Source organism: Mercenaria mercenaria, chromosome 19, assembly GCF_021730395.1.
Source record: "Mercenaria mercenaria strain notata chromosome 19, MADL_Memer_1, whole genome shotgun sequence".
NCBI classification, from domain to species: Eukaryota; Metazoa; Mollusca; class Bivalvia; order Venerida; family Veneridae; genus Mercenaria; species Mercenaria mercenaria.
The window spans coordinates 30,668,582-30,726,802 of NC_069379.1; the positions used below are offsets into that span (position 1 = coordinate 30,668,582).

The 58,221-nt window shown below is 33.8% G+C and overlaps 3 protein-coding genes and 1 long non-coding RNA gene across 4 annotated transcripts; all 4 read left to right on the plus strand.

Moving 5' to 3' along the window:
• Nucleotides 1–2,942: 2,942 nt before the first annotated feature.
• LOC123541964 (deleted in malignant brain tumors 1 protein-like) lies at nucleotides 2,943–17,289 on the plus strand. Its single transcript, XM_045327589.2, has 11 exons — nucleotides 2,943–2,991; nucleotides 6,761–6,920; nucleotides 7,334–7,494; nucleotides 8,667–8,825; nucleotides 9,158–9,305; nucleotides 10,171–10,343; nucleotides 11,514–11,670; nucleotides 12,032–12,198; nucleotides 14,175–14,333; nucleotides 16,816–16,972; nucleotides 17,109–17,289. Exons 1-11 carry the CDS (start codon nucleotides 2,943–2,945, stop codon nucleotides 17,287–17,289), a joined length of 1,671 nt encoding a protein of 556 aa, XP_045183524.2.
• Nucleotides 17,290–18,713: 1,424 nt separating this feature from the next.
• LOC128550919 (uncharacterized) lies at nucleotides 18,714–24,054 on the plus strand. The gene is made up of 4 exons (XR_008368560.1): nucleotides 18,714–18,821; nucleotides 21,633–21,793; nucleotides 23,274–23,441; nucleotides 23,923–24,054. It is a non-coding gene; the product is annotated as an uncharacterized LOC128550919 (long non-coding RNA).
• Nucleotides 24,055–24,065: 11 nt separating this feature from the next.
• Nucleotides 24,066–37,990, plus strand: LOC128551017 (sushi, von Willebrand factor type A, EGF and pentraxin domain-containing protein 1-like). Its single transcript, XM_053531268.1, has 6 exons — nucleotides 24,066–24,079; nucleotides 24,383–24,546; nucleotides 24,899–25,066; nucleotides 25,261–25,428; nucleotides 36,621–36,794; nucleotides 37,025–37,990. Exons 1-6 carry the CDS (start codon nucleotides 24,066–24,068, stop codon nucleotides 37,264–37,266), a joined length of 930 nt encoding a protein of 309 aa, XP_053387243.1. The 3' UTR covers nucleotides 37,267–37,990.
• An 11,865-nt stretch (nucleotides 37,991–49,855) lies between these two features.
• On the plus strand, nucleotides 49,856–50,871 carry LOC123541965 (complement component receptor 1-like protein). The gene is made up of 4 exons (XM_053531269.1): nucleotides 49,856–49,877; nucleotides 50,055–50,234; nucleotides 50,497–50,666; nucleotides 50,842–50,871. The coding sequence occupies exons 1-4, from the start codon at nucleotides 49,856–49,858 to the stop codon at nucleotides 50,869–50,871; spliced, it is 402 nt and encodes a 133-aa protein (XP_053387244.1).
• The last annotated feature ends 7,350 nt before the right edge of the window (nucleotides 50,872–58,221 follow it).

Here is a 58,221-nt window from a genome sequence, read left to right on the forward strand (position 1 = left end):
AATTTTTACACGTTTTATGCTAGAATAGCGTTAGCGCATGTTGTTTTCATGTTAAAACATCTTCAGAATCCCTCGGAAATCCTAACGGACTCGGAACTAACCCGTCGGGATTCTGCAGATGTTATAACACGAATAACACGAAAAAAAAACATGCGTTATCCCTACAATATGTCACCTTGTAGCCGATATAAGTTTGCGTTTAACTTCCCTGCTCTTTAACCCGACATGGGCATCGATGCGACTCAAAGGATAAATATACTTTCATCGATATAATAACTGGTGTATTAAACATAAATTTCATATTAATAGAACATATGAATAATTAATACTTACAGTTTATGTACGTTTGAAACTACCGGGTTTGTTTTTGTCAGCAATGATATGCATTAGGGTTGAATCTGATATGATTAGCAATATATAATATGCATTAGGTTTGATTATGATATGATTAGCAATATATAATATGCATTAGGCTTGATTCTGATATGATTTGCAATATATAATATGCATTAGGGTTGATTCTGATATGATTAGCAATATATAATATTTATTAGGGTTGATACTGATATGACTAGCAATATATAATATTTATTAGGGTTGATTCTGATATGACTAGCAATATATAATATGCATTAGGGTTGATTCTAATATGACTAGCAATATATAATATGCATTAGGGTTGATTCTGATATGACTAGCAATATATGATATGCATTAGGGTTGATTCTGATATATAGCAGTATATAAAGCAACACTACAATATTGTTGACTTCATGTCGACGTGATATTAAGCGACATGTATGCATCTAGATATAACGCTTTGAGGCTTGATCCAATATTTGACTTACTTACATGTTTAAACTAAAATTTGATCCAATATTTTTCTAACTAGCATGACTAAAATGAATGTCACATTGCACAAATGTCTTGATAAATATACATACTGTAAAATTATATAATTTCATGAGCATAAAATTTCGTACTTTTGGTCCAAACGGCAATTTTGTGGGGATATAATTCTGTGGATTTCAACTTTTTAACATAAAACGAATCGAAATTACTTGTTCGTTGAGATAAAATGCCGTAGATTGATTCAACAACGAAGTACACGAAATGTAGTCCCCCAAGAGAAACTAATGATTTCACAGTACATAAAAACTGGCCATTTGCTTTGCAGAATAATTCGCTATCATTTTCGCCCAAATTGAACTTTTCCGCAAGACGTTTTTCTATTTCCGGTGGATAAACATAAAGTGACGAACTATACGGCGCCATGCGAAGGAACAGTCTAAATTTTAAACAAAGACATACTAAAATCGAAATAATTTATAGCAATACAGTATCTTAACACTATTTATACACTCGGGCGGTATACGTCGTTCGAAATAATTGTTAGGAAAACAGTAAAAATGTTGACAACATCAAATATAATGGAAGTTTGTTTTAATAATTGTCTGTTACTACATGACATTTGCTCTTGAATTTATCTCTATATTAACCAATATTTTTAAATCCATAGTAAAATTTATTCCATAAAATGAGGATTTTCAAAATTTTCAATATTTGAATAATACTTTAATGAAAGATAGGCATTGGATCTATTTAGAAATACGTTTTAATCATAACATTAGTTTCTTTAACCCTTACCATGCTGGACACGATTTGTTCTGCCTTTGCAACCAGTGCAGATCAAGAGCAACTTGCATTCTGATCATGATATGCACTATACTAAATTCAGCTTCCGATAGATCATTATTTAATAATAGAAAAAAAGTTTTTAAATTTAAACATTAATTTCGTATTTTTAATAACTAGTCTGTAAATTATACAGTATTATGATAATATTGTACGATTAATTGGGCCATGCGGGAAAAAAATCTCTAATAATCTAATATGTATCTCGATATCTTATCTTGATCAGTAAAGAAGGTACTTATATAAATACTTGAAATCATTTGGTGTCATGTCTTGTAATTTAAAATGACCCTAGCAACATAGTTATTTTTCTTCCTTTTAGGTAAATTGCCGATATTTTAAACAAATACTGCGCAATATACAAAATTAATAATGAAAATATTTACATTCATTTCAGTTCAAGGTATTTTCAGTTACCTTGTAGTTACCGGCATTATTATTTTCAAATTGTGATTGCATAATTTAAGTGGTAATTATAGAAATCTATATATTACAATGTATCATATTTTTCAAACTTGTTCCGATCTACGAGCAAGGTTTGGTTAACAATTTAACAGCTGGATATTTTAAGTCGAGTTTGTAAAATGTCTCTGTGAATTTAAAAAAGTATGTTCCACGTTTAAGGTAAGTGTCTCTTTTAGTACTCAGTTAATTTAGTTAAAGAATCATGGTAATATGTATATAATTCTCTCGAAGTTTCTAGTGTCATACTTTGTATAAAAATAATAGACTGATTTAAAACACATATATTATATAAAACCGAGTTACGTAAAAATTGTACTTTATATCAGACTGGGAAAGAGGATTTCAATATGAAATAGGTATCAGGAATTTCGCTATAAGTCTTGTAGTGCAAAACAACATGGTATGTCGGAATAAATATAAAACTATGTAATAACATGATGTGCATTTTCCTGAGCATAGAAAATGGAATACCATATCTCTTCGTTTAAACCCTCAGAACGAATAGTTTCAAAGCGTACAGGAATAAAACCTCATCTAAATACCCATTAACATGTTTAGCAGTGTTCTATTGCACTGCTTTGAAGCGTTTATGATACTCGAGTCAATATCTGTCCCTTCCGACTAGAGTTTGTTCTTTGGCGTCGGGTTTCGAACGGTGTAACATGTAAAGTGGATTACCACAATTTCACTAAGGTGTGCACTTTCAGAGAAGATTAATCTCGAGTTTACCTCCTTTTGGATAAAATCTTAACGTTTTCTTTTTTCGTTACAGTGCAAACAAAATGATTTTATTTGGTGCCGTTGTCTGGCTTTTGACAGTCGCGGAATCAGGTGAGACGATTGTTTTTCTTTCAATTTTGATATATAATTAAATCATCGTCGACAAATAGTATTAAGGATAACATGGTGTAATAGGCCTGCCTCAATTTCACCAAAAACATACATACAACTTGATAATGTAAGCTTTAAAAATGTCAAACAATAGAAATAAGGTGCATATTGACAAGTTATATAGTGACAGAAGTTCTCAAAAATTTCTTTTAGATTACCTCCCCTAAAAATTCTAGTTTTTCATGAGTTACCTCCCCTGAAAACTAGAAAAAAAAAGGATTTTCTCCTTTTTCCTACGGGGAATTTTAGATTTCTTTTTGATATTTGTATCAGAATCGTAAAATGCAGCTTTCTACCGCAAAATTTTCTGGAAACTCAAGTTCAGATTCTTATAATCAAAGAAATTGTATATTTCCCATAGGCATCAATGTTAACTTCAATACCAATTATCTCCCCCGCAAAATGATAACATTTGAAAAATCTCTTTGTGAAAAGTTTTTAATTTTAAATGTTTGTAAAGTGACCAAATTTAATTTAAATATTACCATCCAGTTACAAGATATGAAATATGGCTATTACACCATGTTATCCTTAATTGTAATGTAATTTTACATTTACAGTACATGTCATCAGAGGGGATATTTCATACTGTCCTTGTAATTTTGAATGTTATTTTTCCACAACACCCAATTGATTAATTTCCTTTGATCTTTTCACAGAATGAAAATATGATTTTGAACATTTGTTTGAGATTAAACATTTGACCATTTACTAAAAATTGTTATCCGAGTGTCTCATACATGTAAGATATAATCTGCAGGTATATCTAATTGTGTTTCTCCTGTAGCCTACTCAAAACAGATTACTTTATTAATCTAAGGATATATTTTATATAACTACTTTGCCTTATATATGAATATCAGAGAATTTTTTTCATTGATTAACATTGAGAAGTTAATGCTTACCCGAAAAACATTTGAAAAGCAAGTTAGTTAAGTGATTTGGCCCGTTTTGCCTTTTATAACTGCAGAACCAATGTAAGTACAAAGTAAATGAGTACCGAAGCAATAACTCGTTTATTATTTAGAAAAATCAAGGTTTGTAAACTTAACGGAAATGTACAACTAGGAACTATATTGAAAGCGAAAAAAATATGTTTCATTTTATTGTTAAAGTGGGCAACTAAAGAATTAATGAAATACGTTGCAATACACTCATGGATCCGAACCTGTGCAATAGACCTTTCCGTTTCGCAAGAATATATGTAAAAGAAGTTTTCAAAATGTGATTGAATATATATCGCAATTAAGAGAAAAATGCGTTTTCTTGGTGTTTTATACATGATTATGAAGGTCGACATAGATTCCTTTTTTATAGACATCATTCAACGAATGATATATATGTTTTCCTTTTGATAATGAATCATTTTTACTACCCTGTTCTTCATTTATTAATCAAGAAGAGGCATTATTAAAAACAAATAACGATTGAATTAGAAAACAAATACCCGTCTGTTGTTTTAAGGTATTAGGCCCCTAATAGTAATGTTTAAAAAATGGCATTTGCTGGGTATATTCTTACAGTTGACCGTGCTTCGCACTTAGTTGCAAATTTTTAAAAACTTTTATCGTGCCGTTTTTTATAAATTTTGTGTAATTTATGGTATTTCCCCAAGCTCAAGTAGAGATAAATTTAAAAGTGGTGGCCTTTATCCAAAACGTTTGCAGATAATTCATTATACCATTATTTTTTTTATGAAAGAAACATCAAACTATTGGTAAACAGTTATAAAACTTAAAAATAAAAAATGTCAATATTATTTTTGCTAGGGTGCTTCGAGTAAACGGATTTAAGGAGACAGAATTGTAACTCCAACATTGAAAAAATAAGGTCGAATCATGCGGGTCTGTTTTGAATTTTGCTCACTTCATTCAAAAATAACCTTGGGGCAGAAGTAAAACCTACCTACATTTCTTCCACAATATGTAATCTAAAGAATGAAGGCAAAATTAAGAACTTTTACCGTATGTAACTCAGTATTTTTAGAGATGTCTAACTCTATCCCTTCTGTTTCAGAGGTAAATTCACTTTGAACAGCAAGAAATCGCTTAAAAAATTACTTTTTTTCCATTTGTGTACAATAAATCAATAACAAGTCTTGAAAGAAGTAAAAACATACTAGTAAAAAAGGAAAATAAGAAAAAAAAATTTGGCCCCAGTAGGGCTTGAACCTTCGACCCCCCCCCCCCCCCCCCCCCCCCACACACACACACTCTGAAAATTGCAGTCAAAGTAGGGTTTATGATAGGAATTGAATACTCTTCAAAAAGGAGGTACTCTATTATGGGCCTAATACCTTAAGCAATCGATCTTGTCTAGTGCGAAATTAATTTGGTTAATGTCTTTAAGAAAACACAGCGGTATAATCAATTTTCTGCAGCAATAAAGGTTAAAAAATGTCAGAAGGCTAATTATCTGGGAACTGCTTCAAAGCTAACCATTATTTCCCGTTCTATAGAAATGGATAAAAAAAATCGACCCAACCCGCCAAAATAGTATTAATGAAAGTAAATAATTCATGATACGCGTATAAAGTCGGCAATAATTAGTTTAAGTGACGGAACTGAATGCTACGCCAGGGTTTCTGAGAAGAATGTTTTTTGATTGACGCTCGAATAGTTTGAACCAATCAGTTTGGTTTTGCTTTTATTTGGTTTAACGTCACACCGACACAACAATAGGTCATATGGCGACATTCCAGCCTTTTTATGGTTGAGAAAGACCCTAGGTGCCCTCCGGGCATTATTTCATCACGATCGGGCACCTGAGCAGAACCGCCGTCCTTCCGCAAGCCAGCTGGATTGCTTCCTCACATGAACTCACAGCGGAGAGGCGCAAGTGAATTGAAGTAAAATACCTAAACCACTCGGCGGCTGAGGCCTCTTGAAACGATCAGAGAGAAGGTTTATAGCTTTAGTGTAACCAATGAAATTGAAAGTAGCTGAGTCCAATTTATTTCTGTTTAGCAAGTGTGGCAGTCAATGATGGTCGAATCTAACATTGTATTTCGTCAATATTCGATGTGTTATTATGTTAAATAACATTTAGTTAATTTGTAATTTGCAAACATTAATACTTAGTTGAAATCCACGAGCAACCTTACTTAAATCGAATATTAAATAACGGTCCGGGAGAACTTTTCGTTAAATTATGATAACGTATTTTGAATGCATGTATTGATATCTATAACATATCATCTTACAAGTTCAACCAAAAATCGTGATCTGTTTCAATTACTTTTATGTATTTGGTTCTATAATGTAAATAGAAAATTCAAATTAACTATCATAAAGGTTTAATGAGTATGTGTTTACATTATAACCCTGTGACAGGCATCGATCAAGTGCATGTACCGCAAAGAGAGGATCTTTTGCTGTCCTAATATTAACATTTAAATGTGAAAAAAAAATATTTATTTTATACAAATCAAGCACATGACATTAAATTTATCTTACTTGTCTAGAGATAATCTTTTAAGCGTTCTTATCTCTAATATATAAACAGATCAGTACAGAGCAAGAAATGAATCGAAGGCCGCTCATGCCCCGGACGGTAGAAAGAAGTTTTGTGCTGTTGATTAGAGAATTATCTGAACTGTTTAAATTATTGTGACATAAGAACTGAGTAAAATGATAAATTGATTTACAAATCTTTGCTCTATAAAAGGCATATAGCCTGACTTTTTTTCTGTTGTAAATGAACATTTCAGATAGCAACTTTTTGAACATCGATGATATCAGACTTGTCAATGGCACTGGACCATTTGGCGGGAGAGTTGAGATTAGTATCAATGGGATCTGGGGCACGGTCTGTGATGACTCATTTGATATGAATGATGCCGCCGTTATGTGCAGAATGATGAATCTCAAGTATGTAAAATTGTAGTCGTCTTGCCTATTTTATCATTGATTAATTTCTACATTTACATGCTATAGCCCCGATTTTACAAATGACATTGGAAAATATTGAAAATTTTAACGGAAACTGATGTCATGTAGATTCATCCAAAAGTTATACATCTATCGGCATAAGGTAAATACAATGCCCTTTGTTCTAACTGTCCTTCTAGTGCCAAAACCAGAATGAGAGAGAGAGAAAAAAAAAACGATTCACCGACATTTACAAAATACTTTGAAACTTTGATGATTTTGAACACTTTCCTTTTTTTAATTACCGCTGAAGGTGCATTATCAAAATGAGGCTATGACTTTATGGAAATACATTTCGCATACGCATAAATTATTTGTAAGGCAAAACTAATGCACTTTTTCCTGTATTTAAGAGCATCGGCGTTTGTGACTGGAGCATGGTTCGGGCAAGGATTGGGTCCAATATTTGCTCAAGAGTTTGAGTGTAGGGGATACGAAACTCACCTGCGAGACTGCCCTTTCGTATCCAATGTTCAATGTACAAATGAAAGGGACGTTGGGATAATATGTTCTGGTATATACTTTTTCTTTATTATGTTTGTTTGTTGTTGAAAATATGTAAGCTTTTCTAGAGGTTAGCACACCGTTTTTTTTTCTTTTGTACATGTAACTATTGTCAGTTAACCTAATTGACACAACTCAAATTGACTGCAAGCTAAAGAAACTTTCTGTTCATATCTTTCTTAATTTGAGTTATGGATCATTTAATACTTATTATCAATGAAGCGAACTGAGATTTTGTTTTCAATGTCGACAATTCTATTATTGGTAGGGACCAGATTAGAAAAGAACAGATTATTTTAGCTGTGAAATATTATAACAGTAGATAAAAGAGAACGTTAACAGAACCACATAGTAAAAAACAGACTTAAGCAGCATAAGCTTAGGCAATAAATAAATTTGTGCATCCCTTTTTATACATGTCGAGGGCGATAAGGCATAAATCTTTTCGTAAAAAAGGACCAAATATATACCAGTACAGAAATACATTCCCTAAATAATACCATACCAAGAGAGTGATATGAACTGTAACAGTTATAATTATAATGTAATTTTATATTTTAAAAACAAACCATATGAATAATTAGTCATAAATGCTGTAATGTAGTAAAGTGCTTACGTTTGACAGTGTTAGTTCTGTTTTGTTGAACGTCACACCGACACAGAAATAGGTCATTTAAGCTATCTTTGATCAAAACTACCTTTCCGGACATTATTTTATCACGGGCATGAACCTCAATAGAACCACTGACTCTCCTCAGTCAGCAAGATTATTCCCCAATATGAAAAACTCTACGCCCGAAGTAAGGTTCAGAAGCACATCGCAGAGGGACAAGTGATTTAAAGTCAGCTACCTTAACCACTCGGCCATGGAGGCCCTTTGTTCGGATAAAGTTATTTACAAAACAAATCGTAAAACACCATAGAAAATGTTTTCTTTTCTTATTATTATTTTGCTAGAATCGCTGGCAATCTTTTAATTTTGAATCATGGTTTTGTACTTTGCATGTTTATTTGTTTAAAGAAATACAAGTTGTTACATATTTTGTATTAAAATAAAACACGAAATGATAAAAAATGTACCATTCTAAAATAGCTAAGTTAAACCCAAAGATTAAACGGACAACATAACAACAACACATTTCATCAAAAATCGTTTTCGAAAACAGTTTGTTCTATTTGTAGAATGCGGAAAAATTGAAATAAACAATGGTCATGCATCGTCCATATCTGCAAACGGAACTGAACTATCAGTTGTTTGTAACAACAATTTCAAGACCAATGTCACTACAAGCATTTGCGAGAATGAAGTATGGACAATGCCGTCAGTAACATGCGTTTATGGTTAGTATTAAAGCATCATATAATGCTTCAGTGTTTTAATTAGACAATTAATTACTTAAATAAATTTCATCACGTTTTGCTTTTACTAAAATTTGTCCAAGAAATTCGAATTAATAGGTTTGGAATTGATAAGCAACAGTAATAAAAAAGTATTTGCTGGCTAAGGACCGTCAGAATTATCATTTCCTGGTCAGTCAGTAGCCTTTTTTCATTCCTAGACACACATGTACATAGCAATATCGATTAGATTATTTTCAAGTGCAAAAAGTAGCATGGCCACTACACTAGTTTGTATATCTAATTAATTATTTAACAATTACTTGACTCCAAAGATATAACCGACATTCGGTTAACCGATGGTATTGGGCTGTATGACGGAAGAATTGAATTATTAGTGAACGGTACTTGGGGAACAGTGTGCGCCACTTCATTTTCATGGCCGGAGGCAAGAGCAATTTGCAATATACTTTTTGGCACCACGTAAGTACTTAATTGATTTTAGTTGTAACGATGTCTGAACTTACTTTTAATAAAGTAATTATTGCTATACAATATAATATAAACTGTCTATATATTTAATCTATAAGTTAGAATATGTGGTAAAATGATTTCCACCTGCATATCTTCTGTCTACAAAATAGTGCGGCTTTTCTCGTATTTAAATTTCAACTATCAGATTAGAAAACAAAATCTGGCGAACGCGCTTATTATTCCGTGTCATTTTGAATCAAGAAGTTCGTTGTTCTTGTTGACAGAATCCTATTTAAGTTGATCTCAGGGATGTAGGAGTAGTGCAGCGTGACAATTTTTACTTCATCTCAGTTCACTTTTATTTTGCTAGGTTGTTCTAAGTTTAAAAGGATCTTCCTTTAGAGTCATTCTACTGACTTCTGTTTGATTTGTGATACCGGCGCAATTTACAAAAGTTATGATTAGATGTAGTTGAAAAACAACAATATCTGTAAATATTGCACACTCCAAACAAATGTAACATTTGTCAATTATAGCGCATATTGTTAACATCATTAATATAAGAAAGTGATGCGGATTGCTTTCAATAATAGAAAGTATTATAGTTCTCAAGTTATGGTTCAGTAAATTGTTATTGATATCTTTAATATTTTTGGTAAGTGCTTTTTTTCAATGTGCCGTGTGTAAAATTTGATATAACTAAATGCCTCATATTTTTTAAGAGGAAAATACTTAAACAAAAATGATCAAAGCATGATTATCACTATAACGGATTATATAATAAGCGAATTACGTGCGTAAAGAATCGAGCTTTAATTATACATGTTTATTTAGAACTGATATGCCTTTAAAACATTTTCTTCTACCCATTTAGCTGGTATCGAACATACCATTCGGCTAATCCGTCATACTACGGAGTAAAAACTGGTCCTATCTTTATTGACAATCTGGACTGCGATGGATCGGAGAATGATATAAATGAATGTTCTTATAGCCTTGATGTTTCATGCACGAGCCACTCAAGCGACGCTGTAGTAGCATGCAATGGTGTGTAACTCTTTTGATGAAATATTTCTTATAGTAAATGTTGAAGTTACTTGATGCATTTCTGAACCATAAGACACTCCTAAATTCAATTAAAATGTGCACATTTACAGTATCTAGAGATGTTACCTTAACTTTCAGATTGCATCTGATATTATTTTCTGTTAGAAACTTAATACCGGAGTACCTCAATTATATAATGGTTTAACTTTCATATTTCATTTTTCATGCTAAAATGCAATATTTAATCCGAAAAATTTAGTCCTACTTGGAAAAGTGAAGCCAACGACAGATAACTCTTTTATTATTTAGCTATGTGAACAAAGTACGCATAAATTCGGATGTTTTTCCACAAAATATAGTTTTCTTCAAAATCTATGAATAATCATTAAAACAAAAAAGTTGTGCATTATCTTTCATTTTCGAACGAAATAATTCAAAGACAATTATTTCTATTCATTTCTGCTGATAATTTACAGGTATTGTATGATTATAGGAAAGAAAACATTATTCTTGAAAAAAAATTATAAATAGGCTATAAGAATTTTACGACATCGAATCCCTCAACATTTTACAAGTTTCGTTTGCAAAGAATAATCAAGGCCTCAAAATGTACGAGTTAAAACAGAGCGATATAAAAAAGTATATTCTATCTGATGGTTACACCAAAACCATACCAAAAATTGTACCGAAAGAAGTTATTTCACTTTTTTTTTAACACTCACCTTGTGTTTACAATGTTCCTAATTTGCATATTGACCGAAGCGTGCAGAATCGCACTTACCTTGCGGAATCTGCCGTTAAAGAAACTCTTTTAATATAATGCAGATGTTCTTTAGTATGAATAAAATGGTTGTGTTAATTAAAAAGAGGTGACAATCACCTTTCTTTAGCTAACGCATCAAAATAACGAAGCCGGTTTAGCTGTCAAAAGTTCCCGTATTTACTTACGGTGCTATGTTAAAATATTGCTAGTGTAAGATAAGCAATATGGGCTTCAGTTTTGCACTTGATTTGTTGTTGTTGTCGTTGTCGTTGTCGTTGAATACGTAGCCTTAGGTACCATCTCTACTATAGCGTTACCTTTACCTATGTATCTACGATGCATATTCTTTTCTGCATCTGTTAAGTATAACAATTTCACATGTCACAAAAATTGTGTCTTATTTTCAGTTTTACCCTTAAATGTCACCGATACTCGCCTTGTAAATGGTACCGGACCATACGACGGTCGTGTCGAATTTTTTGTCGATGGCCACTGGGGAACGATATGCAACAGATACGTAGATATGTATGATGCTCAAGCCATTTGCAACACACACAATGCAAGGTAGTTATATTTTGTAGAATAGTAGAAGGTGTGTACATTTGGTACATAGCGGTTGTAAGGTAGCGGCATTTTGTTCAGAGAGAATAGTGTAGCGTTTTGACTGAAATAAATTTCTTTATCTTTCCGATAAGCATAAATATAAACTTTATCTTCATACACTTAAAAATAAATTCAGTCAGATTGTACCCTCCTGTGCTAATAATTGTATAAGCATCAATAAACATTTTGATGTCTATATGTAACGCGTGAAATTGTAATAAAGCCAATATTCTAAACCGCATAAAAAGTAGGAAATATTTTTTTTCTATATTCTGCTCATTTGTCTAATCTCTTTAAATATGCAGATATATGTTCGTTTCAGTTTAGCTACATACTTTGATACCGCATTATATGGAGAAGGTTCAGGACCAGTACTAATTGGTTATATATCATGTGGCTCTGGACGAGATCATGTAAATGAATGTTCATACTACTCACCGTTTCGTAGTAGTTGTCGTCACAATTACGATCTCTCTATAGCATGTACACGTAAGCTTTATTGATATATTTAATTTACAACTCTTTGAAATTTGTAATTCACCTATGTATTCCTATATCATTTTGTTTAACTAATTTCTTTCAGTTTGTGCATAACATCGGCACGTGTCGGGTCGACGATATTACGATAGGAATTTTATGTTAATATCTACGAAAGAGACTTAAAATCTCGGTTATGGAGACAAAAAACTTCATTGGAAGGTTCCCATTAAGGAATAAATTCCTTAAATAGGAACAGGAACTGTTGCTATTTGTATTATTATACCTCACATAAATGTCCGATGTAAAATTCCCATTAGTTTAACTTGAATTATATATCACATTCCTAGTAATTTTATAACTAATGCGCAAAATCTTTATTTTCAATTTCTGCGCAGGTGATATGATCCATAATTTCATATCACATGCGCAACAGCGTTATTTTGTTTTTCTGCGCATGTGATATTATTTTTTTCATATCTGTCGTTGAGAGATTGATACTTTCGCATTGATTAAAAGACAGTCGATAAAGTTTTGAACAGACGAGGCGCTTATATGATCATACTTTAGGATTAAATTACCCTTTTCTGGTGCTCTTGCATGATGTGCGAACCCGGCCGAAGCAAAATATTTCGAAAACAACTTTTCATCCAATATTGAACCGAAACTACCACCATGAGATTGGAAATGATTGAACTAAGAACATGAGTACTCACACAGAAAGTTATCGCCGTTTTTCGAATATTACTGATTGACGCAATGTTGAAACATTAGAATAAATGTAAGGGTCAGCGATATGTAAACGTCTCGACTAAATCTATCAAAAAAGTCTTATTACACAGCGAAGTCGGCACAAACTATGAGTACTTACAAGTAAAGACTCTTTAATTCTGTCTTCATTATTTGGTTACTAATTCCCTTTTAAAGGTAAATAAATTATTATGTTGATTTTCCAGTAAATGTTTTGACCCTTATAATCTTTCGATATAATAAAATGAATATTGCATTCCTGAGACGGTGATATGAAAAATGTTCACCGCGAGATATATGAATAAGCCAAGGTCTATATTCATATTTCTCTCAGGAATGCAGTATTTATATAATATGTAGACACTCTCAAGAATAAATACTGTGCGTCAGACAAGCTGCAGTGTTGTCATCTGAAAATCAAGAATAAAGTATCTTCGCTGGGCCAGCTATTCTGCTTAACTGTGATCTTCGAGTCTCTGTCTCTCTGTGTGTCTCTCTCTCTGTCTCTGTGTGTGTCTATTTCTCTGTTCTCTCTCTGCGTTTGGTCTCAAACTCCGGAGCTCCGGATCCGGAGGCGAACGGTCTGCCAATGAGCTACCATGGCACACAATTACACTTTCAGTAATGTCATTTTGTTTAAAAGTAGAGCGTCCGCCACCGGTGCAGAAGATCGCTGATTCGAATGGTACTAGTGCCTCTCTTAATACACTAAGTTATATGCGGATGGAACAGGCTCTTCTCTCAATATGGTAATCTCGACTGAATAAGATCTGGAGACTGATGTCTATTTGAGTCAGTTAGTGTAAAAATAGTGGTTTTTTTTTTTATCAGATATAGGATCTGTTATACTGTTTTCGTACTGATTTATTATCGATAGTTATTTCGGGTAAAATCAAGCAATTATAATAACATAAAATTGCGTTTGAACGAACTTTATAAAGTTTAAAACCTTTAAATGTAATAGTTGCTACAAAATTATATTGACAACGGTCCGCATACTAGATTTTGATACGAAATTTAGCTTAATAAGTTGTGTTATAATACAGAATTTTATAATTTACAAGCACTTAGAAGATTTTGACGAAGAAAGCCTTTTTCTTTCTTTCTATACCTCATTGCGCTGATTATGACATTTCTTGATTAAATAGAAACTATTTTTCGTAAAGTTTTAAAGACTGAATGCACATTTTAAACACGAAAATAAATAAATATCAATGTACTCATTTAACATGTTTCAGCTTGTGGATTACCAGACATATACAATGGAGCACCGTTCTCGTTTAATAACACTGAGCTGACTGTAAAATGCTATACAGGATTTTTTCCTTATTATATCAAAATGACGTGTTTGAGCAATGGTTCATGGGCTGAGGATGGAAGATGCACTTCGTATGACGGTATAATCCATGTCTCTTTGAATACACAATGTGTCTTTATATCTTGAAAATAAATAAAAAAAAAAACAATCAACGCTAATCACGAACGCATTCTCTCCCTTTGAACTGTGGACGATTTTCATTGAACTTGCCATATGTAATTGATAACGTCCTACTTTTAGAATGATGAATGCAATGTTCCTTTTTATTAATAGTTATTTGTTAATATCATCAGTCATTAATTGTTATAGAATAAGTTACATTTTCATGCCAACACAAATACCCGCACTATAGGTTTGTTACAGAAGTAATACCGCAATAGTTGTCTGACGTTGCGTGAATCCTGCGTGTAACGTGCACCCCGTATGCGTGTTACGTTCGCTTTGCATGTGCACAGCATATGCTCCATATGCTGTTGCTTGCAATGTAACGTTAAGTACCAAGCGTGAAATGAACCGGGCAAGAAACAGATTCTGTCAATCTTTGACTTCTTAGTCTGACCTAAACCTTAGAGATAAGGGTCTTGGTCTTGTGCATGACCAGTCGTGTCATTACGGTGAATATTTATGCCAAGTCATTTTAAAATGCCTTCTGTAATGGCAGGGTTATGGACCGAACACGAAATATAACAACTTTAAACCATTGATCTCCAGGTGTAACCTTGACCTTGGAGCAAGGGGTCTGGGTCTTGAGCATGACAGTTGTCTCATTATGGTGTACATGTATGTGAATTTATTTAAAATCCCTTTATGAATGGCAGAGTTACAGCCCGGACAAGAACTTATACGTACGCACGGACGGACAGTGCGTTTTTATATGCAAACCTTCGGGGCATAACATATTCAGCTTTAAGACAATGCCATTGTTAAAAATTGATAGGATCGTTTATATATTGCCGCATATATCTCTATATATAAAATGTCAACTGAAATTAGATGTTGGTAATTTAGGATGCAAATATTGCGTTTATGACTGCGAAATTGGTATTTCGATAATATTCGGAAGGTCAGGGGGATATCTGAGTTTTATTTTTGATATTTTCTCCTGGGCATGAGGTATAAGAGTGAAAAAAAGACTTATCTTGTGGCCACGAGATAAAAAAAAATATCTCATGGCCACGTGAAAAATGAAATTAAACATGAAAAGATATGCAGCAGTAATAGTAGTGTTGGTGGTAGTAGTGCTAGAAGTGGTGGTGGTTGTGGCAATGGTGGCTGTCATCGTAGTACTGGTAGTGGTAGCAGGTATGGTGTTAGTTGTAGAATTGGCATTTGTGGTGGTAGTAGTAGTTGTAGTGGTAGTAATAGTGATGACTGTGGTAGACGTGGTGATGGTCGAAGCATTGATTGTGGTAGTAGTAGTGGTAGTAGTAGTCGTGGTAGTATCAGTAGTAGTTGTTAAAGTTGTAGAAGCGGTGGTGTTAGTGGTAGTGATGGTCGTGGTCTGAGTATTGGTACTGGTTTGTACTGGTGGCGGTGGTGTAGTGGTAGTACTGGTGGTGGTAGTGGTAGTGGTGGTAGTCGTCGTGGTATTGACAGTGTTAGTAGTGGTGGAAGTAATGGTAATAGTGTCAGTGGTTGTGGTAATACTTGCGGTGGTGTTAGTGGTAGTGATGGTGGTAATGGGTGGTGGTAGGTGTAGTAGTGGTGGTGGTCGTAGAATTGGTAGTGGTAGTTGTAGTTGTCGTGGTTGCAGTGGTAGTTGCGGTAACGGTATTGATGTTGGTGTCGTAGTATTAGTACTGGTAGCAGTGGTGTTAGTGATGATGGTGGTGGTAGTGGTTGTGGCAGTGGCGATGGTTGTGGTAGTAGTGGTTGTGGTGGGTGTAATATTTTGTTTTTGTTTGTTTGTTTGGGGTTTAACGCCGTTTTTAAACAGATTTCAGTTATGTAACGGCGGACAGTTAACCTAACTAGTATTCTTGGATTCTGTACCAGTACAAACCTGTTCTCCGCAAGTAACTGCCAACTTCCCAACATGAATAAGAGGTGGTGGAAGGTTGATTTCAGAAACATTACCTTTTACCAAACCGTCACTTAGAACAGGGCTCGAACTCAGGATCACGAGATCTGCAGATCTGCTCTCTCCCTATTGAGTAAAGCGGTCGGGATGTGATGGTAGTGGTGTTGGCGTTGTAATTGATGATAATAGTGATAGTAGCAGTAGTATAATTAATAGTACTAAATGCACTGTTCTTCTGTTTTTCTCTTTTTTTATAAAAATCTAAAACAACTTTAGTGCTTTTTTCATTATTATTTTTATATCCCATGGCCACGAATTTTTTTTCTTTTTATATCTCGTGGACACAATTCAACTTTTTCTTTCCCATTAATTTCGAGGCACCGAGATAATATAAAAATAAGACTCACATGGCCGCTCTGAGCTTCCGTAGTAAATAGACTTACATATTTCGTTTCATTATTTAGTAAAGTAACACGTCCCTTGTATCAAATGCTGTTATGCACACAGCTTGTCATCAAACTGGTGTTGATTTCTTCTTCAGATTACCCTCTCAATATCCATGAAAGTCGTCTCATAAGTAGTTATGTGCCAACCGAAGGACGAGTAGAGCTCTTGGTGAATGACATATGGGGAACAATTTGTGACAACAACTTTGATTTGCAAGATGCTACTGTTATTTGCAAAATGTTCGGTTTACAGTATGTATCTATCTTACTTTAATTATTTTTGTTATAGCTACTGAATAATGGAGTAAGAATAGGTATCATTCCAATAATAATATTGACAATTGAGTTTGCTGGTTTTTGAAAAATGCATATTTTTATTCATAAACAGGTACAGTGGCCATTACGTAAAGGCAAGAGGCTTTGGAAGAGGAACCGGTCCTATATACATCGATGTGTTGGATTGCAACGGAACAGAAACACATATAAATGAGTGCAGCTATAACATATCAAACACTTGTACACATTACGATGACGTTGGTGTCATTTGCAGCGGTATAAATCTCAATTGATATTCATACAACTTTAATGTTAAAAATAAAAACAAGTGTGCTGGTCTATTGGCAACTTTACAAAAATGAAATAATAATGTAAATTTGAATATTTCGGAACATGGATCATTTAAATCGAAGGTATAATTGTTAATATGATTCAAATGATTTTTTTTTTTCGTAAGGCCTTATACAAATTTAAAAACAGTATGTAAGTTTCACAGTGGGTGAAAAGTAACCAAAGCTTTTATTTCAGGATATCAGTTGAATATAACCGATATAAGGCTTGCTGGTACTAACGGACCTTATCATGGGCGAGTAGAATTAAAAGTCAACGATACGTGGGGAACAGTCTGTCACAGTTATCTAAGTTCTGGCGATGCAAGAGTGATTTGTAGAATGCTTGGATTAACGTAAGTCTGAGACAAATTGGTGTCTATTGCTTCTAGTTAAATACACTCTAAACTATAAATATACACTACTACATTTATTGTAAAATATCGATACAAAAACCTGAAAGAATAGACATAATTCGACAACCTTAAAGCAGTCAATTGTGTAATTATCATTGATAATTCAAGTCATCATTTATTACCCATATTTTCATATTCATTATTATGTTATAAACAAGTAGCGAAATGGGGGTAAGCGATTAATTGTCAACAGATAAGTCTTTCAGTGACAATAAAATAAAAGATTCTGTTTCAAACAGAAATTTAAAGTTGTATGATCAAAATATATCAGTAATGAAATGTAAACTTAGATGTGTATTAGTGGCAGAACATCCTGCTATTTTCATTACAAAATACTAAATAAAAAGTGAAAGTGATATCAACTTTTCTTAATTAAAGCCGATTCTTTCGCAGCCGATGTTAAATCTAAGAAGGTCAGTGTGAAATATCAAACATTATATTCCTGATTGTATTGCATCTGCCTGTTATGCGCTGGCCTTGATTTTCATTTTTATTCAAACAACAGTTACAAGTCATACTTCTTCAATGCTGAGTATGGAGAAGGCAGTGGCCCTATATATGTAGACAGGCTGTTGTGTTATGGTAGTGAGTCACACATCAACGAGTGCAAACATGCTGTAAATAACTACTACAACTGTGATCATGGCTACGATGCGTCTGTTATGTGTTATGGTAATGCTTTGTACCCATGGAAAGTATGAAACTGTTAACAATAGTTGCCGCCATCTGTCTTTTTATCTGTTAGTCATCTTATAAAAAGTGGTTGTGCTATAGATTCATAAGTTCCTCATATGGAACAGATATTTTTCTTAACATGTCTATTAGTTTTTTTTACAGAATTTTGATCTTAGATAAAGACTGTAAATTTTCTGCATTTTTAATTCACGACCTGTCTTGAGAAGAGAAGGATCTTTTTATTTTAGGACCACAGTTAAATATCACAGACGCGAGACTTGTAGGCGGAACCAGTGCCTATGACGGACGTGCAGAAATCAAAGTCAATGACACATGGGGAACTATTTGTGACCTGAACTTCAACATTTTAGCTGCAGATTTGTTTTGTGATTTGCTTGGACTCAGGTAGTGTTTTCATAATAAACACGTCTAGTAACATAATACTGCACGTTCCAATCAAAATTTGTACTACAGTGAATGATTTTTGTGAATTCTACCGAGCGATACTCTAAAAAAAAAGGTACTTCATAAGTAAAAGTCCTTGACGTACTTGAAAACATATACCTTGAATGAGTACTTGCTTGTTTGCATTCCATGTTTCTAAAGGTTCTCCTTTCAGATTGTGTCTATAAATGAGTATACGAAAGATCTTCGTTTTATTTAGAAAGCATTTGTGTATAGAAATTATTTCATGGATCATTATACAATACATTTGAATACTTTCTATAATAGACTCAGACCCTAGTTACAGGTTCGTGTGCTAGATATTATTAGTTACACTGCTTGTTGGTGACCGGATACGGGATATACGCTGTCTCAAAAATCCCTATCAGGCTTGAGTGAACAAGCTGTGCAGCTGTGTAACAATTGTATCTTGCCGACTACCCTTTTATACATGCTATAATCTAGTATTTTGTAAATTAACAAAGCTACTTACAGTGCAGAATGGAATCCTGCAATCATTTATTTGGTCTTCATGTTTAAAGTTTATAGTTGATTAACGCTAGCCATAAAATGAACAATGAACTGTATATTGATTAAACCATAAAACACAAAGCTCATTTACGCAGGTTATGAACTGGATAGATCAAAATCTTTCTGTTCCATCCTTTTGAAAATCAACAGATTTCACGATGTCACAAATGTCTTGAAACTTCGGATTTCCTCCCGTTTCCTGTTAAATCATATATTTCACGTAGATTAAATTATCCTACAACATACTGCTGAGTAACAAATAGATTAATTCCTTTGCTGTACGATGATTTCACTTAAAGCATGATTTCAACGTCCGTGTCTTCCATGCAGTGATATTCCGCCTTTACGGCAAACTTTTGTCCTACGTCAAGAGCGAGCCTTAACTAAGTAGAATGAATGAAAACGGAAAGAAAACACTAAATTTACTCTTGGAAAGGATACTATCGCTGGAGCTAATTATTAATATGACTTGATTTAATTACGCCAGCGATGCGGCAGCCATTTCCTTTAATCAAAATTCATATCTGAAATGTACTGGCAGGATATGGAATATATCCTGTCTCCACGTGACGTCTGTTTACCAATAGAAATGCAAGAAACTTGTAAGAGGCAAGATAATGAGATATCTGCGAAAAGTGGAAGTGAAATTTCATATGAAACTGAATTTCATATGAAATTTTCTTGAAATGATATAAATGATAACTTTTTGAATTTACATTTAAACATAATGACGTTTCTTGTTTATATCAATTTGTTCACGGAAGTTGCCATACAGAGTTATTTGGACATGTTTGATAGAATTCCTATGGCGAAACGGGACTTTAGTTTAAGGTAATTTGGAAAAACCACTAAGCTAGTTAAGGTTTAATTTTGCAAGAGCTTGATTTGACATAAATTTAATATAAAATCATACAGAAATCCTAATGTGTAATTATACTACTGAAAACTTATTACAATCAGGTTACCTATATCACAAACTTAGAATGGCTGTCACTAAGTTTTACCACATGTCATCTGAACTTGTAAAGAAATTTGAACAAGAACTGTTTTGTGCCATTGCCCAACCACATTACTATAAGAATGCAGCTTAAACACTATGGTAAACGATATGCTTATTTTGGTTAACACATTTGTAAAATTTGCTAAAATACTATTAAATTAGGAAACTATGGATGCGATTGCAACTGTGTGGCTTCGGCGTAGATTTTTTCATAAATACTATAAATAACAGGACGAAGGAAGTAGAATTTTGTCTTGCAACTTCCTTATTTAAAATTTTAAGTTTTTGGCTCTTAGTGTTATGAATTCAAAAAAGTTCAAACTGCGTTTAAACTTTCAGTTTAGTTTCAAATTGACAGTTTCAAGGCTGCATCTGTAATTTCAAAATGTTTGTTTTAGTTTTGTGTGTTTATGGTATTACTTCCCATTAACCTCCAATCCATTTTACATCCTCGTTAATTTTTACTTTGAGTATAAGGTGCCCACCATGTTTTGGTTATTTTTCTAAACGATAGCCCCGCTCTCTCTTTCTCTCTCTCCGATTTGTGACTCTGCCTGTGTTTGCTGTGATCTTTGCTCTCAGGACTCTACCTTCGCCTGTTAACTTTTTTGAAATTTGACAGAAATGATCGAACACCCTGAATAAAGATATGATGGCGGTCTATTCACATACATCGTTTGTTATAATAGGATTTCCGATATTGCTATTTTTATTTCTACGAATATATTTCTATTTGAACCAGTCAGACGACTCGTTTCAAAAAGCTTTCGACTTACTTTCAATACGGCATTTGTTAACTATCATCAACAGCCGAGATGTCGTCGTTATAAGTATTACAAATCCATGATAATTATATATCGGAATTAATGATCCCGGACTAAACAAAATTAACACACGGAGGGGAAACTGAGGTCTTCCTCCATCATTAAAGCTGGAAAGTCGCTATATGACCTGTAATTGTCTCGGTGCGACGTTAAACCAGAAAAAAAACTTAGCTTTCACTTTAATTTTACTTTGAATGTGTAGATTAGAAAACTCAGAATTGCTGGCGGGAGTTACTAATTGCTTATCAGTTACCCTCATATTCTCCGTTTAGCGTTAAAACTTTAATCGTCTTTTTTATATTAAACCATGGTTTTGAGCTATGTTTTTGATTTTAATGAGGTATGTATATAAATATATTAATACCGGATTTTAAATAAAGCATATACAATAAGATTGAATATTTGCTTTTTTTTCAGAGCTGCTCGATTTTTTACGGGTGCTTTATACGGAGAAGGCAGTGGGCCAGTCTTTATTGACCAACTCTTCTGCGAAGACTATGACCTAGATTTAAGTAGATGCAAATATCTTTTTCTAAACGAGTGTAGTCACGAAAGAGATGTTTCAGTCGTTTGTAACGGTTTGTTGATAATTATTTTTGTAATTATTTGTTGTTGGTTTTTCTGTAACGGTAAATTCATGGAAAGCTTTATAAAAATTTGTTGTAGAGCATTTCTGTCAAACGTTGCTTTTAACATTTTGTAACGCTTTTTTTTTGTTAAAAGTTTTTATGTACTGATTTTTTATTTCATGTCTCTGTACCGGTTCTTGTTATTTTAAAGTCTATGTTGTTGTTTTAATGCTCTGATGAAGCGCTTAACTTTTCGGCTAGGGCCTGTTGTTGCTAGAAAGAATTTTTCTATAAAAAATGTAGTACGCTTCAATGATTATATTTTCTTCGATAGATAATCTTACTTTATACTTCAGTAATTTTCAACTAAATGTTAATTTGTATTAAGCAAATATCAGTGTTCCTATAGAACTCGTGTTAGAGAACATATATTAGCCTTTTTATGAGAAAACTTATATAAGTGTCGTGATATAATTATTGCAAAATAAGCAATACTCGAAAATTATTGTTTCCCTTTTATTATTACTGAAACTAGAAACTTATATATTGTGATTCAGTTGTCTAAGGCAAATCAAATTCTACCATGCTGTTTTCCTTTTAAATCTACTTGAGTATTCGTTGCCAATAAGTGATACGCATAATTTGTTCCATTAATTACGTGAAAAATACACTTTTATTTTCATTTTAACTTGAAAGTGATCAAAATTATGCATTGATAGTTTCGCCATATTCTCTACAGTACGTTTCTTGCTGGAGAACAAATTATTCTACAATATGTACATTGCATCACGTTGATGAACTAAACCTCGTTCAGCACCTTTGAGTTTGAGACATTTTCCTTTTAGAGTACAAACGTGCGTTTTCGTTTTTGTATTTAATGTGAATATGAAAATAATTACATGGGTGTCTTTTCATATTGAATTTATTAAAACAAGTTGAATAAAATAATAAAATGCGAGGCTCTGACGAGCACTTTATCAGTTTTATTCAACGAGTCATAGCATTCAATGTTGAAGTCGCAAACGTAATATTCTTTTCATCACTTGTTAGTTGTTTTCCTGTCCAAACATCAAAAATTTTACTTTCTTTTACTGTATAAGCAAGTCAATTTGACCAACGTCTCCTATACTATAAATGACGTGGACGCCATAGCTTATCTTTACTCATGTATTTTTATCTTTAAATAATGGCTTTATTTCAGTACCGCGACATCAAACATGTGATCAAGGACGCTCCCATTAGGTCTTGAGAAAACGAATATTTGGAGGCTAAGCTTTAACATAAATTATCATTTCGTGTGTTCCTATCCAAGTATCAGTCACATTTTTTAACTGTCAATATACTTTGCATTGTTATAATAATTGAACGATTTGCATTTTGTGAAATCTTTGACTAAGACTGCCATAAGAGTGATAATATTGATGATTTAATAAAATTTTGCTTATTAGAGCAAAATATTGTTCAAATACATTTTATATGATTTACGCAGAATGTGGCCAACCAGACATTTACTATTGGGATGCAGGATATTTCACGTACAATGGATCTACATTGTATGCAGATTGCTCTTTCTATAAAACTTATGTTGGAACGCTGAAACTTACTTGCGACAACGACACAAGGACTTGGGTCACGGAAGGAGAATGCCAAGAATATAGTAAATATAAAACTTACAGAAGTACAGTTGTATTTACAGTAGTCAGGGTTTCGTATATACATGTATATTGAACTACATTTCATTTTCTAGTTATTAAAATACTGCTTAAAGTAGTGCATGGCAAATGCACAACAACAGCAACATGTTTTAGGAGCAAACTAGATCTTGTGAACAATGAAATTTACAAGCCATTGACCCACAGAAACGTATAAACAAATTATAGACGTATAGCAATTATTTTCAGAAACGAATATGAAACCTCAATAGTCACTTCTTTATTATTTTCACGTTTTTATTTTATTTCTATGCCTCCTGGTAATGACAGATACTAATACTGTTTAAAAGTGCGTCAAACCCAAAAACACACAAAATAAACATGTCTTCAGGATAACAAAGCATAAAATTTCAAACTATGTTACAAAATATTTACCTTGAACAAAATTACATATTTCGCATTTTAATATTACCTACAAATTGTTAGGTTACCCTTTAAATGTCACTGATGTAAGAGCGGTTGGTGGTCCAAGGTCTTCCGCTGGTAGAGTTGAAATTAAGAGTTTGGATACATGGGGAACTGTTTGCAGCCATTCTTTTGGTCAAAACGAAGCAAACGTGATATGTAACATGATTGGATATCCGTAAGAACAATATACATTATCATCATTAACGTATAGCATGACATAACATAATACCTACTGTAATTCTGTCTTTAAACTGAAAACAGAATATCAAAATAAGTGAAAAAGTAATGAAAGAAAATAAATTGCATCATTCCATGAGAACTGTTTTAAAATAGATGAAAAATAAAACCATTGATTGTTTCTATGTAAAAATCAATAGCATAGGAAGTAATGTAAATTATGACATTAGTTTATATGATTAAAAATCTCTGTTCTAGAAATGTTTGATATGCTTAAATATTTGCTAAATACATTATAAAGGCTTGCCGTCACATATCAGACTGGGACAAGCTATGGTACAGGTAGTGGTCCAATATTCATTGATGATCTAAATTGCGGGACTGGTGCATTACATATAAATGACTGCACGTACAATACGTATGATAACTGCAACCATGAAAATGATATGTCTGTCGTTTGTACAGGTAAGGCAAGGATCCAGTCACAATTCCCTATTTACAACTACAAACATAGGTTCCTTTTAAATGATTCATTGTGTTTTGTTAAAATTTCATTTTCTCTGACATCAGGGAATTCGAATTAATAAGTGTCAACATGACACAGTTATTATAAACTATTATACTATTTCAATTTTTGAGATACGTGATATAATAAACACATGCAATGACACACTAAATAATTTGATTCTAAACTTCAATTTTTAAACCCGAAATCAACATTAAAGTTATAACCCCTTTACAAACAACTGACAAATTGTTAGTTACAAAAGCTGAAAGAATAAAAACATAAGAAAAGAAATATTATATAAACTTGTAGATTGTGGAGATCCTACCCCAATAAATGGTTTCATAAACACGACGTTGACAAGCTATGGTACTGTTGTGCATGTCACGTGTGAGAAGAACTATAGACTGATTGGGGACAGTGTCATTATCTGCCAATCGATTGGAGCCTGGAGTAACAATCCAGAATGCGATCTTATAGGTAATACTACTTAAATGGAGGAGATATACTTTATATCGTTTATTCGTGAAATTAGTACAAGTATCACTTTTTATATGTTTATTCAAAATATTGAGACTGATAATACAATTAAGCAAAACTACTGAAATCAATAAATTAATTAAAGAAATATATGTAGTAAGTTTGATAATAATAAGTTATACTTCCATATATAGAATGCAGCAATCCTACGCCTGATCACGGCTTTAGTAATGCTTTTAGCACTATTAATGGAACAACTGTATCTGTCGAGTGTGAAGAGGGCTATGACCTGGTTGGTGAGGACATCGTGACTTGTCAAGAAAATGAAACTTGGACATATGATCCAGTATGTCAGATAAAAGGTATTTTGATCTTCTCTACACACATTTGTACAAAGTCATATGTTGCAATGCACCGTTTGAAACATAATAGTTTCATGGTGGGGAAACCAAGAATGCAACGTCATCAGAAAACCAGCGCAAATGAGTTGACCACACACAAATTTTCGCCAATTCAGTTAAGAATGGTCTTGTAACTTTTTTTTATTACAGCAGCTTGCAACTCGAGATAAAGACAACGTTCCCGGTCTGGAGTGGAGTATACGTTTTGCTGTAGTGTTCCTTTTTACGTATTACTTGTTTTTTCACCGAAAACGTGAACAGTTGCCAAAGAGGGCATAAGCGGTACTTCTGTCTAATTAAGTGAGTTTTGACCGTATTTTTCGTGAAATGAACACAGATTCGAAGCTCAGTGATATCAGTGACTAGCAGAATACTCAACCATTGTTTTATTTTCATGTTTTCAACGATATCTGACGATATTTTATTCAAAACAAACAACATTTATTTATCAAAATGAGAACAGGAGAATTACAAAGCTAACTCCATTTTCATTCAACGTTTCGACTATTTTTATTAGTCTTCTTCAGGAAGTAAACAAATATGATATGAAATAAACAACGTCATGAATATATATATCGTTTATTCGTGAAATGAGAAATTATTATCAAAATGAGAACATTCTCACTGAAGACTTTATTGGAGAACATCCACACTTTTGATTACCAAATTATTGCAAGTATGCTTCCTTAAAATGTCTCCTAGGCAGTCACAACGTTATTCAAACAGCAGATAAAATCTTATGCTGCGAAGTTATAGACCAGTTAAAATAGAACTGGCAAATCATATTATATGGCTGAATTCATTGTATGAGTAGGTTAGGGAGAGCATTAATCACTGTGTATTGTGTTTTGCGCCGTGATGCCGTTATGTGTACTCTATCGTGACTCCTTCCGAGATATCTAAAATACCAAGAAAAGTTGTATGTGTCTTTTCCTTTCTTTGACAAATCCACAAGTAATAATAGTAAACTAAAACAACACATGTAAAGTCTACAAGAAAAATCCTTAATAATCAAATAATTAATACTTAATTTGATATTAAACATTCATATAAGACATATAAGAATGACTGCAATGTTAAGATGATTTCGCATATCTGAGTTTATTTCGCGAAATCACTATCAAAAACAAAGACAAATATCAAACAGGGAATGACACGTACCAAAAACGCAGCCTCCTCAAAACGAAACCCACAGCACGCAGACGCGTACACCACAAACACACACACACATACACGCGCATACACACAAAGGCAACACAATACACACACACACATACACGCGCACACACACAGAAAAGCCAACAAATTAGGACCAAACGAACAAATAAAGGAACACAGTGGGGAACCGCCTTGGAACGGTCAGTGACAAAACACCGCTGGGGAGCTTAAACCGGTTTATGGTGCGCACCCAACCTCACTCTTACCCCCACCATGTTCCAAAGACACGGGACAGTGTAAATAAAAGTAATCCCCTCCAGGTGAATCTCTAACACACGTAATGGAAACAAAAAGGCATGGCATGTAAAACACAAAAATGCTCGTGTATAAATATATAAAAAGCAAACCTTTAGAACCAAAAACGTATGTACTCGATGCCTTTTCAGAAGACAGAGCAACAAGAGAAACACCCTTAACGGCCCGACGAAAAAGGCCAGAAGACAGATATCAGAACAGTTCAGTCCTGGTAGGATTTAAAAACTGCTCATCATAGAGTCCTCCCCCTCTTCCGTCAGACACAAAGAGGAAAGCGTAGTGTCCAACTGTAAACGGGTTGAACACTAAACATGCGGTATGTCTCAAAACAGTTGGGTCGTAACCTCTTTTTATAAAACGTTTTAAAATTTTACCAAATACATTTGGAAAATTACCATGATCCAAGATCTTACGAAGTTTGTAAACCACATCCCCATAAAAAACGGTTTTAAAAATACCTTCTCGCAGAAGTGTCTTTAAATTACTATTGAATTTTAAAACTAAATCAGAATTACGATAGTAAAATTTAGCAAAATATTTACGCAATTTGTAATAACGGTAGCCTTGCTGAAGAAGTTTACTTGTAATATATTGATTACGTTCATTGAAATGCTTGACATGACTACACGCTCTAGCAAACTAAATTAATTTAGAAATATATACCCCATAAGATGTAGCCTGAGGTACATTCCCATCCAAATGGGGAAAATTTACAATACTAAAATTAAAATCATCTCTCTTGTCATAAATTTTGGTCTGTATAATATTATCATAAATAGAGAGGTGTAAATCTAAAAATGAAGCATCAGTATCCGAATTGTTCGCTTTAATTAACTGAATCTCCCTAGGATAAATAATACCCACCAATTGACCAAAAAACGGATTATCCATATTAAGAATTTCATCCTGATAGCGTGATGTATTATTAAATGCAGTAATAACATCTGCCTGCGTATCTGGAGAAAGGCTCAACATAAAGTCTCTTTCATAACAATATAAAAACAAATCTGCGACAAGGGGTACACAATTTGTTCCCATGGGAATACCAACTACTTGTCTAAAAACTGCATTCCCAAACCTGATGTAAATGTTGTTCAATAAAAAGGAAAGTCATACAGATTTACCAATAAATACTAACAAAACAACAAAATAAATACAACTGTATGATTTCCGCATTAATTTATTTCCAAAACACATAAAATGTTAATGACAAATGAGCTTATTCCATATTAATCATTTTGAATGCAACTTTCAACTAGAACTTCTAGAGTGATTTGTTCCTTTTTAGAATTATTAAAGAAGAGTGCTCATCTTTACCGAAAATTGCAAACGTAGTTGCTTGCCGATAAATACATTCTACATAGCAGATATCGTTTAAAATATTTGTAAAAAGGACAGAAGTATTATTAAAAATATATTCATAAATAAACAGAAACATGAAAGTTAATTAAAAAATAAACATAAAAACTTACATTTGCCAAAATGCTTAATTATTTATAATATCAAATATGCTTTTAGCATTGAATCATTTTCAAAAGTATATGAAGTTAACAAGTTAGTTAACAGATAAATATGAAAGTTCATATCTGCCCGAATACCTGATTATAGAAATATTTTCTTACAGAAACATTATTTTGCGAAGTAAAACAACAACAACACATTAATACCATAAAATGCTATATTCATAACTGCCGATTACTTAATTTTAGAAATCTTATCTTACTGAAACATTATTCTGTGGAAAAAAAGAACATTAATACCATAAAATGTTTTAAGTAACTGCCGATTACTTAATTTTAGAAATCTTATCTTACTGAAACATTATTCTGTGGAAAAAAAGAACGTTAATACCATAAAATGTTTTAAGTACTAATAAATAAAATTTAAATTATTACAATAATAATAAAAAATATATGAATGAGCAAAGCTATGAAAGTTAATTAATAAATAAACACAAAAGATCACATCTGACCCAAAGCGTAATTATTGAAATATTATCTTACAGAAACATTATTTTGCGGGAAAAGATCAGTAATACCTAAAAGTAAGTTTTTACTTAAATACAAAGAAGAGTTGTATGTGTCTTTTCCTTTCTTTAATACAAATCCACAAGTGATACATGTAACAATAAAGTAAAACAACACAAGTAAAGTATACAAGAAGAGTGACTTTTCCAAGGAAAAGAAACACTTTTAAACTCGACGTTCTGATGCAGGCTCAACGATAAAAAGGCGCTGAAAGGGTTTCCGCTGATTAAAGATAAGATAAATTATGGTCAAAGCTTGCGGTCAGGTTTTACCACCATAAATGGCATCATAAATTTTTTACTAAAGTTATGGATTTTACCAAGGATATAGTTATAGCCGACAGGTCTAAAATGTTTTTGATATAAATGATATCTAAAACTCGCAAACTTTATAACAAAGATATTTACAAATTAACTGCATAATTTACCGCATAAAAGGTGTAACAGAAGAAAATGCGGCATTCATATTGACTGCATTTTTAGGAAAGATATTATTTTAAAATATCAAGATAGATTCGAATAAAATTCCTGCACACGAAGTAGCAATAGTGGATTGGAATAGTTATTGAACTCAGTACTGTTATTTTTTATAATTATATCCATCCCCATGTGCATAAACCACGTAGTTAGTTCATTACTTTAACTAAATATTATAACTGTAAGACATTGTAAACCTTAACATTCAGAAAATTATAGTCTCTATCGAATATCAAAGAAAACCTGTTCAATACAACAGGCATTCTGAAAGTTTGATAAACCGGAAGTAAGGCATACAATGTGTCATCATTACGTATACTAAAGCCTGGATTCGGCGTTCATTTCTTGAATTGTAAATGAGAAAATATTTAAAAATTACAATAATACGATATTCCTAAAGTTAAAACATGATACTAAAATTGTCTAAACATTTAAAAGTTCTAAATAGTGTCTTAAAATCAGCTTGAAATGTGTTGATCTCTTTACTTAAAGTCAAACATAAAAAGGACAAAACAAATTTAATTTCATCGTACTGTAAAATCACTGAATTTCGTGAGCATGACATTTCATAGTTTTGGTCAAAACGACAATTTCGTGGGGATATGAATTTGTGGTTTTCAACTTTTGAACGTAAAATGAATGGGAACTTACTTGTTCGTTGGAATTAAATTTCGTGGATTGACTCAACCTCGGAATCTACGAAAATTCCGCCCCAACGCCTCAGCGAATATTAATGATTTCACATTATGTAAGACCGTTGCACTTCTTTACGACTGAGAAGTTTCATTAAAAGCCACTTTGGCAACAATTTATTTCTGAAAAGAAGATTTCCAATAGACTCTTATTACGAAAACGTATAACTCGAAAACGAAAACAAATCAAAAGATAACAGACCAATTTGTTATGTTTGAAACTATTGTTTGTCCAATCGCATTGCGGTATTTTTCAAATTATCAGGAAATTTATTTTGGTAAATCACATTCACTTCCAGTTGTTTTATTAATCCGGTAATACCTTGGTCACAAGAACAATACGAGCTCCGTACGAGTAGGCTTTCAGTCGTATATTGGCAAACTGTACGGCGTCCGCATGGACATCGTTGATTTGTGCGACCCTCGTGCGGATTTTATGAACACGTAGAGAACTCGGGAACTCGGTGAAAATGTTTCATCGAGCTCCCGATTTCTTTACTAGCTCGTAGAGATTTCTGAAATCGGGAGCAGCTCGCAAGAACCCCGTACCGGAATCGCACGGGTCCCGGAGAAGCCCATACGGGCATTGCATGGATTTTGAAAGCTACGAGACTTGATGATCACTAGTTACACTACTTGTATACTACTAGGGGACGACTTGCATGGTAAATGTAAGATGTCCGTACGATATTAAGGACACCGTAAGGAGAATATGCGATGTTCTCATGGGGCCCACAGGGCGTAACGATCAGCTGAGTGGCAACAAAAGAATATCTTCAGACGTCGCCAAACTAGTTTATTCTTGTCGCAGAGACACCGTACAGACAACGTACGTGCGCCGTACGAGCCAAAGGACATCGCACGATGTAGGGCCGGGTTCCTTACGATTTCCGTACGACTTGTCTGCGATATCCGTGCGCATATCCAACAGTTGTAAATGCAAATTGTTCAGACGCCGCCGAACTGATTTCTTCTTGTCGCAAGGACACCGTGTGGACACCGTAAAAGTGCCGCGAGCACCGGACGAAGTATGACCAGGTTCCCTGCGAGCTCCACACGACTTGTCTGCGAGGTCTTTATGAAGTTCCTACGATTGCATCCTCTAAAGATCGTACGAAACCTGTATCTCTGTACTGTGACCAGACGCTACGATTGTACAAAGAGCGTATAAGGACTGTAAAATTGCTGGACTAGTACAAATGACGCGCAGATTGAATACAGCAAAACTTATCACTTTTATGCTGTGCCCGTAAAGTGACATGTTACGCACTTTTTTCCACTTAGGTAATGTGAGACTTTTTTCATTTCGTTTAAACAAAATCATTTCGTTTAAACGAAATAACTAATTCGTTTAAACGAAATAACTAATTCGTTTAAACGAAATGATTTCGTTTAAACGAAATAACATTTCGTAAAAACGAAATGATTTCGCTTAAACGAACTAGTTATTTCGATTAAACGAATTAGTTATTTCGTTGAAACGAAATAACTAATTCGTTTAACGTTTAAACGAATTAGTTATTTCGTTGAAACGAAATAACTAATTCGTTTAAACGAAATAACTAATTCATTTAAACGAAATAACTAATTCGTTTAAACGTAATAGTTATTTCGTTTAAACGAAATAAAAAAAGTCTCACATTACCTAAGTGGAAAAAAAGTACGTAACATGTCACTTTAGGGGCTCCGTACTTTTACTGTACATGTTAGACTTTAAAACGATAACGTGGTGCATGATAATTAAGAGTGTAGATGTTCTCCAACAAAGTCGTCAGTGTGGATGTTCTCATTTTAATAATGTTGTTTCTTTTAATTAAAATACCGTCGGATACCCTTAGAAACAGCAAAATAAAACAATGGTTTAGTATTGTGCAAACACTGAAATTAACTGAGCTTCGAATCTGTGTTCATTTCACGAAAATACGGTCAAAACTCACAGTTAGACAGAAGTGTGGTACCCCTAATGGCCTCTTTGCCAACTGTTCGCATTTTCGGGGGAAAAAAGCTATACGTACAAAAAGGAACACTACCGCAAACTAGTATACTCCATGCAGGTGCTCTCTATCTCGAGTCGCCAGCTGCAGTAATAAAAAAGTTACAAGACATTTTTTACTTGAACATTACAAAAATGTGTGTGTGGTCAGCTTATTTGCCCAAGTATGGTGCCTTTTGGTACACAACATTTGTCGTTTGCAGACGACAGAATAAGGCCAGATATATGTACACATTGTTGCCGATAAGATAAACATGATCTGATAACAACCGGACTAAAACCTAAACTTTTATTTTGTCTAAAAGGATGACATGTTCAACTGTATCAAAAACTTTCTGCAAAATCAAGTCGAACCATTCCAATGTAATTCCCTTTATCTAAATCAAACCTTACATAGTCAGACAAATGTATGTCCGTTGAAAAGTCTGATAGAAAGTCGAATAGTAATTCAGTTCACTCAAATAACTTTCCAGTTTGTAATATACAATTTTTTCAAATATTGTAGAAAAAATATATAAAGTTCATATAAAGGTGCATTTTGCTACCAGAGTCTTACGCTCTTTACATACAAAGGAACAACTCGTGCAGGTTTTAAATTGTCCGGAACAACTCTGTTCATAGACGACATAATAAAGGAACAGTCCTGTGGTTTTACTAACACTGTTCAAGCATTTGAATATTTTATTTTAAAAAAGTTAGCAATAAAACCTTTACCAGACTGTTCCAATCTATGTTTTTTTTGTTTTTTTTTTTCAATTTACGGACAAGATTTGATGCAACAGTTGTAAAAATGAATTGAAATAGTTTGCAACATTTATCTTATCAAAACACAGTGTCACCATCAATATTAAACCCAATATTTTCTTTTAGGAATCTGCGAGAACGTTTGATAAGACGGTTTGTGAAGTATACTTAATTCTTTGAGTGTCTTCCACAACAAAATGGAATCATTTTGATTATCAGCAATAGATTTTTAATTAAAAAATGTCTTCGGTGCTGTGTTTTATTTCTTAAAGATTAAAACGCCTCAAAATTTCAAGGTTTTCTAATATTTCTACAAGATTATAAAATTTAGACCACTATTGGGGTCTATAGAGACAACCACGTGTAAAAGGTGTAAATTTATGCTATTTATTTCAATCCAAAGTGACGAGAAACTTGCGAGGTCCATTTCTCGTAAGTTCAGATTGATGAGAATATTTACGATTATCACCAACCGTCTTATCAAACGTTCTCGCAAATCCACATATCGCAATCCTCGTAACTTTCCCATAACTTTCTCCTTACCGGCTAATCACAATGACGTAGTCTATATTTTTAACGTCGTGTAGATAAAACGGACACTTGCTTAGAAACAAACAAAAAAAGAAACAAATAAAAAAAAAAAAAAAAAAAAAAAAAAAAAAACACACACAAAAACAAAACGGCATAATGTAAACATAAACATGTATTAAATCTTATGTAATAAGCTTATTTTATAAAAGTTTTCTTCGCCGGAAGGATAGATGTTTCAAACAAATGTGTTCCAAAACACAAACTAAAATATTTGCACCTAAAAATGTTTAGTTGAGTTGATATTCAAGTGTTCATATTTCGTCTGTTTGAATATGGACTGGTAAAGAAGCAATTTTTATGCGTACATCATATTCAAGATCTGACGTTGTATAAAATGAACAAAGTACAGGATGCAGTTCTCACTTGGAACAAACATGTAACATGTTTTTTTTACATAGCTTAGGTTTTCAAAACCACTTTATTCTAAAATGTAGGAAGTAACTGTACGGATGTTTATCCTATAGATCCTCGATCTGCTCTGAACGTCCTAGAACTGGTTTTTCGTGCGCAAATGTAAATGCATATTTCATTTTTAAAAATGATTGGATAATATCTTAAGTAAATATAATTCTGCTTTAGAAGACATTTATGAACAATTCGAAAAAATCATGATTGTTGTGCATGGCAAGTTTTCACGAAGACTTCAGGGACAAACACACGGATGAATTGCCCCGTGAATCTCCGTAAATATCCGTGATATAACGTATATTACCGAGGATCCCCGATTCAATAAAATCGAAAAATAGGCGAGCAGATCAGGCGACTCTCAAATCCATAAAAATTATTATTATTAACACCATGGCCAATCTTTGAAGATACCTGAAAATAGGAGAAAAAAGAGAAATCAGTTAAAATACACATAAGCATTGTTTGTACAACATAAAGGGTTGACCCATTTTCAGTCTTTTGATCACTATGACCTTGACCTATTGATCCCCAAATCAGTAAGGGCCATCTATTTCATCATACCATGTATGATAATTGTAAGAGCAACTGAGTACTGGGAGGTGTTGATGCACGATGGACGACGATGGACGCCGAACATTCATGGATAGCAAAAACTCACACTTGATCACTTCGTGATCAGGTGAGCTAATAGACATCCTGACCAAGTGTCATAGAGATAGGTTCATAAAGTGTGGTCTCTAGAGTTTTAACAAGGTTTTCCTTTCATTTGACTAGTTAATGACCCCTGATAACCGAGATTCCAACATGACCTTTAAATCATTAAGATAATTATTTTGACCAATTCTCAAGAGAAACTTGCTTTCATCAGGACTACTGACTTAGTTTTTGTCACCACATAAGCCCGTTTCAAAATTAACCTAGAGAATATCAAGAAAAGTATTCTGACCAAGTTTCATGAAGATTTTGTCACAATTATAGAGTTTTCACAAGGCAAATGTTGACGGACAGTGCCAGACAATGAAGGGTCACAATAGCTCACCTCGAGCACTTTGTGTTCAGGTGAGCTAAAATATTGGATGATCCACATTTTGTTTGAACAAAAACAAAAATACAATTAAAATTCATTTCATCTTTGTACAATCGGGAATAATTCATTAAAAATAGTGTGATTTTGGACCGTGTGTCATTATGATGTGGGAGATGACGTGGAACAACAGTAACGTATTTAAAGTTTTAATCAATTAATGATTAATAGAGTGAAAAGTGATCTGAAAATTTACCCTGAAATTGTATGTAGTTCCGTAACCGCTGGTTCTCAGGTATACCGGACCATAATTATAATTTAGGTTGTTCTGGACAGAAAAATAGAATAACTTGTAACATCACAAAATTCCATCATTTTTCTATGAGGTATACCAGTTTGTGATGCGTTTGCGTTTGTTTTAAACTATCTTTTGCATTGTTAATTTTACAACACAACTAAAAAATCTAAACTCGAGGTTGCTTCCATCTGGAATGGGTGTTGAGAGCGATTAATCAAAGTTGTAAGAACTAGTTTCGCAATCGAGAATTAAGATGCTAGTATCAACTTAAAATACAAGAATTTTTTAAACGATGATTATCGCGCCTGGCAAAATTACAGAGGCTTATTGTACCCACCTTATCATTTTTTCGAGTAAAAATATACACACTCAATTTAAAACTGTTTTAAACCTTTTTATTTTAGTTTTCCTATGTGTTTGTAAAGATCATGATTTGTTTTATCTGTTTAAACTAAAAATTGAACTATAGTTCTATTTGTTTAATAGTAGAATCAAGGAATTGCAAATTACAATCTCAATATTTTGGACATAAAATTGTCCAGTATACCCGAGTACACCTTACTCAAATGATTATATTTTTACTTTGAATCTACCGACTTTTATAATTTGTACAGCATTGTGTTGCCAATAAATTGCTCTATAATGTGCCGAAAATCGCATCTAAAAATAATAAGCGGTTACGGAACTACATACAGAGTAACATTACATATTGAACGCCCCTCGTACTTTCGAAAAATAGTTAAAGCAACAGTGACTTTGATAAACAAAACGCTTATCACGGCTTAACGACGGTGTCGATCGATAATTCGGAATATCGAAAATGCCTACTTTTTTGCCGAATAATGTTCAGCACTTTCAAGCGCATTGTCTCCAAATCAGATGTGAATTGGTCAATGGGAAAGGGGTGAGACATGTAAGAATTTAATACTGAATAATGAGGTAGATATAAAATGCTGAATGAATTCGCTGATTTGAAAAGAAAAGAATAGTGAATTTCAACATTTTCGTAAGTTACAAGGGTCTTTTCAATTGTCAAGCAAGCAGCACATCCAAATAGCAATCAGCATTGCAATTATGGATGTTATGTGGTGTTTATTTTTTTCAGAAACTGATTTGAAAAGAATCATAATTCGGTGTCTTATGTTTGATTTTGGAAAAAAAGCGTAGAAAACTAAAAACTATTGTTTTGAGTCTCCTGAAAACCATCTTTTTATTTTTCGGGAATTTCGATATACACCGTCTTTAAGCATTGACGAAACTGTGTTGAACTCATCTGAACAAATCAAACAATCGAACTCTGCGGCATATAAGTGCTCTAATACCATATTTTGAAAAGTCATGACACCCATATCTAGAATAAGTAAGTTATTTCTCATTCATAGTAAAACAATTTCAAGATTGGGCCAGGTGCTTTTTTTTTTTTGCAGATTGTGATTATCCTTTTATACCAAATGCAGATGTAACTTTGCCAAATAACATAACAACATTCGGGGAGACAGTTAAAGTAAGCTGTCGAACAGGACACACTCTAACTGGTAATTCAGCTGTGTCCTGTCTATCAAATGGAAGCTGGGAAATGTTGCCTTCTTGTACAATTGTAGGTATGTTAATAAAATCATTTTCCGAAGAACAGATAAAACAGGTTACCATATGACAAGGCCTGATATTTAGCTATGTTTGTCATTTTATTACAAGTAAGAGAATTCCATTCTCAATTGTTTTGCATAAACAACTAAGCATTAAGGAGCATAAATTGTATAAACTATACATACATTGTATTTCTAACGTTACCCATGATCCTACTTCCATATCATACATTATATATATTTAGACTGTGGTGATCCTACGCCTATCAAAGGGCTCGCAGATCAGAACGAAACAACATACGGAGCTGTTGTTGAAATAACTTGCCTTGATGGATATAATATAACGGGAAACTCGACAATTATTTGCGAACAAGATGGAGGATGGTCCAGTACACCAGTGTGTGATCCAACAGGTATGAAGGAAGTTATATTAGGCCGATGCTTGACGTCGAGTTATGCGTACATTCTTTACAGTTCATTTGTTTAGCAACAAATATCTCAATCGGTATGATGAACAATAAATCGAAATTCCGAACAGGAAATTTCTGATTTTGCGGCAAATACTGTATTAATTTTTGATCCAGACCGACAACGACACTTGTCAGTCAGACTACTTTATATTTCGTCAAAATGAAACAATAGAGAGTTTGAGATTTCAACCTTCGCCTTCCCCTTCAACGTCTCTTGCAAAGTTAACGTATGAAGTTGATGTTCGATTAAAGTTCCTTGAGATTTCAAATTTCAGAGTGAACCTTACTTCTTTTAATCCGCCCATTTAATTTATCCGTAATTATGATCGTTTTTATGTTCGTGTATTTTGATATCAATTGTCCAAAATGGCAGGGCTTTTACAAGAGTTTTTAAAGATAAAAATTAAATAAAAACATTTCAATTAATATAATTATCGCATGGATATTAGTGCGATTACAATAAAAAAACGAAACAATGTGAACAATGTAAAAACTTGTTGGTGTTGCTCCAAACATTTAGTTTTAGATAAAAATGATGTCAGTATACAATGCACGATTGTAAATCATACATGAGAGGAAATAAAAATGATAATCATATCAACGTATTTTATTGTTGATGATGTTCTTGAAAGATAATGCAATTAATATTTTTTAAGCAAAAGCATGAGACACCAACTATTATAAATGCATTTGTCAAAATACTTTGAAATTAAGTTAAATATATGTGATAAAGCAAACACAAAAAGCATGACAATAAAATATAAAGGATAGATTCATCCGCCATGATATTGACTAGTATTTCATAGTTTTTCTTAAAGATTTTTATACACCCAAAGGGAAGTATTATGTTATACACCCCCCCCCCCCCCCCCCCCCCCCCCGGTGTCCGTTAGCAATTTCGTGTCCGCTCTGTAACTCTTGAACCCCTTGAAGGATTTCAAAGAAACTTGACACAAATGTTTGCCACACCAAGACGACGTGCATAGCACATGTTTCAGATGACTCACTTCAAGGTCAAGGTCACACATGACTTTGCTCTGTGTATATTGCTTTGCATTGCAGTGCTATTGTCACTTACATTCAAATAACTTAATCTATCCATTACAGTCAGGGTTTCTACCAGGTCATTCCACTGTTTATCAACTGATTGACATATATCATCAAATATGTGAATCATTCGATAAAAAACAGTCAACATGTATTATTTTCTGCGACATCTCTAAAGCTTTTGATAGAGTATGGCACCGAGGTCTCCTTTTTAAACTCAGACAATACGGTATTAATGACGAACTCTTAAATTGGACCAATGACTACCTCTCTGAAAGAAAACAGTCTGTGTTTGTAGGTTCTGAATTATCTGAAATACTTGATATCTCTGCTGGTGTTCCCCAAGGCTCCGCCCTTGGGCCTCTTCTATTTCTCGTCTACGTTAATGACATTGCCGAAAATCTACTAAGTGTAACGCGTCTCTTCGCAGATGACAGTTCTTTAGCTGTTTCATCTAGTGACTCACATTATATCGAAACGACTTTAAATCGTGACCTCCAACTCATCGATGAGTGGTCAAAACAATGGCTAGTAAATTTAAATCCTAGTAAAACTGAAGTCATGTTTTTCTCAACAAATATAGATAATAAGCCAACACTTGTGTTTAATGACAACTCTCTTGATTTTGTAGATCATCATAAACATTTAGGCTTAACACTATCGACAGATTTAAAATGGCACAAACACATTGAAAATATAACCTTATCAGCCTCTAAAGTGCTAAGTACAATGCGGGCATTGAAATTTAAATTAAAACGATCAACATTAAATAAAATCTATATCTCTTACATGCGCCCCATATTAGAGTACGCTTCGATTGTGTGGGACGGATGCACATTATATGAAAAGCAATTTTTAGAACAGTTACAGTATGAAGCCGCTCGCGTAGTAACAGGTTTAACGCGGTCGGTTTCAATCAACTCTCTGATTAAGGAAGTAGGTTGGGTTTCCCTTTCAGACAGGCGAAAAATTCAGAAGTTGGTTACGGTCTATAAAGCAAAAAATGGTCTTCTTCCACAATACGTAGAAAATATCTTCCCTTCATTAATTTCAGAAACGACAAATTATCCACTAAGGAATAGCAACAACTATACAACAATAAATCGACGTACAGAGACATACAATAAATCATTTATACCTTCTGCTACCGAATTATGGAATACACTTGATACTGCTGTTCGCGATTCAAATTCATTAAATATATTTAAATCAAGAATGAAAGAGATGTTTAAAGCGCCCCAAGTACCTAAGCATTTTTTGTTTGGAAACAGACTTTTTTCTGTTCTACATGCGCGCATTAGAAATAACTGTAGTAATTTGCATGGTGATCTGTTCAGGAACTTTTTGAGGGAAACTGCGACATGTAATTGTGGATACTCGTTTGAAGATGCTGATCATTACCTATTTCACTGTCCCATATTTAAACTTCAAAGAATTATACTCTTTGAAGAAACTAGAATCTTTCATCCACTTAATGTTAATCTATTACTTTTCGGTAGTGATTTGTTAGACGTTGAAAATAATCAAAAAGTATTTACAGCTGTTCAAAAATTTATTAAAACTACGGAACGTTTTCACAACGCTTGACTTTGTTTACCATGTGTATACGCCCTGCTGCCACTAATTTGCAAATGTATATGTTGGCAGAAACGAATCCAATGATCATTGGTGGGATACTTCCTGGCTGGATCCTAAAGCCTTATCAAAAGTTATATATATGTACGCTACTGACAAATTATGTTTCTATCTCAACGTTTTATGTCTTTTTCTTTTTTGCTTAATATATATGCATGTTACAAATAGATTAAAATTATGCCATTACTAAATAACAATATATGTTTACTTTCTATGTAGGGAAGGGCCGATCGCTAATGTTGTAAGAACTTGGGCCCAACCCTTTTGCTTTTCAATATATCGTAAATGTCTTGTCTCTGTATATATACATGTATATATAAGCAATAAAATATGTTTAAACTAACTTGTTTTTGTCTAGCAGATCCCTTTTTTGTTCACTTACAATATTTTTTTTTAATTACTTCCCTTTTATGGTACTATAAATAGATTATTTTGAAACTTTTTTATTCACACCATTTTTCTGTGGTACAACATGGATGGTACCTCCAATGTTAGGTGTATTTTACATACCTGTACCTGGTAAGGATTTTAGTCGACTTTAAATATTTTTTGTGTACTTAGAGTTTTTTTTGAAGTTCTTCCCTTTCTTGTTCCTGTCCTTTGGTGCTTCAACAGTCAAGTTCTTTAAATTTTGCTACCATCCTCTGATGCAACCCTACGGGCGTATGTTGCCCCGCTTGGCGGAGCTCTTGTTTTACTTTAATTGTACTTTGTCAACGAATTCTTTAAAAGACTCTTTTTACTTGTAGACACTCATAAACAATAAAACTCTGAAACACCACAATATAATCGTGCCAAGTCACCAAGTGTCTAGCGAAACTGTCAAGAAATGTTAGGTGGAGACGAAAATTGTCGCACGAAATAACATGTGGGCATATACACGTATTTCTTTGAATATATTATTTCATAGGTAAAACGTGTGCATATCAAGACAGATTTTCTTTGTAAAATGTAAGAATCAAAGGGGGGATTGTCCACAATGCCCTCTGCCAGGCTCTAGGTCCCTGTGCATGTAAAGAATGGAGTTATCCCATACGGCTAACAGGAAAATTCTCGCATCATGATATTATAGATCTGAAATTGTGTGATACTTCTGAAGAATGTTTCGTCTTACTAGTACTATTTTATGTTTATTATTAAAACGCAATTGTCGAAATAAATGTCCGACACGAACGGATTGTTTTTATTTGGAAGTGAAAATAAAATGTTTCATCAAATGATAAACCGCGCGTACTTATTTATTTTTCAAGTAAAATGACTATCCTGCCATGTGCCTCAATTCAGATTTCAGTCTTTGATTTCGAGTATGTGGACAGAGTAAATGTGAAAAGACTTGAGTTTTGACTTTCGTGATATCACATCTTCGGACGTTCAAAACTTCACTTCATACGACCTAAAGGCCCATCTAATACAATCGATACCGCCTGAGGACACAAATATGCCATAGAAGTTTAAGTCTGAACAAAATCTCAGTTTCTCAAAATCAGTTGATAACTTCATACTTCTAGGTTCAATTCAATGTATTTAGTTAGAATCATTAGCCATACAAAACTTCGTTATTCTTATACTTATTGATAGTGTTTCGCATCAAATTTAGTCTAATTATACATATGGACAATCGAATGACATAATAAGCAGAAATCCTGAAACTAAACTTTTTATTTCACATAGTTATAAAGAGAAGTCTTAGGCTTACTTGATATTACATGGAAAACTTTAATAGCAACGTCTGATATAAATAAAAAACACGCATATCGGTGACGTTTCACCCCAAATATATATGAGAGATGTCGAAAAGGAAGGCGACGGTTGAAATCTCAAACTCTCTAATAATGCAACACCCTGTCTGATTCGAAGAAGGTGTAATATTTGCAACGCTGAGTAAAATGTCAGAAAAAGCGTTGATCCTTATTGATGTTGTTTATGAATTTAAAGCTACGTTTCGCTCAGTTTATATAGCAAGAATATTGATGTATGTACAAAATGATAAGTAAACTTAATGAAAATCATAAAAAAACTTACTCAAGTACTGTACCAAAATATGTTGATTTACAAAAAGAGCTGACTACGGCCTACATATCACATACATATGCATGCGATTAGCCGATGTGTTAAAATCTTCTAGATAGCGAATTGTCAGACCAATGCTGTAATTTTTGTCGTTCAATAAACAAAACACAATTGTACGATTTCTTTTTGTAAACATCAAAGTCACTATTTAATTTTTAAAGGATGGTGTTTATTTTTGCTATTTGTAAAATGTTAGATAAAGGACAGAATAACACAAACGATATAAAGCCAACATAAATTTCTTGTCTTATCACAATTCACCGACAATCGATTTTCATAATTCTTCTTAAATTTTATTGGGGAAACCCGCCCGCGGGTCGTGAGTTCAATCCTCGGGCGGGACGTATGTTCTCCGTGACTATTTGATAAACGGCATTGTGTCTGAAATCATTAGTCCTCCACCTCTGATTTATGTGGGGAAGTTGGCAGTTACTTGCGGAGAACAGGTTTGTACTGGTACATTAACCAGGAACACTGGTTAGGTTAACTGCCCGTCGTTACATGACTGAAATACTGTTGAAAAACGGCGTTAAACCCAAAACAAACAAACAGACAAAAATTTCATTGTGGATGTATTTTTAGCTCACCTGTCACATAGCGACAAGGTGAGCTTTTGTGATCACCCTTTGTCCGTCGTCCGTCGTCAGCCGTGCGTCCGTGCGTGCTTGCGTCCGTCAACAATTTCTTGTCTGCAGGATAGTGATTTCATTTATAACTTTATTTTAACCAAACTTGCACACAACTTGTATCACCATTAGATCTTGGTTCCATTATGGGTTCCAGAGGTATGGCCCCTGAAAGGCCCAAAAATAGCTATTTTGACCTTGTCTGCACAATAGCAGGTTTATTTATGATTTGATTTTTACCAAACTTGCACAAAACTTGTATCACCATAAGATCTTGGTTCCTTTCTTGAACTGGCCAGATCCCATAATGGGTTCCAGAGTTATGGTCCCTGATAGGGCCGGAATTTGCTATTTTGACCTTGTCTGCACAATAGCAGCTTCATTTATGATTTGATTTTAACCAAACTTGCACACAACTTGTATCTCCACAAGATCTTGGTTCCTTATTTGAACTGGCCAGATTCCGTCATGGGTTCAAGCATTATGGCCCATTAAAAGTCCAAAATTGGCTATTTTGGCTTTTGCAGCCAAATAGAGATTTCATTTATGGTTTTATTTGATACAAACTTCCAAAATATCTTCAACAACAATAAATATTTGATGCCATGACAAATCAGATCCAATCGTAGTTTCCAGAGTTATTTTATATCTGATTACCTTCCCTGATTGTAATACATATGGATTTATGTCAGTAAATACTTACAGGACTTATTTGAAATTTCATTATTGTTATTAGTTGGACTGAGACAATCAGGGTAGATAACAATGTACTGATTTTATGTCAAATTACTTCCCTTTATTTCAAATTAAAATGGGTATATCTCCGTAACTAATGAAGATACTGATCTGAAATTTCATTTATGTCAACAGATTTATTTATTCTTTTGTTAACTTATAATATTTTTAGCTCACCTGTCACATAGTGACAAGGTGAGCTTTTGTGATCACCCTTCGTCCGTCGTCCGTCGTTGTCCGTGCGTCCGTGCGTGCGTCAACAATTTCTTGTCTGCACAATAGTGGTTTCATTTATGACTTTATTTTGACCAAACTTGCACAGAACTTGTATCACCATAAGATCTCGGTTCCTTTTTTGAACTGGCCAGATCTTATTATGGGTTCCAGAGTTATGGCCCCTTAAAGGGCCAAAATTAGCTATTTTGATATTGTCTGCATAATAGCAGCTTTATTTATGATTTGATTTTTATTAAACTTGCACACAACTTGTATCACCATAAGATCTTGGTTACTTTCTTGAACTGGCCAGATTCCATCATGGGTTCCAGAGTTATGGCCCCTGAAAGGGCCAGAATTAGCTTTTTTGACCTTGTCTGCACAATAGCAGCTTCATTTATGATTTTATTTTAACTTAACTTGCACACAACTTGTATCACCATAAGATCTTGATTCCTTTCTTGCACTGGCCAAATTACATTATGGGTTCTAGAGTTATGGCCCCTGAAAGGGCCAGAATTACCTATTTTGATCTTTTCTGCACAATAGCAACTTCATTTTTGATTTGAATTTAATCAAATTTGCAAACAAATTGTGTCACCATAAGATCTCGGTTCCTTCCTTGAACCGGCCAGATCCCGTAATGGGTTCCCTGAAAGGGCCAAAATTAGCTATTTTGATCTTGTCTGCACAATAGCAGCTTCATTTATGATTTGGTTTTAACCAAACTTGCACACAACTTGTATTACCACAAGATCTTGGTTCCTTGCTTGAACTGGCCAGATTCCTTCAGGGGTCCAGAGTTATGTCCCCTTCAAGGTCCAAAATTGGCTATTTTGGCTTTTTCAGCCATATAGAGACTTCATTTAAGGTTTTATTTGATACAAACTTCCAAAATATCTTCAACAACAATACATCTTGGATTCCATGATGAATCAGATCCAATTGTACGTTCCAGAGTTATTTTATATCTGATTACCTCCCCTGATTGTAATCAGAATGGATTTATATCAGTAAGTACTTATAGGACTTATTTGAAATTTCATTATTGTCATCAGTTCGATTGAGACAATCAGGGTAGATAACTATGGACTGATTTTTCTCAAATCGTCACCTTGGAGCAAAAAGTCATGTAACTAACATTTTTTGGGAAAATCACTTTTTGGCGTTTTTAGGTTATAAATATCAATTTTCATTATCCATAAAAGTTTGAAAGCTGTATTTTGATGAAAACTGTCTTTTTTTGGCAAAAAAAAAAAAATTAAACACGTAACTGCACTTCTAAATTTGTTGGCGCAATAACTATGGTAAGTGCACTTACTAGAGTTTTTGCACCACAGATCTTCAAATTAACGGTAAATGATTTGGTGCAAAAAGTATTGTAACTGCACTTACCATACTTTTTGCGTCAACTTTTTTTGGAAAAATGATATTATTTTATAACAAAAGCTTTATGTCAGAAGCTTACACTGTCAGAATCTGATTATTTAAATGTATGTTGTGTTTTTTTTAATCCTTCATTTCATTTAAATACACATTGATGATGTCACTGATGACATCAAAACAACAATTTACACATTTCTATCATAACTTTTTTCCACAGAATTACATCATACACAATGAAACTAAACCTAAAAATCATATGTATCAATACCTTTCTGTGCGTTATTTAGATAAAGTTAGACTGATCTTTACAAAAATACCACATTCTACATAAAATATTTTTTTTTTTTTTGCTTCTCTCTGGTAGCATATGTTGTTAAATATGATTTTCTACATATATCTACAAAATAAATATAAACTGTCAGTATACAGAGGCGCAGCCGTGAGTGAAAATATAAATTATGGCATTCACAAGTGAAATATATTTCTATCTTACAAGTAAAACAACATTTTTTCTTTTTATTTTATGATTTAATGCCATGTGAATTGCACAATGATGTCCGTTGCTGTGATTTGTCATGATATCATTCTATGTTGAAAAACTGTCAAATATTGACAGAATTCTTCTACATTTTATTATAATGGTGCCCCTGTGAAAAAGGTTCATGAACTTCAAGAATTTATTCATGAAATAGTTCATGAATAAATATTCATGAGAATCAAAATTTATGTTTCATGAATTTCGATATTCATGAACTTGTTCATGAATTAAAAATAATACATGAACAAGTTCATGAATATTGAAATTCATGAAACATAAATTTTGATTCTCATGAATATTTATTCATGAATTTTAATTCATGAACAATAAATTCATGAAACATAAATTTTGATTTTCATGAATTTTTATTCATGAACTTGTTCATGAATTAAAAAGCATACATGAATTTTAATTCATTAACTAGTTCATGAATATTGAAATTCATGAAACATAAATTTTGATTCTCATGAATATATATTCATGAACTTTTTTTGTTACAAAAAAAGAAAAAGAAAAAAAGTTCGTGAACTTATTCATGAACAAATTCATGAACTAGTCAATGAAACCTGGTAGGAGTGTAACGCTATGAAACCTGAGAGATCTGCATGTAATGGAATTCTTTTAATAATTTCGGTAGAAAAAATCCTGTAGGTCAAATTGTTGTTCAGTTATCCTGGCCGGAGACTGTTCTTTTTTAGTCTCTGGTGAGTCAATGTGACAATGACATTTTCCACCCTCGACAAATGACATGTTGAGTGAAACAGTAAACTAGAGTGGGACTGGGAGCATAATAAGAAGTAAACAATTGCTGTATAATAACAAAACATTAAGTTAAACAATGTATAATTTACTTTAATCTCAAGATTGAAATTCAGCTAAAATTGCTTCAGGGTCGTGAAAACTTGTGACATTTTAAAAGGATTTTATTGTTTTTTTTAAATGAACAATTTATGACAACACCATAATTACTTATTTGATTTTCAGTATACTCATGTTCCTTTTAAACAATTCCTAACTGTAGTATGATAATTATTTCCTTCTTATTTGCTGCACAAAGTCTTCTCAAAAATTGCTGAATCACATATGCAAAAAATTTCCCAGCATGCAACAAAATAATGGAAACTGATCATGTGACATTATGAATTTAATATTCATGAACATTCATGAAAAGTTCATGAACTTATTTATTTACTGTAAAAGTAATAAACCTAAGTTTTATGTTTAATGAATGAACAGTTCAGAAACTCACAACTGGGTTCAAGAACTGGTTACACTGAACTAGAAAAAGGTTTTGAATTTGAGTACTTTAAATGAATCTGTGTTCATGAACAATTCTGGTTCTTAGTCTTAGTCTAGACCAACAGTAACTGTTCAGGAACTGGTAAAGTTCTATATGTTCTTGATGTTCAAGAACTATCATTGTTCTAGAAACACAGTCTAAGAACTGTTATACTGGTTCAAGAACAGTTCTTTAAGTTCTTCAGAAGTTCTTGAATGTTCAAGTAATTAATACTAGTTCTAGAACATTTTTACAGAGTCATAACCCTGTAGTTCCTGAAACACAATTTCAATCATTATCTGAATTTCATTTTTAAGTTCATGAATTTCGTAAATTATTTAATGGATTTTCTGAAATGTTCATGAACTACATTTACAAGTTCATGAAATGAAAGTAATATTCTTGAACTTGAGACTTCATGAATTTATGTCAGTGAACTTTTCCTTGTAGTTCATGAACCTTTTTGATAATTCATGAAAAAAATTCATGAATTCTTACAAATTCATGAATAAATTCATGAAGTGCATGAACCTTTTTCACAGGGGCGGAGAGTATCTTTATGTTCGTGCTTCAATATCTTTTACTGAAGTATATTTGCCAAAAATTCCCAATTATTTATAATCAATATCATTTTGTATTCAAGTGTAGTTCCATCCTTGTGAAAAATGAAAATGATATGTTCACTGTTTATTCCAGTATTTGACAAAAAAGCATAAAATAAAACATGAATATACACCTTGAAAATGAAGACGGTAACAACACATACTGCATTTTCATTACTCCTCAGTCTTCTTACTAATGTAAACAGACGTTTTTCATTGAAGTTGCCTTTTCGTTACATATAAACCAACATTTTAAATTTTAACATGCTGAAACATTTTTATACAATTAACTATGATTGTCCAAAACTATTCAACTTCATTTTAACTAAAAAAAGAGTAAATAACAGATCGCCAACTGCGCTAAAGGTTGTGCAGTAACAACTCTAGGAAATGTCTTTAGAGATCAGTGTGATATATGTTTTGCAAACAAGAACATACATGAAAACAAAGAAAATGACCAGAACAGTGCAAATTTTGATAGCTTAGGGGTAGAGGGTCCGCTTCGAGTGCGGAAGGTCATGGGTTCGATCCCCGGCCGTGTCATACCAAAGGCGTTAAAAATGGTACCAGTGGCTCCCTAAAAATGCTTGATGCTCAGCATTAAAAGGGAAATTAAAAAGGAAACTGGCTTCTCTTCTCTCATACCCTCGTGGTGATGGATTCCATCTGGAATGAGGTGTCAAGAGCGATTAATATAAGTTGTAAAACTTGCTTCACAATTGACCTAAAATAAATTATGAATAACCTAAATTTTGAGCAACAGATTACAACTAAAAATTTTGCCAGAGAACGAAAAGTGGCTGGAGTAAAAAAACTGCAACCAGGGAGTCCAATTGAATTTCATCATGTTTTTCTCATCCGCATAAAATTTTTGAGAACGGGGTCTTACCCAAATGAAAATGATTTATTTTATTCTTGTATCGACCGCGCATGTAAAAACATCTCAATTTACACAACCTCACAGTTAGCATTTGCAACAATTGTAAAAATGTTAACACGTACAAAACAGAAATGACTTTGGAATTTTTTTTTTACTTTAAGCTAATGGAATCAAACATCAAAAACCTTGATATTCTTACTAATGGGCTTAAATAATTGGAGGTGGAGGATAATAAAAAAAAAATCAATTCTTTATTGAGGACCCTGATAAAGTATGACTTTGATTGAGCAGTACCCTTGGTAAAGTTAAAACCAAACTTGAGAGAAAGATCACAACTGCCCAAACTTTACTCCCTTTTTGGAGAATGATGCAAATCAGTCAAAATTATCAAGAGACTAATGTTATTTGGTTGGTCTTTGCAGAAAGAATATAATTCTATCTGCCTACCATAACTGATTATGAGAACTTGTCTCTTGTGTAAAAGACCTTTCACTGCCGTTGTTGTTACTGCCTTTCTAATTTCAATAACTATTTTGTGGTTTAAAAATATAGTATGCATTTGCTTAAAATTGAGACAGAGTTGAAAAATGCGATAAGTTTACTTTATGAATATGTTTTGCAAACAGTGCTGATGTTGCAAAATATGGTCATTTAACTGTATTTAAATCGTCACTCTAGTTTAGTACAAACTCACTGCAGCTTGCTATTCAAAATAAACTGTAAAAACAAAGCAGATTATTTTTTCTTCAACTTACATTTTTTATGTATCAAATTAACCATGAACACAATGTTTTTGGTCTTATTTATGATATCACAGCATTTTCAAAATGTATGTGAAATGCTGTAACTTGACTTCTTCACATTAAAAGTTAGTGCAAAAAGTCTGGTACCAGCACTTAAATGACTTTTTGCGTGTAAAAAATTTAGCGCAAAGAGTCATGTAAGTGGAAAAGAATATCTAATAACTTTTTATGGTCTAATGAATGATTGTGTTTAAAAGAAGTTAAATTGGCCTGATAATTACTAACTTCACACTATGGTATGGTATTAAAAAGGTTTACTGGAAATAAGCAAAACAGTTTTATGTGTCTCCTGTAATTCTTTTAAAAAGCCAGTTTCAGTACTTTTTGCGCCAAGGTGACGAAATTACCTCCCATTATTTCAGATTAAAATAGGTATATCTCCGTAACTAATGAAGATACTGATCTGAAATTTCATTTATGTCAACAGATTTATTTGGCAGATCCTTCTTTTGTTCACTTACAATATTTTTTTTAATTACTTCCCCTTTACGTTACTATAAATAGCTTATTTTTAGTAACTTTATTATTATTGGCCGTAGGGAAAAACCAAGACCAATTTTCTGTGGTACAACATGGATGGTACCTCCAATTTTTAGGTGTATTTTGACATATTTGTACCTTGTAAGATTTTTTTTCTTTTTGGTTAAATTTCTTCCCTTTGTTGTTCCCGTCCTTCGGAATTCGGAATTAGATATTTTTTTTGAGTACCTTCTTGTCCTCAAGTGCAATGATAACAGGTGAGCGATATAGGGCCATCATGGCCCTCTTGTTTACATTTTGGTAGGAAAAATGGGAGAGCAGGTTGTGTTTGGTGACGTTTGAAAGTGTGTTGATTTGCGACTAGTACTGTTCTCTGTAATACTTCTTATTAAGACATCAGTCTTGTTTACATTGTTGTAAGCTCATTAGAATCGGGAAAATCATCATAGTTAATCGTGCTTATAGAAACAAAAATGTTCAAATATAAAATCTGTTTATATATTTTTAGATTGCGGTTTGCTATCAGTGCCAAATGGTGTTGTAGATGTTTCTCTGGGCACAATTATCGGATCTGTAGCTATGATAGAATGTAACAATGGCTACGATATAAATGGTTCATCTAAAGCCACTTGTATTGACAATGGAGTATATGCCGGTTGGAACTACTCGGTTATCTGTGAACAGCAATGTAAGTAAACCACCCATTTTTAACAACGATAATATGACAAGATTCATTACGTTTGAAAGTGTGATGATTTACGACTAGTACTGTTCCCTGTAATACTTCTTCAGTAGTTCTTTAAATATTAGTTGCATGATAGTCAAAAAGAGGTACTTTGCGTCTATACATCGTAAAAGCTCTACCTCTTCTAGATTTTGACGGAGTTTACGAAATTTTAATAACACTCTTCATGATTTTAATAATACAGTTATATTTTGTATTTGAAAAGTCTGTGACGATCCTACACCGATTAACGGACGTGTCTCAAGCACTGATGGTTCGAGTAACTACGTGTATGACAATTATGCGGAAATAGAATGCAATATGGGGTACACAATAAACGGAGATAGTCTCATCACTTGTGAAGATGGAGGTGTATGGAGCGATAATTCAACATGTGTAATAATTGGTACGGTTGACTGGTATCACTTAGAAAAATTAATGCGAATGCATTTTAGTTTTAAGTTAGACAATAACTTCGTATCTCATAAGCACATTAGATCGTACAGTTTTCACAGATTGAAAAAGTAATATCCGTACATACAAAAGAAAGTATTTTATTTCCTATTTTTAGTATCATCGTGAATCGCCTATAGGATCGTGACTGGCAACCTAAAGTTACATAATGCTTTAATTTGACATTTAGAACAGAGGAAAAAGCTGTGGAAACATTATCTATATCCTTTTGATATTTTACTTCCATTCAACATATAAACAAGATAAAGCTAAAAATCCAAGCGCTAACATCGCCGTCCGATAAATTCGAAATCATTTGGGAGTTTATGTATGAATATTTACGGAATGGGTTTTAACACAAAAAAAAGCCATAGACAAAGATATAAACAAATATGAGCGCAGTTCTATGCCCATGTGATATATTCAGTGACAGAGGCAGCATTGGAGGGTTTATAATATTCAAATTTCACTTTTTATCGCAAGTATGCTCCACAGTTATAGATTAGTTTTCAAACCAGAAACATTCTTGACATATCGTTTTTTTTTTGCAATCGAAGATTGTGGACCCCTGAATGTACCTGTCGGTGGAAGCATGGACGATTCAATGGGGATAAAATACAACAATGAAATTACATTTAGCTGTAGTGAAGGGTATCTTCTAGTTGGCGAAGAAACGACAGTGTGTGGAGAAAATGGAGAATGGAGTAATGTGGAACCAACCTGTGTTGCAAAGTGTGAGTATGAAGGAAATAATGAGACGCTATCCTGTCTTTTATATCAAAATTTGCTAAATATAGTTTCGCATTTAAATTTATCTATACAAAAGGTTAATAAGATGCTGAAGAGAGAAACTTTTGTCGGAAAATTAATTTATTTGTAGTAATATGACACTGACACAAAAATTGTATAAGGAAATATTTATGTAGCAGATAAATCAATTCTACTTAAGGTATATGGAACTTTATAATTTACGAAATAAGCAAAAATAATAAGATCATTAGTTTGTGTTTCTTTTCTCGCATAATACTAAAGAAAACGTTTTGTGTCTTGTCTGGCAGCGGACGTAGGTCATAATTGCGTCAATAAAGATTACTGTCTATATGAGGACTCAAGATGCATAGAGTCTGTCTGCACATGCATTACAGGGATATATGACAACCGCACAAAGAAATGTGATACAAGTGAGTGAATCATATGATCTTTATTTTTGAAAACCAAAACTCAAAGAAAGAATTGTCTGTTTATATTACTTATTTGCCGTCACTTTTCATAGTGCTACAAATGCTTTGGGCTTGTTTAAATATTTTGTAATTGTACTGTTAAAATGCTGGTTGATAGACAATTTTGTTTTATATTCAACAAATATTAAGGGAAATTTAATTGATCATTAGTGATAGTCTTTTTCTTGGTTCGGGGTTAAGAAGGACATTTATATGGAATATTAAATATAAACATCTCTCTACTTTTGCATCATTTTCGACTTGTGTAGCTGATTATGACTCGGGAATCCTGAGGCAAGGATCCAGTCACCAGACCTTATTTACAAGTACAAACATAAATTCGCGGATGTGCAGACTGATCTTAGTCATAATTGTTAGCTATTCCGTTAGTAAATTTTCGGTGAACACCCCTTCGAAAAAAAAATGGCATTGCCAAAATTGAAAGAAGGACGAGGACATTTTAGAAAGTTAGCAGGATAAGGGTTAAGCAGAATGTTAATCATAAATATGTTTTCGCCATGATAACTACCTCAAGATGTTGAAAAAACCTTGTTATACCGAATTGAAGTATATAAAGTTTAAACGTTTGGTATGAATACAATACAACACAAGTATTGTTATTTACAGCATCGCAGGTATATTGAAAATCAGATTATATTGTGACTAACATAAAACTGCATAAATTCAGCTTGTCTTTTTCGTATTACCTATTTCAAATAACGTCAAATGTAATCTCAAAACCTGTCGGTAAGACTTAGCATGTATATGACATACATGTATTTATGTCTTATCACCGTGACTTCATCCGTCGTATGCTTGTGTACGTTCATTTATGATAAATGACATTATGATTAAAATTGTTTCACACTGCAGTGCCATTAATGCCATTTGGTACGGAAGTAGGTGATATTTCTATACCAAAGCGAAGTTTTTGTGGACCAAAAGTTACATTTGAACCAGGCTTTCCAATATTCGACAAAATGCACACCGACATGTATGTAAGTATTTAACAGTGGTCATATCTATTCTTTGTAAATGCATATAATTTTGTAAGACTTATCGTTATAGTCGTTCAAAATAGATTATGGACTACTAATACTTGAATGCATTATTGAAAAACACACTTGTAATGCGATTTTCGTTCCTGCCTTGACTCGTATACCGGTGGTGCGCTTTGGCAATGCTGAAACGAATTGACCACAGGCGTATCTCTTAGGTCATAGCAACCCGACTTACTAAGGCTTTCAGTATAGTGTGAGGTCCTCATTTAAGATGAGTCCTATGCGGATAAGCTTTGTGAAAGCTCTAAGTAATCACCCAGCACCATATCCCTTAATTTTCATATGCAGCGTATAGAAAACATTTGCTCTGTAAATATATGATTTTACTCCGAATTGATACCGTCACCCTGTTCTAACGAGTGTACCGAATCAGCCATGTAACCACTTAATATGTCGATCAGAACATTGACTTCAAAGGTATACCTTCAATATCAGAGAGCGACGAACACATAAGCCACAGCAGCCGGATATTAAAACACACTTGTAATGCGATTTTCCTTCCTACCTTGACTCCTATACCGGTGGAGCGCTTTGGTAATGCTGAAACGAATTGACCACTGACGTATATTTTAGGTCTTAGCAGCCCGACTTACTAAGGCTTTCAGTATCATGTGAGGTCCTCATTTACGTTGAGTCCTATGCGGATAAGCTTTCTGAAAGCTCTAAGTAATCACGCTGTACCATATCTCTTAATTTTCATATGCAGCGTATAGAAAACATTTGCTCTGTAAATATATGATTTTACTCCGAATAGATACCGCCACCCAGCCCTAACCTAAGCACCGAATCGGCCATGTATAACCCCTCAAAATGTAGATCAGAACATTGACTTCAAAGATATACCTTCAATATCTGAGAGGGTCAAACACATAAGCCACAGCAGCCGGATATTAAAACACACTTGTAATGCGATTTTCGTTCCTACCTTGACTCGTATACAGGTGGTGCGCTTTGGTAAGGCTGAAACGAATTGACCAATAGCTTATAACTTAGGTCATAGCAGCCCGACTTATAAAGGCATTCAGTATCGGGTCAGGTCTTCATTTACGTTAAGTCCTATGCGGATAAGCTTTGTGAAAGCTCTAAATTATCACCCAGCACCATATCTCTTAGTTTTCATATGCAGCGTATAGAAAACATTTGCTCAGTAAATATATGATTTTACTCCGAATTGAAACCGTCACCCTGCCCTAACCAGTGCTCCTAATCGGCCAAGTAACCCCTCAAAATGTAGATCAGAGGAATGACTTCAAAGATATACATTCAATATCTGAGAGGGACCAAAACATAAGCCACAGCAGTCGGATATTAAATCACGCTTGTAATGCGATTTTCGTTCCTGCCTTGACTCGTATACCGGTGGTGCGCTTTGGTAACGCTGTAACGAATTGACCAATGGCGTATATCTTAGGTCATAGCAGCCCGACTTACTAAGCCTTTCAGTATCGTGTGAGGTCCTCATTTACGCTGAGTCCTATGCGGATAAGCTTTGTGAAAGCTCTAAGTAATCAGCCAACACCTTATCTCTTAGTTTTCATATGCAGCGTATAGAAAACATTTGCTCTGTAAATATACGATTTCACCCCGAATTGATACCGTCACCCTGCCCTAACAAGTGCTCCGAATCCGCCATGTAACCCCTCAAAATTTAGATCAGAAAATGGACTTCAAAGGTATACCTTCAATAACTGAGAGGGACAAACACATAAGCCACAGCATCCGGATATTAAAACACACTTGTAATGCGATTTTCGTTCCTGCCTTGACTCGTATACCGGTGGTGCGCTTTGGTAAGGCTGAAACGAATCGACCATTGGCGTATATCTTAGGTCAAAGCAGCCCGACTTACTAAGGCTTTCAGTATCGTGTGAGGTCCTCATTTACGTTGAGTTCTATGCGGATAAGCTTTGTGAAAGCTCTAAGTAATCAGCCAACACCATATCTCTTAGTTTTAATATGGAGCGTATAGAAAACATTTGCTCTGTAAATATACGATTTTACTCCGAATTGATACCGTCACCCTTCCCTAACCAGTGCACCGAATCGTCCATGTAACCCCTCAAAATGCAGATCAGGACCTTGTCTTCAAAGGTATACCTTCAATATCTGAGAGGGACCAACACATAAGCCACAGTAGCCGGATATTAAAACACACTTGTAATGCGATTTTCGTTTCTGCCTTCACTCGTATACCGGTGGTGCGCTTTGGTAAGGCTGAAACGAATTTTACAACTAGCGTATAAATTAGCTCATAGCAGCCCACCTTACTGAGGCATTCAGTATCGGGTGCGGTCTTCATTTACGTTAAGTCCTATGCGGATAAGCTTTGTGAAAGCTCTAAGAAATCACCCAGCACCATATCTCTTAATTGTCATATGCAGCGTATAGAAAACATTTGCGTACTTTAATCGTTACTGTTACATTCAAACAGAGGACATAGAGCAAAGTAGGATCTTTCTCTATGACGTCAAATGTTACGTTTTCTGCCTCCAGAACGATAGAGCTAGGCGAGACAAACAAAATGATGTAAAAATTTCAATTTTTCAAACAATGGAGATAGAGCACTATAAGTATCAGGCGACGCAGTGTGTCATTGTGTACCTAAAGTGACGACCTTGCCACCAGTATATTACAGTTGGAATTTGAATACAGCCAAGCAATAGTAAAACGCCAACAAAATGTAATAAAAAGGAATTAAATGTCACTTGGACAGATGTCCAAGAATCTTTTGTCCTACTGAGGGATGCTTGAATATCTAAGCGTCTAACTTCCAAATACGTATTGATCAGGGTATATAGATCTTTCGAACAATAGTTCTACATATGAGTGAAATTATGGAAAGTAAACCAAAGACACCGTGTTAATATTCTCCGCGTAACGAACATCATATCGTAGTGGTATATTACCCATATATACAAGTCATAGCATCGTTAAATGCAAGATTTATAAGTGATTTTGGGGGTTTTTTCCTCAGCAAAAATGTGGAGTCACAGAATGAGGTAACATGGTACAGTTACCTGCCCTTCGTTATCTAACTAAAGGAAGTGTATCCGAGAGAAAAGAGATCCCTCATTTCATGACGGATTTGATTGTAAATAGATATTCTGAGCTTCTGAAAATAGCCAAATTTTATAGATCTGGTGTAAATGAAGAGAAAGGGGTAAAACATTCTGGACAATCATGGTTTCTTGTGCAAATGACTGCCTGCGGATTTGTACAAAAAGTAGGCTGGACCGCTTCACTTTGTAGAATACACCATTCATTGTGACAGATGTGAGGAGAAAAGTAGCAGGTCAACAGGTAACTTCAAAGTGACTTTTGTGTTTCTCTCGGGGAGATTTCTAAAGAGAAGGAATTTTCATTTGTCTTCAGAACATTGTGTCATTGAAGCCTTGCATTAATATATTTGTATGTAACCCTATGGGAAATTAATGGTACTCTGGGGCCATGACAGCACGTGGAATGTACTGTTTCACACTAAATATCAATGTATGAAAGAAAGCCGGAACAATCTGTTAACTGGGCTCCTGATTCGCGTAATGACACCAAGCCCCTACGACTTCTACAAACAAACCAGTCTTATGGCAGGTGTGTCATTGTGAACCTAAAGTGACGACCTTGCCACCAGTATATCCCATTTGGCATTTGAATACAGACAAGATATAGTAAAACGCCAACAAAATGTAATAAAAACGAATTAAATGTCACTTGGACAGATGTCCAATAATCTTTTGTCCTATTGAGAGATACTTGAATATCTAAGCATCCAACTTCCAAATACGTATTGATCAGGGTATATAGATCTTTCGAACAATAGTTCTACATATTAGTGAAATTATGGAAAGTAAACCAAAGACCCCGAGTTAATATTCTACGCTTATACGTAACGAACATCATATCGTACTGGTATATTACCCATATATACAAGTCATAGCATCGTTAAATGCAAGATTTATAAATGTTTTTTTTTTTTTTTTTTCTGAACAAAATGCTGAGTCACAGAATGAGGTACATGTACAGTTACCTGCCTTTTTGTTCCCAACCCAAAGAAAGTTATTGAAGAAAGAATCCCATTTCATGATGGATTGGATTGTAAATACATTTTCTGAGCTTCTGAAAGTAGCCAAATTTTATAGATCTGATAAAAATGAAGAGAAGGGTAAAATATTCTGGACAATAATTGTTTTCTTGTGCAAATACTGCCTGAGGATGTGTTAACAAAAGTAGCGGACCGCTTCACTTTGTAGGAGAAAACTATTATTCTGACAGATGTTTAGGGAAAAGAAGGGGGTCAACAGATCACTTCAAGTGACTTTTTCGTTTCTCTCGGGTAGATTTCTATAGAAAGGAATTTGCATTTGTCTTCAAAACATTGTGTCATTGAAGCCTTGAAATTAATATTTTTGTATGTAACCCTATGGAAATGAAGGGTACTTTGGGGCCCCATCACCGCACGGGGAATGCACTCTTTCACACTAAATATCCAATGTATGTAAGAAAGCCGCAACTATCTGTTAACCCTGGCTCCTGATTCGCGTAATGACACCAAGCCCCTAGGGACTTCCACAAACAAACCATCTTATGGCCAGTTTTTCATTGTGAACCTAAAGTGACGACCTTGCCACCAGTATATTACATTGGGCATTTGAATACAGACAAGTTTATAGTAAAACGCCAACAAAATGTAATAAAAACGAATTTTAAATTCACTTGGACAGATGTCCAAGAATCTTTTGTCCTACTGGGGGATCTTAATAACTAAGCATCTAACTTCCAAATACGTATTGATCAGGGTATATAATCTTTCGAACATATTCTACTATAGTGAAATTATGGAAAGTAAACCAAAGACCCCGTGTTAATATTCTACCCTTATACGTAACGAACATCATATCGAAACTGGTATATTACCCATATTCAAGTCATAGCAACTTTAAATGCAAGATTATAAGTATTTTTTTTTCTTCACTAAAATATTTAGTCCATGAATGAGGGAACATTGTACAGTTACCTGCCCTTCGTTACCCAAATAAAGGAAGTGTATCTGAGAAAAAGGGATCCCTCATTTAATGAGGATTTGGGCTGTAAATGATATTCTGGGCTCTGAAAGTACCAAATTTATAGATCTGATGAAATAAGAGAAAGGGGAAAAATTTTGACAATCATTGTTTCTTATGCAAAAGACTGCCTGAGGATGCGTACAAAATGTAGACTGGA

What these genes read in the sequence shown, in the direction of transcription:
- LOC128551017 (XM_053531268.1), top strand. An exon ending in TCCAGAATGCGATCTTATAG is followed by an intron (nt 25,067 to 25,260) that starts GTAATACTACTT and finishes TTCCATATATAG; the next exon opens with AATGCAGCAATCCTACGCCT. An exon ending in GCCTTCTTGTACAATTGTAG is followed by an intron (nt 36,795 to 37,024) that starts GTATGTTAATAA and finishes ATATATATTTAG; the next exon opens with ACTGTGGTGATCCTACGCCT.
- LOC123541965 (XM_053531269.1), top strand. Translation starts at nt 49,856, where the DNA reads ATGGGAGAGCAGGTTGTGTTTG. An exon ending in GGTTATCTGTGAACAGCAAT is followed by an intron (nt 50,235 to 50,496) that starts GTAAGTAAACCA and finishes GTATTTGAAAAG; the next exon opens with TCTGTGACGATCCTACACCG. An exon ending in GGAGCGATAATTCAACATGT is followed by an intron (nt 50,667 to 50,841) that starts GTAATAATTGGT and finishes TCCTATTTTTAG; the next exon opens with TATCATCGTGAATCGCCTAT.
- LOC123541964 (XM_045327589.2), top strand. Translation starts at nt 2,943, where the DNA reads ATGATTTTATTTGGTGCCGTTGTCTGGCTTTTGACAGTCGCGGAATCA. An exon ending in GTCAGTAACATGCGTTTATG is followed by an intron (nt 8,826 to 9,157) that starts GTTAGTATTAAA and finishes TTGACTCCAAAG; the next exon opens with ATATAACCGACATTCGGTTA. An exon ending in AAGATGCACTTCGTATGACG is followed by an intron (nt 14,334 to 16,815) that starts GTATAATCCATG and finishes TTTCTTCTTCAG; the next exon opens with ATTACCCTCTCAATATCCAT.